Raw genomic sequence first — 72,089 nt, 5'->3', positions numbered from 1 at the left:
TTGCATTTCCCTGATGACTAAGGATGTTGAACATTTCTTTTCTTTTTTTTTTTTAAGGGTATCAGTTAGTAGGGTATCAGGTGCTACTTCAATCCATTATACTTTTCTACACTATCATTCTTTTTTTGTTTTGTTTTGTTTGTTTTGGTGTTTGGTTTTTTTGTTTTGTTTTAGCATGCATGGAGATAACCCAGAACCCCTGCACAAATGTAGTCCATGACAGTTCAGCGTCCAAGTGGGTTCCTTGTAATGGGAACAGGGACTGTCTCTGACAGAAGCTGATTGGCTTGCTCTTTGATCACCTCCCCCTGATGGGGGAGCAGCCTTACCAGGCCACAGAGGAAGACAATACAGCCACTCCTGATGAGACCTGATAGACTGGGATCAGAAGGAAGGAAAAGAAGACCTCTCCTACCAGTGGACTTGGGGAGGGGCATGTGTGGAGAAGGAAGAGGAAGGGGGGGATTGAGAGGGGTAGAGGGAGGGAACTATAGGGGGATACAAAGTAGATAAAGTGTAATTAACAAAATGCTGTTTTTAATTAAAGATACAAACTAAATATAATAGCAGGTGATACATAGGCAAACATTAAACAAAAAAAAATTCTTGACCACCAAGTGAGGTTTTTATCAAATAATATAGCTGCAGTTACACATTAAAGGATGAGCCATATGATGACACTGTTATAAAAATACAAACCCAGGGAACACAGCCCAGTTCTAACGATTTTGCAGTGAACTGTGGCCAACCCACTCCTCTAGTGCAAACAATTCTGAGACTAGAACGGCCCTAACGACAAAATCTTGGAAAGGGAAGCATCACAGTGTGGTGAAGCCAGTGGTACTATCTTTCCCCATAAGGTATTTATGGACTGTGGGCATCCAGGAAGCAAAATGTTAAGGAAGCCTTCAACAGTCTTAAAATAGTGGGAAGCACAAGATAAGGACTGTCCTCCGCTATCAGTGGACTGGGGAAGGGGCATGGGAGGAGATGAGGGAGGGAGAGTGGGGTTGGGAGAGGATGAGGGAGGGGGCTACAGCTGGGATACAAAGTGAATAAATTGTAATAAAAATTATATTAAAAAAGAGAAAAAATTCTACCAGAGTGGACACAGGACTAGCCACAGGATTATCATCATGGATTGCTGCAGCCATGAATCATCTGAAGGAATGTGCGGGCATGGGAGCGTTAGCAGGCCTTCTGGTGTTGGTCACCTTGGTTGCCTGTGGTATATATGCAAGATTAGAGTCTCACAACAGTGTAATGCAGCCATGACCATTCAGGCCTTTACAGCCATTGAAGCAGGACAGTCTCCCCAAGCATGGTTGGCTACCATAAAAAGCCAAAATGTTACGCTCAGGATGCGAGGCTAAGCACTGCACTCAGGGTCAGCCGCTTTGGACCCAGAGAAGAGCATGTCTGATTGCATGCGGGTTGATGCCCCAGGTCCCGCCTCTGAGAAAAAGGTATCAGACGGGTCTGATGCTCTTTGGGTGGATGACACCTAAATGAACATCAGTACAAAGTCCCAATTTATTTCTAATATCAGAGATCAGACCTCTACTCTTGCCTGATGCGTCTAAAACAAAAAGGGGGAACTGTAGAGAGCTGCGGAATGCCCGTGCCTGAAAGATGGAGCTGGTTTCCGCCTTCCACCTTCCCGATGGTGAGTGCTCTCTGTCATGAACAACTCCACATTTGGCTAAGGCCGAGGATCTGGCTTGCTTTCATGTATGTGGACCTATCTGCATTGCCCACGTGGCGTGCTGAGGTTGGCTACCCAGAGGCTATTTAAAGTGGGCTGGCTTTACCCAGGGTCAGATGATTGTTCAAGGTTCCTGAATAAACTGCATTGAAAAAAAAAAAGAGAAAAAAGTAACTAACTAAATATTAAAATTATTTTTTAAAGAGAACTATAGCATGAGTCTTCCTAAATTTAAGTGACACTAATCTAATATTTAAAGCCTTATTTGTGATGATCTTGGAATAAGGAATGAGTTGAAAATATACAAACTGCCCCGTGAAAAAAAACACACTGTGCTTTACATGAAACAGTCTACCCTTAACTTAACTCCCTGACAGAATCTAAACACATTCTCTGCACAGGTAGGTAACACTGGGAACCTGAAGCCAGCTTTGCAATATCCATGCTCAATGTCTTATACTCAACAAAACGTAATTACAAAGCATAACATACAATCAGAACAAAAACTGAGAGACGGAGAGAAAAAAATAACAGGAAATAATATAGGAAACATGATAATGCAATTATTAGACATCATATTTAAATATTATAAACAATCTATATCTATGATATCAAACAACAGAATAGAACATTTAGTCAGAAAACAAAAAATCACTAAAAGAAGTAATGATTTTTTCATATCTTAAAAACTGAATTATTAAAGTAGATGTAGAAGATCTCCAACAGAGCTTATACACAGGGAAGAGAATATTAGTTAACAAGAAGATATGAAAAGAGAGGGTTGTAAAGACAAAATAAGGAACGAGAAATATAAATATATAAAAAATTTAACAAGTCCCAGAGGAAAAGAGTAGACACAGTACAAGGAACATTTGAATAGATAATGGTTAAGAATTTACAAATTTGATGAAAATATCTATTCATATACACACAAGTGTGACAAATTTAAAGATAACTATATAAATCTGAGTCTCACCATACTTTGAGGAAAACATGGAAAAAAGTCTCAGCCTGTTATAAATAAAATATAGAATATGTCGAATATTGTTACCTCAATTATAGATAAAACACATTCCAGGAAACTGTTCTTCTGTGTGTGATATGAATCTTCTCTGTCCTTCCAAACCTTGAAGGAAAAAAGTGGGGAAGCCAGCATAAGGCTTCAGATCACCAGAAACAGAACCCTGCTGCATGGCATGAGATCACTAAAAGGGACCTGTGGGGTCAGAGCGGTGGAAGCAGGGAAGAAATTAGGTTTATGATTTGTGGAAACAGTTCCGGCGGAACATGACTCCTTACACTAGGGTGTTTTAAAAGACTAATAACTAGGGTGGGTGAATAGGGAACCCTGTAAGACAAAAAGGAACTAAAACTCAAAGGGTGTGTAAGGGTTCCGTATCACTCCTCCTTAAGAAACACGTCACCTGCTACTTCTATGCTTATCATTTCTCCTAATAAAGAAACAACAGAGAGGAGGAAAAAGCAAACAAGCATTACGCTTATCTTTAGCGCTAAGATTTCTAAGGAATATGTTGTCTGTGTCTCCAACAAGCTCCAAGTGACATTTCGATGGCTGAATATACCTCTTTTTGCATTTGTTTTCCTTGTTTTATGTCAGTCACTTTTAAAGTGTGGCACTGTATTCAACTTCACCTAGACATTTTTTCATTTTATTTTTTATATTAATTACAGTTTATTTACTTTGTATCCCAGCCGTAGCCCCCTCCCTCCTTCCCTCCCAGTCCCACCCTCCCTCCCTCATCTCCTCCCTGCCCCTTTCCAAGTCCACTGATTGGGGACGACCTCCTCCCCTTCCATCACATCCTAGTCTATCAGGTATCTTCAGGACTGGCTGTCATGTCCTCCTCTGTAGCCTAGACATTTTTTTTTCTCCTGATGACACTGCCTTTTCTTTATCTCCCTTTTTTATCCTCCTTTTCTTTTTGCTCCTTTTCCTCCTTTTGTCACTTTCTGAGCCTACACATCTCAGTGTATAATCTCTTCTACCCCCTCTGACTTCAGTTGTCATTTAATGATTGGCAATTCTTTTTTTAATTTTATTTATTTATTTATTTATTTATTTATTTGGCAATTCTTAATTTGCTGCAAGCAACTGGAAAAATTTTTTGCCATCAGAATTCTGGTTCACAAATGCAACTTTATATTATGCATCTTTGAAAATTAGTTAAAATGAGATTGAAAATGTCCATACCTGGTAGAAAAGTACACATATACCTAGTGGGAAAAGAAGACAATGTCAATGACCTAAATTTTGGAGACATACAACTTGGTTTGATTCTGAGTTCTCTGAATTAATATACCATCTTTTAGCCTAGATATTTTAGACTAGTTTCAATATTAAAAAAATGAAGATATTAGTATAATTTTTCTGCTTGCTAAGGAAAACACATTATTTTATATGGGAATATGACCCATGATAACTTTTAGTTTTCTAGAATACGAATAAGTATAAATTCCTTATTATACATGAACAAATGTATATTTTACATTCATTTTATCAATCAGCGTCAGATAAAGACAACCAAAGAGAAGCTATTATACTCAATGTTTTTTTTCTGTAACACATACATAATGAATAAAATAGTTTCCTACACTGAAAATGACAGTTTTGCTTTCTTCCTATATTGACTTGATACTTCTCATGCAATTTAAAGAGTGTGACATATTACTTGCATTTCTCTATGTATTCCTAGTGCATCCTTATCTGAGTTTCCAATTCTCTAGATTCTGTTTATTTTACATCTATCATGTTTCTGCCTCCTGTGTTGCCAAATACAATGCATTAACATATAATAGAACAATCTTTTAAAATCCCAATCTTACCATTTGAAATTCTCCTATTTAAACCAATTCCTTAAGTTCTTCTGTGTGGGCTTTATTCGAACATATACTTTCACCACACAGCATCTCTGACTGGCTGCAGAAGTCCACAAGTTTACTTCTCCCATCTCTTGCCTCTCATTCAGTATCCTTGTCAGACTCAAGCATGGACCTGAGCTTGTCTCTAAGGTTTCCCCATCTAAATTTCACTTCTTGCTTCATGAACTAGATACATTCTTAGTCATCTAGCAATACTTTCCTCTGCTGACACCCTCCGTAGCCAAGTTTTTACTAACACCATTAAGCTGAGTTATTTTCTTTTGTATTTTTCAGTTTCTGATGGTTTAATACTTGCACTAATATATTTCTACTACATATGTTAAATTTCAAGTCGCTTTTTTTCCATTTTATTTATGAGTGAAGTATAAAAAACATAAAACCAATTAGACAATGGGATGTACCAGCAGAAATGACAAGCAGAAAAAATGAGACATACTTGTTTGGGTGTGCTCACCTATTTTGAGTAAAAGACAAAGAAATATCACTTTATAAGAACAGTGTACAATGTGTGCATTATGACAAAAATGGCAGAGCATAACACTGGATTTAATAGGAACAAAACTTCTCAAATAGCTACTGTCCCTGAGACCTTTACGGTAAGCAATTTTCTAGACATGTGGATTTTCGAAACCAAGACTCTATGTTTGCCTGTTGCCTCCTGTTTGCCAGAGATTGGAAAAGACAGAAATACACTAGCAAAGGTTTGGGGAATGTCTGATGGGGTGTAGCTGTAATAATATAAAGTAAGTATGAGAGGCTATTAACTTAAAAAAATATATGGCAACTCTTTTGTAGGATATGGTTCCTGCAGATGACTATAGGAGGACTCTGTGCTGTTATGTGCAAAAAGAAAAGGACTAAGGGAGAAAAATGAAGATAGGAAAGGATGGGAGGGAGGAGAGGAGAGGAGAGGAGAGGAGAGGAGAGGAGAGGAGAGGAGAGGAGAGGAGAGGAGAGGAGAGGAGAGGAGAGGAGAGGAGAGGGAGAAAAGGAAGGAAGGAAAGATAATGATGCTGGAGCGGAAAAGCTAATTCCTTGAAGACTAGCAGAACCTTGATGAGGTGAACACACCTTGACAAAGCCCAGGTCTCACCTGTGGACTATCCTTAAGAGTGCTCAGAGTAGCCGGGTCACTGGCAAAAGACCAGTGGACTCAGTGTGAAAGCCAGAATACATCCAGACATTTCTCACTGTATTTTTATTCCTAGGCACTTAGGAGTTCTTCCCCATCCTGAACCTTGTCCAACCACCTATCTCGAAGACACACACCTAAATTCTCCCAGGGACTGAACAGAGGAATTTCCTAAGAGGAATTATTTAAAATGAAATCCTAGGGGCTGGTGTAAACAACAGGTTCCCTTGAGCTCACACTTTATGACGAGAGCTTTTGAATTAGGCTTATAAACAGGTACTATAAATCTCTCTTGATTGCAAACTTTATTAAAAAGATAAAAGTTTAAGTAGATACATAGACTCTAAGCAAACTATAGTTCACCATGAATGCCAATTTTTCGTATAATGAGACATTGCTCTAACACTGCCATTGTTTAATCCAATAATCAAAGAAAGATAAATCATTTCTATTAGCTAATGAATTAGTACATTGATTCTATCTTATGCTGATGAATATGCAAGACTTAACAGAAAACATTAAAAATGTATTTTTATTTTCAGTGTTTCAATTGAAATAGAATTATGCCATTTTCCCCTTCCTTTCCTCTCTCCAGACCCTCCCAGTTACCATCCCTCTATCCCCTCTCACGCTATTTCATTCTCAAGTTGAGAGCTTCTTTTTCATCATTTATATTTATTGCATGCATGTGTGTATATGCACAAATACATATAAATACAGCCTGATAAGTCCATTTTTGTGTACATACAGTTTCAAGACTAAAGGTCTGCATTGGATGACCAGTAGGTTACTGTTAAAGTTTAAATTAATTCCAATGTTTAGTTCAAACTATTTGATACATTAGGTGTGGTGGCATATGCTTATAACCATGGCAGTTGGGAAAGTGAGTTAGGAAACTTCAAAGTCTGAAGCCAACCTGGCTACACAGCAAGGCTCTATCTTAATAGAAAATAAACCAACCACTAGAGCTTTATAGGTGTGGCTCTTGTGTCACATGTGTGTCGGCAGGGGGCAGAGAGGAGAGTGCTCTGATCTCTGAACATCTGAATGATTAGTAGCCTAACATTCTCTGAAAAAAGCAAGCCTGAGATGACCACCAGTTTGGCAGCAGAGGGCCCAGCTAGCCTGAGATGGACAATCACTGGTCTAACACCAGGCCCAGATTCAGGGATTTCAACTGGCCCATCCCAACATCTACCCTATTGATGAACTGCCTGAGTGCATGAAGGGGCTTGTCCTACAGACCCAAAACAACAGGATCGCCATAACACAGGGCAACACCAGGATATCTGAGAAGCATCCCAGTGAGGTTCCAGTATGGATAGAGTAGCAGAAGCCAGAGGCCTCGTACCAGACCAAAGCGTCATTGCAATGAGCATTTGCAAGCAAAGGAACGTGGACAGAAGGGTGTGCTGTGGGATACACTGTGACACGCTACAACTTCCACATGGGACTTTTTTTCTCTCTTGAGGGATAGTTTCAAGGGTGGAGGGCAGGTATGACAGGGGAAGGAGATAAGTGGGGATTGAAGTGCATGGTGTGAAATTCACAAAGAACCAATAAAAAGTTTAAAAAATTTAAAAGAAATTAAAACATATGGTAGATTATATGTAACAAACTTTAAGTCAGTTTGTAAGGTTTATTTCTTAAGTGGATAGTCTTGCCATCCCTCCTCCTTCTAACACTAAGAATAACTTCTTTTTTCATCTATCAGTTGCTACACATTCAGATTTCTTGCTTTCTTCCAGTGTTTACTTCAGGTTCCATCTTAAATGTGTCAGTTTTAACATACATTCACATTGAATCATGAAGATTTCACAGCAGACCACACAGGAGGATCTACACAGGAGGAGAGCTTGGTAAATTTAACCAAACTCTGCCCCATGGCAGCGTCACTGCAGCACGCGAAGTGAAACGCTCCTCGGTAATGCTGGCTCTCAGCCTTGGAAACATCCCAAACAGACAAGACAAGTGCTTCTTGAGAAAATTTCCAACACGTAAGTAGCATTGACTTTAATAACCTGCCAAATTTGGTGTTCCTTGTCTTGGATCACTGAAGATTGGACAGCACTTCCCAGCTACGGGCGCTTTGGAACATCTTTGAATTTTGACACTACTAAGGTTCTTCAAGTATATGTGACCTGCTTTTGAAAGTAGACCCATCAGTCTAGGAGACTTTTGGACTCCAATGGTCATTTCCCTGCTTGTCCAGCATTCTGGACAAAGATTATTTATCTCGGCTTGCCACCTTGTCTCAGAGACTTTTCTGCATGGCTTTGAACCTGCTGATTCTTAGTGAACAATACATTCTCTCTAGTATAATAGTTTTGTTTTTCTTTGTAATTGAAGTGGCTTCCCATATAAGATATTCTTATTTGATACACTTCCAACATACTGCAATCAGGGCTATAGTGGTGAAAGAGTCCTGAATTTTTACAAGCACTGGTGTTTCTGAGGCACAGAGATTTTTTTCCTCTGATGTAAATGAAGCATCATATCATTTAACAAGAAGAACTCCCAGACTAAATGAGCCAGCTTCATTTTGTTGTCCAGGGACTGTTGGTATCACTTGTCTGAATGCAAGGCACATCATTCTCAATTCCATGACTGCATCTGGGACAACACATCATTTTCTGTGGATGTGACTTTCAAGATAAGCGCGTCTCTCTGTTAATCTGACACTGAGGACTAGTGAGAAGACGCTTGGCTGATGGCTGTGAGACAGAAGTCATGGTTCCGGGTATGAGTACAGGGATCCTGCTGAAAGAAGGGCGGAATGAGCAGATCTTCAGCTGCCTTTCTCGTTTACACACAAACATAAAATATTCAGTGGGAGCACTGCTCTGACTGATGTTAAATGTTGTAGTTGTCAGGATACCAGCAGTTTAGTCCAAAGGCCAACACCATGCAGCAACACGGAGTCAGCAAAAGCTGCAAGACTCAGTTGGAGCGCTTCTCTCTGTGAGGTCACGTGTAAGTCATGTGTTGAAGCATGAAGATCAGCTCAGCGATGTCCAAAGAACTATGTCTCACTGTGTGTGGGCCTCTGTATAAGTCCTCTCCTCATAGCCCACCCACGGATATTCCCAGCGGCCAAAGTCAGGCCCCTCACATGTGAGAGCTCACAGCAAAACAACATCACTGGCCAAACTTTGTTCAGAAACTTCTTCTTCACCGTGGCTTCTGTGTTTATGTTATGGCTTCCAGTTTAGTGTTTTTATGTGATTTCAGAGTGTGCAAACAAGTGGAATTCTGATTCTAATGCTTTCTCTTTGGCTCTTTTCCTTTTGTTTTCTCCTACTTTTATGTGATAGGTTTTTGTTGTTGTTTCATCTTATTAAATATCATCTTGTTATATATTTTGAATGAATGAATGAGTGAATGAGTGCAAACTTAGCCACAAGGGTAAAGGATAAGAAAAGAACTATCATTTATATCTGTTTTCTCCAATGGAGTGACACTGGGTATGCCAACCACTCCGAGGCAGGCCTCATGTTCAGGACTAGGTTTTTTGTGTGCTTTTATTTGGTTAGTTTTGTGGCTTCTTGTTGTTGTTTGTGTGTGTGTTTGTTTTTCTCTGTTTTGAGGCACTGTGGAATTTTGCTTTCTAGGTTTTGTTGTTATATTGGGAATTTGTCTTTGTTTTGAGAAAAAAAAAATTTTAAGGTTGGGTAGACAGGAAGGAGGAGAGAATCTAGAAGAACTTGTGGAAGGGAAAAGTATAATCAAAATATATCTAAACTTAATAAGTGAAATGAAACACATCGATAAGTCAATTTCCTCTGAATAGAGTCATTAGAGAAGTGTACTACTGTGCATTTGTAAACAGTAGACTTTTACATCAATAAAGAAGATACATTAATGGAGAAACAAAAAACCCAGAATCTCCAAAACAATCCTGTACAACAACAGATCATCTGGAGGTATCTCCATCCCTGATCTCAAGCTGTACTACAGGGCAACAGCAATAAAAACTGCATGGTATTGGCATAGAAACAGAAAGGAGGATCAATGGAACCGCATAGAAGACCCAGAAATAAACCCACACACCTATGAATACTCGATATTTGACAAAGAAGCCAAATCCATTCAATAGAAAAAAGACAGCATCTTCAACAAATGGTGCTGGACCAACTGGATGTCTACATGCAGAAAAATGAAAATAGATCCATATTTATCACCCTGCACAAAACTAAAGTCAAAGTGGATCAAGGACCTCAACATAAAACCAGATACCCTAAATCAATTGGAAAAAAAGTGGGGAACAGCCTAGAACTCATTGGCACAGGAGACAACTTCCCGAACAGAACACCAACAGCACAGGCTCTAAGAGCAACAATCAATAAATGGGACCTCATGAAACTGAAAAGCTTCTGTAAAGCAAAGGACACCGTCATCAAAACAAAACGACTGCCTACAGATTGGGAAAGAATCTTCACTAACCCTTTATCTGACAGAGGACTAATATCCAGTATATACAAAGAACTAAAGAAGCCAAAAAGCAGCAAAACAAGTAGTCCAATTAAAAAATGGGGAACAGAGCTAAACAGAGAATTCTCAATCCTCGTTTAGAAAGACAGATGGGATGTGCATTGAACATATGACAGGAGTCTACTGAGCGCATCTGAAAGACTCTAACTAGCAGTGTTTTCAAAGCAAAGACTCATGACCAAACCTTTGGCAGAGTACAGGGAATCATAAGAAAGAAGGGGAGTTAGTCTGATGGAGAAAGGATAGGAGCTCCACAAGGACCAAATATATCTGGGCACAGGGTCTTTTCTGAGACTGACATTCAACCAAGGACCATGTATAGATATAACCTAGAACCTCCACTCAGATGTAGCCTGTGGTAGCTCAGTAACCAATTGGTTTCCCAAAGCAAGGGGAACAAGGACAATTTCTAACAGGAACTCAATGACTGGCTCTTTGGCCTCCCTACCCCCAAAGGGAGGAGCAGTCCTGTTAAGCCACAGAGGAGGGCTTTGCAGCCAGTCCTGAAGATACCTGATAAAACAGGATCAGATGAATGGGGAGGAGGTCCCCCCCACTATCAGTGGACTTGGAAAAAGGCACGGTGGAGATGAGGGAGGGAGGGAGGGACTGGGAGGGAATGAGGGATTGGGACACGGCTGGGATACAGAGTTAATAAAATGTAACTGATAAAAAAATAAAAAATAAATTAAAAAAGAAGATATATTAAAAATAAAGATGAAAAAGAAATTCCTTCTGATGACCATCCTCTTTGCCTTTCCGGATGGGGATTGAGAGTTTTAGCAAGAGTCCTCCCTCTTGATAAGTTTCTTTAGGTGTACAGATTTTAGTAGGTTTATCCGATATTATATGTCTATATGAGAGAGTATATACCATATGTGTCTTTTTGCTTCTGGGATAGCTCACTCAGGATGATCTTTTCCAGTTCCCACAATTTACCTGCAAATTTCATGATTTCCTTGTTTTTTATTGCTGAGTAATATTCCATTGTGTAGATGTATCACAATTTCTGTATCCATTTCTCATTTGAGGGGCATCTGGGTTGTTTCCAGCTTCTGGCTATTACAAATAAAGCTGCTACAAACATAGATGAGCAAATGTCCTTATTGTGTACTTGAGTCTCTTTTGGATATATGCCTAGGAGTGGTGTGGCTGGATCTTGAGGAAGCACTATTCCTAGTTGTCTTAGAAAGTGCCAGATTGATTTCCAGATTGGCTAAAATGCTCAATTTTCATCCAGAAAGGCAAAGAGGATGGACATCAGAAGAAGGAGAAAACAGGGAACAAGTCAGGAGCCTGCCACAGAGAGCCTCTGAAAGACTCTGCCCTGCAGATTATCAAAGCAGATGCTGAGACTTATGGCCAACTGTTGTACAGAGTGCATGGAATTTTATGAAAGCAGAGGGAAACAGTAAGATCTGGTGTTGACAGGAACTCCACAAGGAGAGCAACAGAATCAGAAAATTTGAACACAGGGGTCTTTCCTGAGACTCCAACCAAGTACCATGCATGGAGATAACGTAGAACCCCAACACAGGTGTAGCACATGGCAGTTTAGTGTCCAAGTGGGTTCCATAGTAATCAGAACAGGGACTGCCTCTGACATAATCTGATTGGCCTGCTCTTTGATCACCTCCCCGAGGGAGGAGCAGCCTTACCAAGCCACAGAGGAAGACAATGCAGCCACTCCTAATGAGATCTGATAGACTAGGATCAGAAGGAAGGAGAGGGGGACCTCCCCTATAGTGGACTTGGGGAGGGGTATGCATGAAGAAGGGAAAGGGAAGGTGGGATTAGGAGGGGAGGGGGGATTATGGGGGGATACAAAGTGAATAAAATGTAATTAATAAGAGTTAAAAACTTAAATTAAAAAAGAAGCTAGGAAGATTTGTGTTTACAAATGGGAAATTTTAATATAGCATGTGATATTTCCTCCCCCTGGGTTTTATTTTAAAAGAGACCATAATAATATTTTTCTTTGACATAGATTTGGTTCTATTAGGAGATCAATAAGAGTCAAACCTAAAGAAAACAGATGAGACTGAAGCTTAAAGATTTCTCAAAATTTTTCTTTTGTTCGACATCACTTCTAAAATTTTAATTAATTTTTAATTTTAACACCTTAAACAAAACGGCTTTGAAACAAACCAATGGACATATCCAACAAACATAATCCTAAAACCAAGTAGGAATAAACCAACTGACCATCAACTGATTAAGAAAGGTCTGAGCCACAGAAGGAACTCACCCACATTCACCGTCAGAGGCAACTCTGCACTGCTGTGCACAAGGGGCTGGCTCACCCAGTAGTAACTGAAATGTTTGGGGGAGGGGTCCCATGCTCAGGTGGCATTGGGTTATGTTGTAAACACACACACACACACACACACACACACACACACACACCTGTCACCTCAAAGGGCATAAGAGATTGCTCTGGAGCCCAGTAGGAATGCCTATAGCTTGAAACATAGGATTTAGGTTATCTTACATTCTGTATTCCAATATGGTAATAATTTCATGAACTGTTAATAAGTTAATTTCATGAACTGTTTTTTAGTAATAGAATAGAGAAAACCCTAATTCAGCATACTTCTCAAATACATCAGTGGGTACAGAAGTAGGCGGTTTACAGCAGAGCAGGGAAATGTGTTATAAGGTTCAAGTGCTATCTGCTAACATTTTTAGCTTCGGGTTGCTGGTAGCTAGTGGCCCAATAAGTGAGTATGTTCCAAAGGTTTCGCCGATAGACATATAGTGTTAGGTCAGACACAACATGGGCAATGTGGCTATTAAGGGAGCTGCAGATAGTGCAAGGCAAATCTTTTTTTTTTTTTTTTTTTTTTTTTTCAATGCAGTTTATTCAGGAACATTGAACAATCCTCGGACCCCGGGGAAAGCCAGCCCACAGCTTAAATAGCCTCTGGGTAGCCAACCCAGGCATGCCACGGGGGCAATGCAGATAGGTCCACATACATGGAAGCAAGCCAGATCCTCGGCCTTAGCCAAATGTGGAGTTGTTCATGACAGAGAGCACTCACCATCGGGAAGGTGGAAGGCGGAAACCAGCTCCATCTTTAAGGCATAGCATTCTGCAGCTCTCTACAGTTCCCCCTTTTTGTTTTAGACGCATCAGGCAAGAGTAGAGGTCTGATCTCTGATATTAGAAATAAATTGGGACTTTGTACAGATGTTCATTTAGGTGTCATCCACCCAAAGAGCATCGGACCCGTCCGATACCTTTTTCTCAGAGGCGGGACCTGGGGCATCAACCCGCATGCAATCAGACATGCTCTTCTCTGGGTCCAAAGCGGCTGACCCTGAGTGCAGTGCTTAGCCTCGCATCCTGAGCGTATCATTTTAGCTTTTTATGGTATCCAACCATGCTTGGGGAGAATGTCTTGCTTCAATGGCTGTAAAGGCCTGAATGATCATGGCTGCATCACACTGTTGTGAGAACCATGCTCTGGACCTGTGGTAGTTCATCCTCTCCACAGTCGTTAAAGTTCTAATCAGTGAGTCAGCCTTTCCAGAAAGTTCAGTGTGGTGTACAGATTCTTTTCAGGGAGGTTTTGCTCACACCAGTGAAACAGCTAATGATATTAACAGGATTAAGACATGGCCTCCGCCAACAGGAAAGACAGATAGGAGGTGTCCATTGCCAAGAATAAAATTCAGTCTTACCCTCATGTAAAGAGCCCTGTCTGAGCTGCAGCTGGTGGTCAGCATCCTGGCAGCCTTGAGGAACCACTGTCTCCTCAGCTACCTGGCTACAAGAGCTTCTCCGCAGGAGACAAGTGAGTAAGAAGCTGGGGGGTGAGGGAGGCAGCTAAATACAATAGAAATGGAAGGAACTGATTGAATAAGTGGAGACACAGGGATTACACAAACTAAAGCCACAGGTATGAATTAGGCTGAGACATGTTACTACGATGCACGGTTCATACTGCTAGCTTCTTTACCAGAAAATCAGGAGAAAAAAATAGAAGAAAAGAGATTCCTTTCAGGTATGCCTTGAGGAAGAATCTTCTATTCCAAAGCCCTGGGGTCTGGAGAAGAAATACACCTTTCAAGTTACTTGTTTCTAGATGACTTAGATCCCCCAGTTAGGCCTTGTCCCCTAAAACTTCCATCACCTCCAGGAATCACCACCAACGTGGCACAAGCCTCTTAGCAGGCAGCCATTTTAATACAGTTTAGATGTAAACTGTAATGTGCTTGCCTATATGCTCTGTTTCACCTGGGCTGCATCTGATGTGTTCATGCTCTAACAAACCCATCATGGTTTTCTCGTGTGATATCTTTAGGAGATGTAGAGTTTTATGTTTTATAACTAACACATTTAATTAGAAATGTTTTACTCTGACACATATTTTATTGATGGCAATGAGGTTTGTTTCATTTTTTATTATTAATATTATTATTAGTTACATTGTGTTAATTCTGTGTCCCAGCTGTATCCCACTCCCTTATTCTCTCCCAATCCCACCCTCCCTCCCTCAACTCCTCCCTGCCCCTTTCCAAGTCCACAGATTGGGGAGGACCTTCTCTCCTTTCATCTGACCCTGTTTTATCAGGTATCGTCAGGACTGGTTGCAAAGTCCTCCTCTGTGGCCTAGCAGGGCTGCTCCTCCCTTGGTGGGTGGGGAGGTCAAAGAGCCTGCCATTGAGTTCCTATCAGAAATAGTCCCTGTTCCCCTTACTATGGGAAACCAATTGGTTACTGAGCTACCACGAGGTTCGTCTGAGCAAAGGTTCTAGATTATATCTGCCACACCCACGCCAGTGTCGCCATAGTAGCATAAGCTACAGGGCAGGGGATATGATTTCCCCGGAAATAATGCCCCCTGGAAGGTCCCTGGCAAACTCATCCCACTTGGAAAAGAGACGTGTTCTGAGATTTCTACACTTCTTCAGTTGTGGCCCTGGGGCTGGAATAATGAATTCTTTGATCTTTCTTTGTGACACCTAAAACAGCACAACTAACTTTATAAAGAAATTTATTAGTAGTAGATTGTTAAAGGCTTTAATAAAAATAAGTTTAAGGAAAGTAATGAATTAGATTTAGTATTAATAGGCATTAAGAATAGTAAAATAATAATAGGCTCCTTCTTAAGAAATAATAGCATGAGAGGTGCAGCTGGCAGGAGTTTCCCCCTCCCTTCAGTATCATGTTCCTAAGGAAGATCATAAATCTTGGGCAGGACATATGGGAGGATGGTTAACAAAGGTGTAGTTAGATTTTGATATAGAGAGGGACTTTGGCAGGCATCTGACTTAGCTCCTGACTTTCCTCTTCATTGGTTAGCAATAATGAAACTATATTTGAGGTTTCTTTTCCTTTGTTTGCTCTGATCAAAAAGTTTTTAGGCCAAGATTATTCATGGGTACTGCTTTATGTTTGACTGCATTTTGAGTTAAAATGTAAACTTTGTATTCTTGGTAAAAGTCTGAATGTTCTGGGAAGTATGCCAATTTTAAGGTGCCTTTTGTGAAATCATTATAAAAATACTAGCTTGATTTCAGTAAAGTTGCAGCAGAGTCAAAACCATCAAGGTGTCTCTGTCTGTCTCTCTGCTGAAACCGTGTCTTCCTGTCTAAAGCCTTGTTCTCCCAAGGACGACGGGAGCCCGACTGGGCCGGTCCGTGGCAATATCTATACATGGTCCTTGGTTGGAGAAACAGTTTCAGAAAAAAACCCTGTGCCCAGATATATTTGGTCCTTGTGGAGCTCCTATCCTTTCCAAGTCATAACTCCCTTCTGCTGAAGGTTTGGTTATGGGTCTTAGTATCTACTTTGAAACACTGGAATGTTTGGAATACTACTCAGCAATCAAAAAGGAGGAAATCATGAAATTTGCAGGCAAATGGTGGGATCTAGAAAAGATCATTCTGAGTGAAATATCCCAGAAGGAGAAAGACAAACATGGGATATACTCACTTATATAGACCTATAAGATATGATAAACATAATGAAATCTATACACCTAAAGAAGATAATCAATTGAGCAGACATGGGGTAAGATGATCAATCCTCGTTTAGAAAGACAGATGGGATGTGCATTGAACATAGACAGGAGTCTACTGAGCGCATCTGAAAGACTCTAACTAGCAGTGTTTTCAAAGCAAAGACTCATGACCAAACCTTTGGCAGAGTACAGGGAATCATAAGAAAGAAGGGGAGTTAGTCTGATGGAGAAAGGATAGGAGCTCCACAAGGACCAAATATATCTGGGCACAGGGTCTTTTCTGAGACTGACATTCAACCAAGGACCATATATGGATATAACCAAGAACCACTGCTCAGATGTAGCCTGTGGTAGCTCAGTAACCAATTGGTTTCCCAAAGTGAGGGGAACAAGGACTATTTCTAACAGGAACTCAATGACTGGCTCTTTGGCCTCCCTACCCCCAAGGGAGGAGCAGTCCTGTTAGGCCACAGAGGAGGGCTTTGCAGCCAATCCTGAAGATACCTGATAAAACAGGATCAGATGAATGGGGAGGAGGTCCCCCCTATCAGTGGACTTGGAAAGGGGCACAGTGGAGATGAGGGAAGGAGGGAGGGACTGGGAGGGAATGAGGGATTGGGACACGGCTGGGATACAGAGTTAATAAAATGTAACTGATAAAAAAAATAAAAAATAAAAATAAAAAAAGAAACACTGCTAGGTAGAGTCTTTCAAATGGCTTCTGCGGTAGACTCCTGTCATACGTTCAATGCACATCCCATTTGTCTTTCTAAGTGAGGATTGATCATCTTACCCTGTGTCTGCTTTCTTGTTTATCTTCTCTAGGTGTATAGACTTCATTATGTTTATCATATCTTGTAGGTCTATATAAGCGAATATGTTCCATGTTTGTCTTTCTCCTTCTGGGATACTTCACTCAGAATGATTTTTTCTAGATCCCACTATTTGCCTGCAAATTTCATGATTTCCTACTTTTTGATTGCTGAGTAGTATTCCATTGTGTAAAAATACCACAATTTCTGTATCCATTCCTCCTTTGATGGACATCTGGGTTGTTTCCAGGTTCTGGCTATTACAAATAAAGCTGCTACAAACATGGTTGAGCAAATGTCCTTGTTGTGTACTGGAGCAAATTTAGGGTATATACCTAGCAGTGGTATAGCTGGGTCTTGAGGAAGCATTATTCTTAATTGTCTGAGAAAGCGCCAGATTGACTTCCAGAGTGGTTGTACAAGTTTACATTCCCACCAGCAATGGAGTAGGGTTCCCCTTTCTCCACAACCTCTCCAGCATGTGTTGTCACTTGAGTTTTTGATCTTGGCCATTCTGATGGGTGTAAGGTGAAATCTCAAGGTTGTTTTGATTTGCATTTTCCTGATGGCTAATGAGGTTGAGCATTTCTTTCAGTGTTTCTCTGCCACTGGATGTTCCTCTACAATGAGCTTTGTTAAAGTGTATCAAGTACCATAGTCACTATATTCACTGTTGATATAATCCTCTTTTTCCTACTCCACCTACACCTCACATCTTTCATTCTCTAGTTGTGCTTCTTTTATGTCAAATATACATACATAATACATGTATTGTATGTGTCTATGTGTGTGTGTGTTCAATAATCTATAAAATCTGGAATGTATAAATGAGAGAAAATGTGATATTAAATAGAGTTTATTTAATTTTATATTATGACCCTTAATTCCATTAGATATGTGTATATATCAGATTATTTCCATTATTTTTCATTTATTGATGGACAGTTAGGCTGTTTTCATGATTTGGCTATAATTAATAGTATTGAGATGAACATGACATGTAGGTTTCTCCTTAGTATGCAGCCTTAGATTCTTTTGCATATTCCTTTTAATATGTAACTGTTGTCTGACACTGCTACTTAGAGGTTTCTGTATAAGCTGCCTACTAATTAACATAGAAACACAAAAGAGGTGATAACAAAGGGGACCTTTCCTACTCTTACACCAGCCTCTAAGATTAGAACATCACTACCCAAAAAGAATGAGCAGAGCTGACTTCCATCTGGTGGTCAGACTGGCACCCAGCCTTCATCTGAATAAGACATTCTATTTCCTAAAAATGTTACAAATATTGGACTATGAGTTTAGACAACTAATTTTTTGTAGCAGTGGGTAATGAAGGTACTCAGCAGTCACCACAGAAAACTCTACCCTGCTTTTACCAGGATTGCCCTTGTTACCTGCACAGGTGGTGACTAATGTGGCCTTTGGGACTCAGCCCACCCAAGGATGGGTGAAGCAAAGCAGCTTGGTCCTTTTATACTGGATGCACCTCACCCAGAGAAGCTCAGGGTTTTACCACCTTCTCTGACTCTCACTAAGGTGGACTCACTGCTCCTAGGAACTTCACTGTAGACATCTCTCTGAGCTGCTGTATAATTATATAATTATACAGCCATATAATTATAAAGGAACAAGCCCCAAGGTAAAGAGAATGCATTTTCTTCTATAAAGTTAACCACAGAAAGCTACTATGTGAGAAGCTGTTGCTGTGGGACTCAAAGATTATATTTATCCCTGTGTATATTACTGAAATTAAATTCTCTGCACTTGACAAAGTAACTACATGTTTAAGTGAGTTTGCCTTACTTTCACTGTACCTAGATTCCCTATGGTCATATGCCTATTGCTAGAGAGAAACCCTAAGCCAGCTACAGATGGTCTGAAACAAAAATTAATGGAAAACTTAATTAAGTTTTAGGTTCTTACAAATGGGATTGGTAAAATGGACTCTCACAGGTGCCCAGCTAAGACATGTAATATTGACCAAAATAAGTTAAAACAAGGTCAAAAATATTAAAATACATTATCTACACCAAGTAAGGACTGATCGTCTCCATTGCTTCTCCCTCTCAAAGCCCCAATTTCTTCCTACATTATCAAATCTACAAAGAACAAGAATGTATAAACACACCTTGTGATAGATCACTATGGCAAGAATGTATAAGAGCACCTTGTACTGGATTACCATGACAAGAACAGAAAGGCATCTTGTGATACAAGTTACTGTGATTTCAATACTTTGGTCCTACCCATTAGGGTGCACACTGAATGTTCAACATTATTGAGGTTACTGATTCTGTCAAACCCTTCTAAAATTTTTGCTCTTACAGATTTGTATAAGACATTCAGTATGGTCTTTATTTCCATAATCTCTCATTTGCAGTTCTCCACCTTTGAAAGGACACAATCTACCTTTCCAGAGTAACAGCACCTAACTTTATAATCACACACAATCTTTGCAAACAAGATCTTCACCACATCCTCTTTAGCAAATAGATGACACTGTTGAATTCACTCTAGTCAAATACAATTTAAAAAAATAAACTCATTACAGACATAGAAGTCTAACATTTCTTAACACTTTGGGTTTCTGGCAGCAATACACTCTTCATTTCTTTTGTTTCACTTTGATATTAAATTCAGTAGACACTCGTGTTAGCATATTTAACAACTCCTTGGCTGCAGATGGTTGGTTGCTGTGCTTTCCTGAAAACAGACATTCTCTTGGGCCTTGAGTCTGCAATTCTCTAAGAATATAAAGGGAAACATGAGTGACAGACATAACATATTGTTCCTTCCTGTTGTTGCATCACACAGATTTTCTAACCTGGAAGACGAGTTCAAAAGAAAATAAAGGAGTAAAACGCAATTAAGCGGTGAAAATCTATCAAACAAAGGCTACAAGAACAATGACCATAACAATAGGAGTGTGCCCAGGGCCACAAGAAGGTAAGAAAAACACTGTGGCTATATTACAGGAAGTAGAGGAGACAGTTAGTAAAAATGTACGCCCATAAAAAAAGTAAGTGATTTCATAGAGGCTTATGTGCCATTGTAAGATTTACTTTTACTGAGAGAAATCTGGCAAATTCTTGAGGTATATCTGAACAGAAGAACAGTATTCTACTTTCAGTTTAAAAGGAGCACCCTTCAAGGTGTGTGGATAATAGAGAAAAAGTAGTAGGGTGGAACAGAAAGGAAAAGCAGAAAGATGTATTAGACTGATTGAAGTAAGTGAGGAAAGCTGGGTGTGGTGGCACGTGCCTGTAATCCCAAGACTTGGGAGGCAGACAGATCTTGGTGAGTTAAGGCCAGCCTGGTCTATGAAGTGAGTCCAGGACGACCATGTCTATACAGAGAAATGACAGAGCCCCAACTGGATATCTTTTATTTTTATTTGTACAAGAACTTTTTATGATTATCATTTATTACAATTTATTCAATTTGTATCCCGGCTGTGGCCCCCTCCCTCATCTCCTCCCATTCCCACCCTTCCTCCTTCTTCTCCCCCTATGCCCCTTCCCCAGTCCACTAATAGGTGAGGTCCTCCTCCCCTTCTATTTGACCCTAGTCTCTCAGGTCCTATCAGGACTGGTTGCATTGTCTTCCTCTGTGGCCTGGCAAGGCTGCAGCCCCCAGTGGGAAGTGATCAGAGAGCCTGCCACTGAGTTCATGTCAGAGACAGCCCTGCTCCCCTTACTAGGGAACCCACTTGTATACTGACTCTATGGGCTGCCTCTGAGCTGGGGTTTTAGGTCCTTTCCATGCATTGTCCTTGGTTGGGGAAATTTTCCTTTATTAATTTTTTAAAATTTTTTATTAATTACACTTTATTCACTTTGTATCCCCCCTCCCTTCTCCCATCCCAATCCCTCCCTTCCTCCACCCTCTGCATGCATGCCCCTCCCTAAGTCCACTGATAGGGGAGGTCTTCTTTTCCTTCCTTCTGATCCTAGTCAATTAGGTCTCCTCAGGAGTGGCTGCATTGTCTTCTTCTGTGGCCTGGTAATGCTGCTTCCCCCTCATGGGGAGGTAATTAAAGAGCAGGCCAATCAGTTCATGTCAGAGACAGTCCCTGTTCCTATTTCAATGGAACCCACTTAGATACTGAACTGCCATGGGCTACATATGTGCAGGGGTCTTAGGTTATTCCATGCATAGTCCTTGGTTGGAAAAGCAGTCTCAGGAAAGACCCCTGTGCTCAGATTTTTTTGGTTTTGTTGCTCTCCTTGTGGAGTTCCTGTCCTCTCCTGATCTTACCGTTTCCCACTTCTTTCCTAAGATTCCCTGCACTCTGCCCAAAGGTTGCCCATAAGTCTCAGAATCTACATTGATAAATTCTCAAATACATAATAAGGACATTTGCTCAACCATGTTTGTATCAGCCTTATTTGTAATCGCCAGAAGCTGGAAACAGCCCAGATGCCCCTCAGTGGGGGAATGGATGCACAAATTGTGGTATATCTACACAATGGAATATTACTCATCAATAAAAAACAAGAAAATCATGAAATTTGCAGGTAAATGGTGGGATCTGGAAAAGATCATCCTGAGTGAGCCATCGCAGTAGCAGAAAGATGCACATGGTATATACTCACTCATATAGACATATAATATAGGACAAACCAACTAAAATCTGTACACCTAAAGAAACTAATTAAGAGGAAGGACTCTGACTAAAATGCTCAATTCCTATCCAGAAAGGCAAAGAGGATGGACATCAGAAGAAGGAGAAAAGAGGGAACAAATCAGGAGCCTGACACAGAGGACCTCTGAAAAGCTCTGCCCTGCAGATTTTGTTCTTTAATTAGAATATAATTAAATATAATATATAATACAATGCTCATATCTTTTGAAATATCAGAGTCATATTTCATGGAATCCTAGTATTAGGCATTTTAATTAATTATCTTTTTTCAATTGTGAGTTATTCTACATTTATCAGAACAAAATATGAGCCTGGAAGTGTGTCACATAACTAGCAATTTTAGCTTTTGGACACTGGACAAGTGCTCTCTAAATTTTGCCTTTTAGGAAGAGCACACAGTTGGAAAACACAAACATGTAACATATAAGTAAGCCTATAATGATTGGGATCACTGTAACACAAATCTTTATAGATATAAATTTGCTTTTATAGATATAAATTTGATGTGGAATTCAGAAACCTTGGCTAAGTGTAGTAAGTGTAATCATCACCCCTGCCTCCAACATTTCTGTGTAAGTTAGCAGCACTGGCAAAACTAAGACAGTTTTAGATTACTTTACAGGCGCAGAAATGCACTTAGTGCTCAAGTGTCTCATATAACTCATAATGGCATACAGGCAGACAGGCAAAAACATGCTCACCAGGTCTGAAATGACAGGATGACTCAAATGCTAGGGTTGTTCCCCCCTTGAATTATACTAAACACAAATATCATAATCTCAAGTTTTCAGTGGCGATTTCAAATTTAAGGTTTAGATTCAAACATCTAAACAGGAGAGAACTTGTCTGTTAAGTTAAACCTAAGTAACTAGAGGTGAAGAGATTTAAGAAAAAGCAAAAGAAAATGAAATTTGCATATCTTGATAGTGAAAAATGTGGCCATGTCATCTTAGCATTTGTGTTTGAGCTCATCCTACAGACATGTTTAATCTGATAGTCTTGCCATGCATATCAAAAGGTTTGCCCATGGGTATGGTGTATGTGTGGATCACAAATTTGAAAGTGTTTTTTAAGCTACAATTCTAGTTAATTTTTCCTCCCTTTGATTCTTTCTTTTCTCATCTGATGCCTAAATTAAGAAAAACTAATGATTTTTTCAATATTGGTATGAATTGAAATGCAAATATTAAATAAATAAAAGTTAAATAAAATTGGTTCGGGAGGAGGGAATCCAAAGAAACACATTTTCGTAAAGCAAAGCGAAGTTGAGCCAACTTCACTTGCAATAGAGAACATTTGTGTCTCTTCCCCATGGTTTCAGGTCCTCTATAAATTCAGAGAAACTCTCTAACAAACAGCAAATGATGGAAATTATGAGAAAGTTAATTTTTAAAAAAATTAAAAACTGAAAAACAGATTTTTTAAATTGTGGTAGCAATACAATCTGCTTAGGAGATACAACAAATTTTGAGTCTGGTCACATAAACTGATGATCATTTGTTTCAGAAAACAATTTGTTTCAGTATGTTGTAAGAATGATTTGATAAAGCACAGTTCTACACACTGTCTTTTGAATTTATATAGTCTTTTTTATGCAATAGCCAACTTTACTTAGAGGATCAGACAATTTATACTATTTCTCATGAGTTCAAGCTTTACATAGTCACAAGGACAAGCCGCACATGGCAAAGATATATTTTTCTACAGAGGCATGTAAAAGATAGTTTAATATTTAACTGAGTAACAACCGCAAGCAATAATGAGTAATCCGATGTAAACTCATTTCTATACTCTACACCTGGGAGGAGCACGAAAACATGTTCCAAGAACAATTCTATGTTTTGAAGAAACTGAGGTCACAAGACTCGTCTTGTTTTCTTGGAGAGAATCAGAATTCTCCTCATATAACTCCATTTATGGACCATGTTCCTACAGAAGCAACACCAAGCTCTTTAGAAAATATCAGAGAAAGAGAAAATATGGCCCCAATTACTTTTTACTTTTCTTTTAGTTTCAAAACCAAAACAAACCAAACAGATTCAAATAAATGAACATGAATTTTTGAAAAAGTAAGTAAATCTAGGTATTCTGAGAGGATTAGGAATAAATACTGAAGTAGGTGGACATATTAAAAAGCAAGCATATATGAGAATTTTTAATTTCTTTAATTTAATGTTTGAACTTGAATGCGGTTTAAAACATACACAGAGAACTAGGCAGCTGAATGTGGGCAAAATTGTCTTCACTTTTGGAGGAGTCAACCAATCGACTCTTCTGTACAGAACTATTAGCCCTTCAAACACATGCACGGTCAGACTGTTAACATTGAAATATAATGCTGAGAACACCAGGAAGGACATTTCAAACTCACAAAAAGAAATGAGGACTTGGCTCAGTTAGTAAAGTGCCCGTTTCCCTGTGTGAGGACAGAAGTTAAAGCCACAGCGTCCATGTGAAAAAGATAAAATGGCAAGTGTCTGTTACTCCAAGGTGGGGAGGTGAAAACAAGGAGATGCTTGTTTGTCAGCTCAGCTAGTTAACCAGACAGTCCCAAGTCTGTGTGTGAGAGAGACCATCTCAATGTATAAAATAGGGAATAATTGGGAAAGTGGCCAAAGATGGACAACACATATGTGATATGTATGCCTCCATACACAAATGCACACACACAAAAGTACAAAGTGTGTATAGCAAACACAACCCCAAAATATAAAAAATACACTTATAGTTTCTACTTTGAAATGCCGGTGAAGAAAAAAAAAACAGCAGCAATAATAACTACCATTTTCTGTTGGTGGCAATTAATGCATTGCAGGCTAATATTAGCATAAATCAAACAGACCTGTGGTGTGTACCATAAGCGTTGATTTTTAAGCAATGAAGCAGCCTTTGCACTCGTGCATTGCTCATGGCATTATTCGTTTCTCAGAAGTCAAATTTACTCATTGCAACAATGACCTTATTTACTCATGAAAGTCTGACTGCTTGTCTATCTCTTTAATAAAAGTTTACCTAGTGTGTTTCTATAATAAAATTATTTCTTCCATATGTATATGTGACCAGTTGAAGAAATCATAGTTTATCTGTGTGCATGAATAACATACAGTTGGGACATAAAGAAAGTAAGAGTGTTTTATAAATTATTCAGAAATTTACTTCTTACAGAACATAAAAGTGCTGAAATTTTGTAAACATTGAATGATAATTTCTAAATTTGTGATTTTATGTCCACAAAGAATATTTAGAATAAAAATGGATTTATTCCAATATCATTCACATCTGAGTGTTGATGTAATTAGTGAGTGACAATGTGAAAAATGAGGGGCTTGTGTGCTTGTATGATTCCTGGGTATTTTATCATTTGACCTTGTGCACTTATTAGCAAATATATGTATTAAAGTAAAATAGAAAATTTTTTGAGATTTCGTTCAAATAACTAAGGAATATAAGATGCTAAGTCATCATAGTAAATACTTAATGAAAGTTGGTAAGAAAGTTTATTCATAAGCATAATGTCAGTAATTTAAAATATTCATCTCTAATTTACAGAAGAGACTAACTCATCACACATTTGGATGCCTTCTCTGATATGTTCATTTTTTCTTTTTCACGAGATGCCTAGCAAGCCCACTAGCAGTGGTGTAGCTAACATTTTTAAATGGCATAATAAAAAACAAATTAGGAAAAGCTACGCAAGTCTGATTTGGCTGCCTTTTTAAACTGACAAGCTGTTTAAAGATTTAAAATATAGATTTAAAATCACTTAGTTCATAAAGGAGGTACCATTAATCAGATTTTTTTCTAAAGATCATTTTATAGAAATTCTTTTTTTTCCCCAATATGAAAATGTATTTAATGCAATTAATAATTTAGGAAGCTAGAGCACGTGCTCCTGGAGAATTAAATGCTTGTCAGAGTGATCGATGCACGCTTCACCACCAATCCATTCCCGATGAAGAGCAGAGGGATTTTGCCTACTTGCCTTGACCTTGGGTTGCTGCATATAGGAGGCAGATTGCAGAGGCAGGCCTGCTTAAGGAGGTACAGAGCGTCGCCTCCCAATTTACAGCCCTTTCGAGAAATTCTTAAAATGGATATTTTCTAAAATGTTTCAGCTTTTACTAAGTTTTTGAGAAAATTGTAAAATGTCGTTTCTCCCTTCCACATCAAAGTTTAGGTTTGGGAAGTTTCTTTTCTGTATAAAAATATAAAACATGACACCCACATAAACAACAACATACAGGATCCATAATGACAGGCTATTAATTGTTTTAGTATAATGTACAATAGGGAAAATGTTGTTAAACCTGTATACTTCAGTTTATCACAGCAGGGCATGAATTTTTTAAATAAGCCTTAAATTTGGAAAGTAAGAAAAAAGAAAGAATGAAAAAAAGAAGAAATGCCCAGAAATAAATAGCTTATAATAATAATGATTAATCACCAAATATACTCCTGAATCTTAACTGAGACAAAAAAAAAATTACTTGTGATTTCTGTGGGGGAAGAAGAGAAGATAAAAAGAAAAACACTTCCGAGAATTGTCGTTTGACTCAGAAATGAAAACTGAACATCTCATTTCAGTACTGTGGTATGTCATGAGTCATGGAGGGACATGTTAACTGAAGTTCAAAGAAGAAAAGCTAAATATTTTAAATCATGTCTAACGTAAAACATGAAAACAAGGCTGATTGATAATTGTTTCAACAACTGTAGATAATTGGAATGATACTCCAAGGCCAAACCATCTTGGGATATCACACCCCCTAAAGACCCAAACGCTGCTCACCTCTGTGCAGGTGACTGTGAGGTAAACCTTCATGTAGTGTCTGGACAGGCCAAGTGATCCGGCCAAAGTAAGACTGAGAGTGTTATCAGATGGCATCTGAGGCCCAGACCAGAAGTTGTCCTGCTGTGCTGGAACACATCCAACTTCTCCACCATGTTTGAATATGCCGTGATTTATGGTTTTTCTTTACATTGTTGCAAGGATTTCATGAAATGTGGCAACACCATTTACAGAACAATGCTGCTCCATGTTACTGGGCCATGGTCACTTAGATTTGTCTCTACAGTAAATTACCTCATTCCCTTTGATGTGAAACCTGTAGGGGTTTTGTGATTGCTGTTCCTCTGTTTTTGCACCAAAGGAGCTTTACTTTGGGAGAAAATCTTTAGCCATGTCATTAGAATGCATTTTTTTGAGATCACTCTGGTTTTTGATACTTTGGTCTCACTGAGATGAAATCTCAAGAATAGCAAAAAAAAAAAAAAGTCCTGCCATTTCTAGTCTCAAAGTGTAGCAAGAAAGAGCACATGAAGAATAACTCAAGACATCACTGAGTAAAAAAATAAAACCTTCATCCAGAGACAAGCTCCTTGCTTTCTCAAAGTTCCCTGGAATTAATGCCAAGAATGCATAGGAGAAAATGAGGAAAACATACTAGCATTCAAAAATAAATAAATAAAACATGGAAGGAAACACAGAAGTACAATTGCCACCTGGTTTAATATGATGAAGGAGAAGCTGAGAAATGAAGACAATTTTAGAGTTCCCAAATTAATTTTAGGTGAACAAATGGTATGAAGAATTTTCTCTTTGCTATTTGAATGAGTTTAAGAAAGACAGAAGTGGGTTTCTTAGTAAGGGGATCAGGGCCAGTCTCTGACATGAACTCAGTGGCCAGGTCTTTGTTCTCTTCCCCCTGAGGGGGTGTAGCCTTGCCAGGCCACAGAGGAAATTGGTGTAGGCAGCCCTGATGAGACCTGATAGGCTACGGTCAGATAGAAGGGGAGGAGGACCTCACCTACCAGGGGACTAGGGAAAGGGGATATTGGGAAAAGAGGGATGGTGGGTAGAACTAGGAGGAAATGAAGGAGAGGGCTATAGTGGAGATATCAAGTAAATAAATTAAAATAGACAGACAGACAGACAGACAGACAGACAGACAGACAGACAGACAGATAGATAGATAGATAGATAGATAGATAGATAGATAGATAGATAGATAATTAAAAAAAGACAGAGACAGAGCCTAGTAAGGGAAGTTATCTTCCTCAGTCTTTTTATTTTATTTTATTTTTTTACAATTTATTCACTTTGTATCCCAATTATAGCCCCTCCCTCCCTCTCTCCTCCCCTATCTCTGTCCTTAGCCCACTGAAAGAAGGTGTCCTCCTCCAGTCTTGGAATAGCACAGTGGTTTCTTCTGGTTTCTCCTATTGAATGACATCCACATTGTGCTGGGGAGAACAAATGTTTATGGACATTTGTACAAGCCAAACACTGACATGTACTGGCGTCACCTCCTTTTATACTAATGACTGGTTCAGATAGATTCTCCTACCACAAACACAGTCATCTGCTACTTGCCTGTGTCCTGGCTAAGCATGTCCTTCTCATAGTAAACACTAAAGCATAGTGACCATATCAAAAGTTTAAAATCGTACTCTATCCTTGCAGCATCTGATCAACATAGTGCATATGAAATTAACTCATACAAACAAGGGAAACCTCACACACGTTTATTAAAGTTCATGAACATATAGAGGTCTCAGAGAGGGGAAGATGACTCAAATTTGTGGAGATGAGCAAAGGCGTGGGAGACTGCACTTCTGCTGGAAGAGTTGGCTCAGGCTCTGGAATGATGAGGAGAGGCGACACACTGTAAATAATGTTTGCCATCTGACAGAGTGACCCAAAAAGCCGCCAAGCACATGCATGTATGAATACCAGCCCCATCTCTACTACCTTTGTAAAGGTCTTTCTAGGCAGGAAAGAAAATATCATTTCAAAAGCAACTACTTATACATACTATTTACATGTGTTTGTCTGTCTGTCTGTTACTCTTCTGTATGTGTGGATAAAAGGATGGATGGCTTTTCAAAGTTTTTCCAATGGCTAAAATATATGTGTTGTCTGTTTCTCTTAATAATTAAGTAATCAAAAATTTTCCAAATAATAAATTTGAGGTAATAAATTTTATCATTCTTGCTGGTAATTTAACATGTGGTTCAAACTTACTCATAACTAACATTAAAATTTTTGCTTACTAGGACATATCTACAGTCCCATATGTTGGGACAAGATAAGTGTTATTGGTATGACACTATGTGAGAACACTTAAATCGTCTTTGGCACTGAAATCAATACATAGAAACTTAAATTTATGGCTCAAAAACTGACTTTTGAATTTCATGATCAAGTAGAATCTCTATTCATTTAGATGCTTTTTCATTTTTCTTTGAAGTGTTTTACAGTAGAAGGAAGTCCAAAAGGAACCTCATTCACATTCTTAACTTATGACAAACTCAAAAATTGTGTAGCAAAAGACGGTGTTTTCAATAAGTAGTGCCTGAAATGATCGTTAGCTCTATATCCAAGGAGAGGATCCTCATTTATCATTTCATAGCGAGGAAAATATTTAAGCAAAGCAGACCACAGACTACATTTAAGAAGAATTATACTGTTAGAAAGCCATAACAAAACATCTGAATGAAAGTGATTAGAGAAGAGATGCATAATAAATAATTCACTAATTAGTTATGAAAAAGTCAACAATGAAATAATTATTAAGTGGATTTCATTAAAATATAAAAATAAATATGGTAATAAAAACAGATAAGAAGAAAAATGTCAAGCCACAGAAATTAAGAAGAAGGATTTCATGAAGTTGTCTAGCCAGACTTAAAACACATAAAGAAACCTGAAAAATGGAAAGTAGAAAAACAACCAAAAATTAGCATAAGCATAATATTTGAAAATAAAGTTTGGAGTAGAAAATATTTTAAGATTTAATAGTAACATGAAACTGTATTCAGCACAGTCCGACAAAGACGCAAATTCAAAGTGCAATGTAAGATCATATCATGTCCATTTAAATAACTAGCAGTATCAGTGAGGACCATGGTGGCATATGGGCCAATTTACATACACTGCCTGTGAGGATAGCAAACGGTTCAGTTATATCTGAAACACCACGTAGGTATTTGAAGGTAAACACCCATTTACTGGGTCATCCTGCCACTAAGCTTTGAGGGGCTAACAGAGGAGGGATGAAAACAGACGACTACTAATCCTATGTACACAAATATGTGCAGTAACAGTATAGCTAAGAACCACAGACTGCAACAATTTCACAAGTGTTGTGCTGAACATAGAACAGTTTTACAGAAGCACAGACACATCACATTAATGAGTGAGATTCAGCTTAGTAAAGCTGAGGGAACTCCTGTCCCCAACCGCACCTTAAAAAATTCTCCCTAAATAAAATTCTCAGAGATATCAGTCTCTGAGAAACTTTTGAGTTGGCCTGGCTCCCCACAGGTCAGTAAAGATCTCTTGAGATCCTTTCAAAGAAAACTACTCTAGCTTTTCTTACATAGAGGTCTAAATGAAACAACATCGTAAGTGTAACAACAAAAATAGTTTGCTGGAACAAGGATGAGCAGAATGTTTCATTATTTCTGCATCGCAGACCTCATAAAGTCAGGGCTATAACTTTCCTTTCTCCTCCCTGTTCAGATGAGTTGCATATGAGACAGAGATAGAAAGAAGATAATAAAGAGAGGACACGAGAAATTTTGATTAAGTTACTGAACTGTGAGAGTTGGATGTTCTCATATCTGAACTTACACCAAATTCTCGTAAAATTCCATAATTTCACATATAAAAACCCCAAGGTTGTGTCTGCTGCTGGGAATCATTGTCAGGCTCTGCCAAAGATATATCTTAACTAAATATGGATTGAATCTGAAGGGGAAATGCCAAGCACCAATTCCCAGCCCCTGTAAGTTAAGTGAGGCTGCACAGTCTAGGGCGCCCCTGGGAGGGTATATATGTCTGAGTGTCTGAATGTGCAAACTCTCCTGAAACCCTACAGCACTGTTGTGTGCCTGTCTATCTGCTCTAACAAATCTCTTTCTTAAATAACGGTCTGCCTCAGTGTCCCTCTCAGCTCAAGCCTGAGAAGATGCTGGTGGAAGGAGGTTGATCGTTGGAGTTCTCCCTACCTGCTTTCTCTCTCCCTGCTTCCTTCATGCCAAGCACTGGCTTTATATTCTGCTGGTGAAGGGTTTTAGTTCTCCAGAAGCTCTGGCATCTACACGGGGATTCTTCAGTGAGGCGCAAGACACTCTGGAGATATGAACAAGACCCAAGAGTGTGGGGTAGAAACAGAAGAAGTCCACAGATGGTTGAGAAACCCAAGGCTGAGGGAGACTGAATGACATCTTCCCAAAAGAAAACCGTCAGAACAGGGGTTTGGAGGACGAATTTGGAAACAATCTAGAAAATTATTTCCTAAGGTAGATAGAATGAGAAATGAGATTTTATCTGAGTGATTAGAAGAAAAAATGAACTATGAGTTCATAAGTAACTTAAATGTTCTCCATTTGTGAATATGGCTGGATTAGAAGGAAACTATAAGAAATTACAACATATGGAAGCTGGAAATACTCCACGGAACATTAAGTGAATTATTTTTTTTTTATTTTTTTTATCAGTTACATTTTATTAACTCTGTATCCCAGCCGTGTCCCGATCCCTCATTCCCTCCCAGCCCCTCCCTCCCTCCCTCCCTCATCTCCACCATGCCCCTTTCCAAGTCCACTGATGGGGGGGACCTCCTCCCCATTCATCTGAACCTGTTTTATCAGGTATCTTCAGGACTGGCTGCAAAGCCCTCCTCTGTGGCCTAACAGGACTGCTCCTCCCTTTGGGGGTGGGGAGGCCAAAGAGCCAGTCATTGAGTTCCTTTTAGAAATAGTCCTTGTTCCCCTCACTTTGGGAAACCAATTGGTTACTGAGCTACCACAGGCTACATCTGAGTGGAGGTTCTAGGTTATGTCCATACATGGTCCTTGGTTGAATGTCCCTGTGCCCAGATGTCCATCAACGGTGGAATGGGTACAAAAATTGTGGTATTTTTATACAATGGAATACTACTCAGCAATCAAAAAGGAGGAAATCATGAAATTTGCAGGCAAATGGTGGGATCTAGAAAAGATCATTCTGAGTGAAATATCCCAGAAGGAGAAAGACAAACATGGGATATACTCACTTATATAGACCTATAAGATATGATAAACATAATGAAATCTATACACCTAAAAAGGATAATCAATTGAGCGGACATGGGGTAAGATGATCAATCCTCATTTAGAAAGACAGATGGGATGGGCATTGAACGTATGACAGGAGTCTACTGAGCGCATCTGAAAGACTCTAACTAGCAGTGTTTTCAAAGCAAAGACTCATGACCAAACCTTTGGCAGAGTACAGGGAATCATAAGAAAGAAGGGGAGTTAGTCTGATGGGGAAAGGATAGGAGCTCCACAAGGACCAAATATATCTGGGCACAGGGTCTTCTCTGAGACTGACATTAAGTGAATTATTTGGAGAATAAAATTCCTGTGAAGTATGTGGCTGAGGACATCTGATTTGAATGTGAGAACATTTTTGCCTCTACAATTACTATATGAGATGAATTCAGATATTTGTCTGTAGGGCAAATGACCACCTTTCTAGGGAAAGTGTGTAGACTGCAGGGAGTGAGGACTGTACTTGGCCAGAGGAGGATTCCTCTACATAGGCTGCCAGTCTCTACAAGCAATACTGCTGAAGACTAGCTAAGTTTTCACAACACTCTGAACAGAATAGAAAAAAAAAAAAAAAAAAAAAGGACTGTGCTACCAAGTCGTTTTACTTCAGAGTTTCAAGTAGTTGGGGATTGACAGCAAAAGAAAAATTAAAGAAAGGAGAAACTGTAGAAAGATAGCTTCCCAAAAATATCAGTTCATGAGCAGACATTCAGCTGACTGACAACATCCCTTTTACTCGTGGTTAAAGGAAGAATTTCTGGGAAATGGGCTTTGACTGAGAAATGAAACTGAATGTCTTTATTTAAAGGCAGAAAGGAGATGGTCTAAGCAATAAGAGGAAATGATTAACTGAAGTTCATGGGAAACAGGGGCAGGAAAAGGCTGAGGGCAGAGTTCAGCCCCTGACCTCAAAGAGCCCTAACTGAGCCTGAGCAGACAGATGCTAGGTCAGCAGCCTAGCAGCCTTGAGGAAGGTACATACATGATTTCCTAGAACTACTCTCTGGAGCAACAATCTGAAGAAAGGAACTGGACTGCAAAGAGACAGGTAGGTGAGAATATTGGGTAGACATGGAAACTAGTGTAAAAGAAAAATAATGAAAATTAGGGACACACATAGATTGTGCCATGCTAAAGGCTCAGACAGAAATTTAATATTGCTATCCTACTAAAACCTAGGGCTCACAGCAAAACCAGACTTTAGTCCATGGCACCTCCTAGAATTAACAAACCATGAATTGATTCTTTAAACCGTGCTGTATGCATAAAGCTGGGTGCTAAAATCTGCTTCTCCTCAGCCTTCTTTAGTTGGCTCTTTTCATTTCTGTACAAGTTGTATCATTTGTTGGGATGAGTCAGGGGCTTGTTGACATGGAAGCCTTGAAAACATTCCCTTCTGTAACAGTGCTCATCCTGTGGATGCTAGTCCAAACTTTGAGATTGCTCTCCATGGCCTCGCAGATCAGGAAGACAGCTGATTCACTGCAGCTATAAGACACTCTTAGAGGCCTCCTATTTTTCCCTGATCCCTTGGTAATCTGTTGACCCGGGGAGAATGCCAAAATATTAATTATCCTCATTGATTTAGACCTCTAAGTATGGTTGTTAAATACCTAGAGGGTCAGTTACAGCAGTATTGAAGAATGAATAATTTTGGCTGTCTACTATTAAGATAAAGTTTGACAAGTTTTTTTAATTTAAATCTGTTTCCTTATTTATTCACTTTCCACCCTTTTGTAGCCCCCTCCCTGATCTCCTTCTAGTCCCACCTTCTCTCTTTCTTTCTCCCTAGACCTCTCCCCTAGTCCTCAGAAAGGGGAGCCCTCCTCCCCTACAACTGACCCTAAACTATCAAGTCACATCAGGACTGTCTGCATCCTCTTTCTCTCGGCCTGGCAAGATCCCACCCTTTCTAACTACCCTGCCAACCCTTAGGGGCTATAGGACTATTTAATTTGTTAACCTGATCTTGAATCAACTTTGGTATGTGGAATCTATCGAGAAAATTGTCTATTTCATTTAGATTTTCCAATTTTGTGGAATATGGGCTATTGAAGAAAGACCTGATGATTCTTTGGATTTCTTCAGAGTCTGTTGTTATGTCTTCATTTTCATTCCTGATTTTGTTTATTTGAATAGTATCTCTCTGCTTAGTTTGGCTAATGCCTTGTCTATCTTGTTGATTTTCTCAAAGAACCAGCTCTTGGTTTTATTTCTTTGAATTGTTCTCTTTGTTTCTAATTTATTGATTTCAGCCTTGAGTGTGAATATTTCCAGACATCTTCTTCTCTTGAGTGTGTCTGCTTCTTTTTTTCCTAGTGCTTTCAGGTGTGCTGTAAAGTAGCTAGTATGAGATGTCTCCAATTGCTTAGTGAAGGCACTTAGTGCTATGAACTTTCCTCTTAGCATTGCTTTCATTGTGTCCCATAAGTTTGGGTATGTTGTGCCTTCATTTTCACTGAATATTAGGAAGTCTTTAATTTCTTTATTTTTTCCCTGACCATATTGTCCTTGAACAGCGAGTTGTTCAGTTTCTATGTGTGTGTAGGCTTTTGGTTATTTCTGTCGTTGTTGAGGTCCACCTTTTTAGTCCATGGTGGTCTGATAGGATACAAGATTATTTCAATCTTCACATATCTGTTGAGACTAGCTTTGCGACCAACTAGATGGTCAATTTTGGAGAAGGTTCCATGAGGTGATGAGAAGAAGGTATATTGTTTAGTGTTTGGGTATAAAGTTCTGTAAATGTCTGTTAGGTCTATTTGATTTATGACATCTGTTAGTGTCATTCCTTCTCAGTTTGGTTTCTGTTTCGTTGACCTGTCCTTTGGTGAGAGAGGGATATTGAAGCCTCCCAGTATTACTGTGTGGGAAGCAATGTGTGGTTTAAGCTTTATTAGTGTTTCTTTTACAAATGTGGGTGTCCTTGTATCCTGGGGGTTAGCGTCCTTCCTCAATCTTTTGATTTTGATTGAAAGTCTATTTTAGTAGATATTAGAATGGCTACTCCAGCTTGCTTCCTGGGTTCGTTTTCTTGGAAAACCTTTTCCCAGGCCTTTACTCCCACATTTTCTTTGACTGGTGCATATCTTTCTTCCATTGTATCTCCTACACCTGAGATTCTTTCCTGTATCTTGTATTCTGTTGGTGATGCTTACCTTTGTAGTTCCTGTTTTCTTCTATAAGTTCTCTCTCTTCAGGAATTTCTCCATTTGTGCTTTCTTTATTGTATCTATTTCCATCTTCAGATCTTGAACTGTATTATTAATCTTCTTCACCTGTTTATGTTTTCCTGCATTTCTTTAAATGATTTGGTCAATTCCTTCACCTGTTTGTTTGCATCTTCCTGTATTTCTTTTAGTGAGTTATTCATTTCCTCTCTAAAGGCCACAGTTTGTTTGAATGTATCTTCCTGTTATATCTCTAAGGGTTTTATTCATTTCCTTCATTATCATCTTCACAAGGATAGATTTAAGGTCATTTACATGTATTTCAGTTATGTTAGGGTATACAGGTCTGCTTGCCATGGGATAACTGGGTTCTGGAGATGCCATATTGCTCTGGCTTTTGTTGATTGTGTTTTTACACTGGCCTCTAGCTATCTGGATGTCTCTGGAGTTGGCTGATAGTTCCTGGTTCTTGCTGGAATTGTTGGTGGTGCAGGAATAGCCCTGGGCCAGAAGCTGTATGTTCCTGAAGGAGCCCTCCTCAGAGTGGTGAGTATGGTCTCAGACTATCGTGAAGTTCTCAGGGACTTGTCCATGGCTCATCTCAGATGTGTGATCATGAGGACCAACTGGACTCCTCAGGAGCCTGGAGGCCCTCTTCTCCCAGAGGAAGTCCCAGAATCAGCTGCCCTGCTATTGCTTTCTTGCTCCAAGGTCAATGAGCTTGAGCTGTGCAGACACTATGCTCAGACACTGTATTTGCTGGGCCCAGCCATTTTTGGAGAACCTGTGAGCTCAGAGAACTGGGCAGTCTTCTTAGGGAGACAGGTTGCACTTTGGAGCAGCAGCTGGGGCTGTTTCTGTGAATCTTTAGTGTCAGGGGGTCTAAGGTTGGAGTCAAGTGCCCCTGGTACCTGGAAGATATCTATGGGGCAGTGAGAGTTGTTGGGTGACCAGAAGCTGGGACTGTGGGCTGGCAGGACCCTGGGAACTTTTCCTGGGACAAGCTGGGTAACCTGAGGTTGGATTCCCTCACTTGATTCCCTCACCTGAGAAGCACGGGCGCTGGCATTTGGGGGACCACAGCATGGCCTGTTTGTCACTCTGTAATCACTTCCGCCCTGCTGTTCAGATACCATGTGTGATCAGCACCAACATCTTAGATTCCCTACAAATATTTTTAAACAAACCTTTATTCATTTAAGACAAGAGTTTTCTAATTAGAAACCATTTATGGTTATTTTGACAAAACATAAAATTCTTGCTCTTTAAGTAAGTTTTCATAAATCTATAATACTTTCATATTTATTTAGGCCTGTGTGTGTGTGTGTGTGTGTGTGTGTGTGTGTGTGTTACTGATGTGGGTACTGCAGGGTACATGTGAAGTCAGAGAATACCTTGGGGAAGCCAGTTCTCCTAGCCTGTGAGCTCTGAGGATCAAACTTAGGTCCTTGGGTGCCTTTCACCCACTGAGCCATCTCACTGACTCAATATACCATTTTCAAGTGTTTTTACTTTATAAACCATTTTGTGATACATGTTTCCTTTCACTTTTATCCAATCTCATTTTATTTTTATTAGAACAATCTTTTACCTTAGTATCTAGAAGTCAAATCCCCTCTCATCTAAAATTATGTTTTTACTCTTAATACCAAAATATATTTTATTTTCACAACCTTTTATATCCTTCATTTTCCTTGATGTTACTTATTGTGTTATATATTTGTGAGCTGACAAAATTTAAAAAGCTCTTGCTTCTTAACAAAATATCTACATTTCAAATGAATAAACAGGAAGCTGTATTTGAAACTCAGGCAAAGCATGTTAGCAGTCTGAGAGATTTCTCTTCCTTTTTATCTTTTTTTTTCCTTAATGGTCTTAAGTGGCCCAGATAGGAAATTTAGGGAGAAAACTGTTTTGTTTTTAAGAGGGATGAACACAAGCAGATTGAAAATAGTTTCTACATATTAATGACACATTAATGTTAGTTAAATTTTTAATTAAATTTTTATTTTTTATATTAATTACATTTTATTTGCTCTGTATCCCAGCTGTAGCCACCTCCCTCATTCCCTCCCAATCCCACCCTTCCTCCCTCATCTCCTCCCTGCCCCTCTCTAAGTCCACTTTTAGGGGAGGTCCTCCTCCCCTTTCATCTGACCCTAGCTTATCAGGTCTCAGCAGGACTGGCTGCAATGTCCTCCTCTGTGGCCTAGCAAGGCTGCTCCTCCCTCGAGGCAGGGGGTTGGCCAAGAACCAGCCACTGAGTTCAAGTCAGAGACAGTCCCTGTTACACTTACTAGGGTACCCACTTGGATACTGAGCTACCATTGCCTACGTCTGAGCAGGGGTTCTAGGTTATATCCATACATGGTCCTTGGTTGGAGAATCAGTCTCAGAAAAGACCCCTTTGTCCAGATATATTTGGTCCTTGTGGAACTCCTGTCCTCTCCAGGTCTTACTAACTCCCCCTTCTTTCATATGATTCCCTGCACTCTGTCCAAGGTTTGGTTATGAGTCTCGGAATCTGCTTTGACACACTGCTAGGTAGTCTTTCAGAGGCCTCTATGGTAAGATCCTGTCCTGTTTCTTGTTTTCCCATTTGTCTTTCTAAGTGAGGATTGATCACCATACCCTGGATCCTCCTTCTTGTTTAGTTTCTTTAGGTGCACATATTTTAGTATGTTTATCCTATCTTATAGGTCTAGGACCCATTTATAAGTGAGTATATACCATGTGTGTCTTTCTGCTCCTGGGATACCTCACTCAGGATGATCTTTTCTATGTCCCAGCATTTGCCTCCAAATTTCATGATTTCCTTGTTTTTAATTGCTGAGTAGTATTCCATTGTGTAAATGTACCACAGTTTCTGTATCCATTCCTCCACTGAGGGACATCTGGGTTGTTTCCAGGTTCTGGCTATTTTGAAAAAAGCGGCCAGAAACATGGTTGAGCAAATGTCTTTGTTGTGTACTTGGATCTTTTATATATTTGCTAAGGAGTGGTATAGCTGGATGTTAGTTAGATTTTTCTTTGAGATATAATAAATTGTTTTGGCAACACTAAGTGAATATCCTTTTTAAGAAGTGTATGAAGGAACACTCTCAATATTATGAATGTTTTTGTTTGTGGGATACTATCTTCTGTAATTCCCATTAGGAAAAGAAAAAATAACATGAAGGTATTTAGCCAATGTATATGTAGGTGTATTTATCAGTTTGTATATATCAGAGCTTAATGAAAATCTTACATTTATCATTTGTAAGGATCCATTTATCATGTATAAGGATTAGTTTTTGAAAATAAATCTATTCTAATTAACCTAATCAAAGAATTTAGGTATATATCAAAATATTTAACTCACATAAAACATTTTATGATTGGGGGGTTATTATCCTTAACTCTTTTAAAAGATAAATTTTAATTTATTAATTTTATGAACATGTATAGGAATATTAAGATTTATGTAGTCAATACTTAAACATATCTTAATGAAAATTGTTTTATGAAGTAAAGAATGTTGTTCTAAATGAACCAAGCCATAAGTAAAGTATTTTTATGTTAATTATGGTTTTAAAATGTTTGCTTTTGGGCATCATATATTATCTAAAGTTGTACATAAGCCATTTTAGTAATTTATGAAATAGACTTTAAAATACTATTTTGTTGGGTTTATAGACATTAAGAGAACCTAAGCAGTATGCATGTATTTGATTGAGCAGCAGATGTATAGATGTCGTCTGCGATTTTCCTGATCCCATGTTCTTCTTTGTGTTCATTTTTTAAAGAAGTGGGTATGTCATAGGTCATTGATTGATGTACCTTTTTATTAACACTTAGTGTGTCAATATTCTATTCTTCTTCTTTAATGCTGAACTGGTTGTTCTGTACTTTCTCTTCTTTGATATGAACTTTGTTTGTTTCTCATCCAGAAAATAATTTGATGGGGTTATAGTGAGGTTGTGTTAAGGGTGTAGTGAATCTATTTTGCTCAAGCTGTAAGGAGCTACTGCGATGGCTGATCTGAAGTGACACCGTAACTGGGGAGAAGATGCCTAGAACTTGTGCAATCATCTTTATGCCTGTGAAAGCCTTCTCAGATAGGGCTGACATGTCCGTGAATAGTGAGGAAGCACCTGCCCTGAGCAGCGGTGAGGTCATCAACAGTGTAAACTGTTGCGCTGAAGAAGGGAGAGGAAGCCACACACAGGCTTTCTTTCCCCAGGGACTGCTTCTATTGCTGGGCCACCTGCTGGCATTCGAGTCCAGCTCTTCAGGTATGCAACACGTGCTCAATTTCAGTAGCTCTTCAAGGCATACGCATTGAACTGAGAGTGTGTAGACATCCTTCCTGGTTGGGAACTTAGTTCTCAGCTTCTGCAGCGTATAGCTGAGCACTGTCCAACTGCCCTATTCATACCATATGAGCCAACCTAATTAATCTATCTTTATAATTTAGATATTTACACATTCTGTTGATTCTTTCATCCCGGGATCCGTAGGGCAATTAGAATTGAGCAGCATTAATTAAGGAGTATGGCTTCATTATTTGTGTACTCTTTAATCTGTTCCATCAGAATTTTCTTTTTCTTGGTATGTATGTAAATAGTAATGTGCTTTAATTTGAAACACCATTCAATTATCCTTTGTTGACATACAAAGAGCTTCTTTAATTTTAATCCTATACTGAGAAATTTTCTTATGTTCATGTTAACTCAGGGCAGCTTGCATTGTTCACTCTCCAAGGTTTTCTACATAGTAAGCCATATCTGTGAATAAAAGGAATTTAATTTTTCCCTAGCACTTTCTATATAAAGTTTATTTACTTTTCTTACCTTGTTTATTACCTAGGACTTTAATGTGAGTACCAACTCGAATGATTTCCCCTCTTTTCCTATATGCTGAGATTTTTAAATTAGGATTTGAGTTTTGGATTTGGTCAAAATGCCTTCTTGTCTGATGGATAAAATCATGTGATTTTTCTTCTTTGGTATGTTGATATGACCTACGTCCAGTGTTTTTCACTTGTTAAGGCAGCTTGCCATACCTAGATAAAGCCCAGTTGGCCATGGTCAAACTTCTATTGTATATATTTTGACTTTTTATTTGTCTTCGTGAATTACATCATGCACCCACTGTCCCACTTACCTACCCCTCCCCTCAAAGCAACCTCCACCCCTGCCACCACCCCCAACAATCTAAAAAACCTCACTGTGGTGTATGTAGTGGTCACAGTGTGTCCCATAGTATATCCTTTTCTCCATAAACTTTGCTCTCAAATGCTCATTGCAATGACGCTTTGGTCTGGTATGAGGCCTCTGGCTTCTGCTACTCAATCAATACTGGGACCTCACTGGGATTCTTCTCAAATATCCTGGTGCTGCCCTGTGTCGTGGAGATCCTGTAGTTTTGGATCTGTAGGACCAGCTCTTTCCCATGCTCCAGCAGAGCATAGATGGTAGATGTTGTAGGGGGTCAATTCAAAGCCCTGGATTTGAGCCTGAGAAATATCTGAGCTGGTCAGATGGTTCTGTTCTCACACCGTCAGCACTGACTCACCAGCAACTCGGCCAACCAGGACCAGCTACACCCTGCTGTCCAGGCAAGGTGCAAGGCCACATTCCAGAGTGTTGCAGCCAATGAGGAACATGACCCATTTTCCTACTCGCATGACATCAGGGCTAGATATCCTGTCTGCCAGAGGTAATAAGGGATGATGGAGGGGAGGAGAGTGTCTCTCCTTCATCCATGCCACCTCCCAGAGACAAGAGACAAGGTCAGTTCTCCTGTGCTCACACCCTTGGGGGCCAGCTTACATCCCACCACACACACACACACACACACACACACACACATCCAAGGCCAGCTGGTATGCTGCCCAGGCAAAATGAAGAGCCAGCTCTCCTGAGTGCTGCAGCAGATGAGGGGCAGGACCAGCTCTCCTGCTCTCATGACTGCAGGGCCTGTCCTCCTGCCTGCCATACATGGTAAGGAACAAGGGATGAGGAGGGCATCTCTCCTTTACCCATGCTGCCACACAGCAGACAAGTTGCAGGGCCAGTTCTTCATACTCACACACTCAGGCCAGCTCACCCATGCACCTGTCGTTAGGGTCAGCTCTACCAGGCAGCTCAGGTGAGGTACAGGGTCTAGTCTCCCAAGTGCCTAAGCAGGTGAAGGGCAGGGACAGCTCTTCTGCTCCCATGACCCCGTCAGGTTCTGCTCCTCCACCCACCTGTGGTGATAGCAAAGGGAGGAGAGGGGATCTCTTCCTCATCCACACCACCACATGGGAGATAAGTGGTAGTAGAGCCCGCTCTCCCGTGCACTTCTTTTTGGCTGGCTCAACACAAACTCTATGGGTGGGGTCAGCTTTCCTGCTCTTATGCCCTCAGGGCCAGCTCTCCCAAGATGCCCAGGTGAGGCATAGGGACAGTTCTGCAGAGCCCTCAGACACCAACATGTTCCCTAGTAGCAGACCAGGGACATGAGCCTGACCCTTGGTGGCAACAGACAACTGCTGCTACAGAGCCAGACCCAGACAGGGCCCCTAGTGACAACACAGGCCAGGGCCTCAGCTTGGTCCCACGTGCCATCGCTGGCTACTCACATCAGGCTGTTCCTCACTACCATTGAGTATCCAGTTCTGACTCTCTCCATTGTGTCCACATGTTTCTGTTTCTCTTTCTCCTCCATTTCTCCACCACTTACTCTTCTTAGAGGCCCCAGGGTCTCTGAGTGTCTGAGGTAATCTCAGGAGTAGTCTCAGTAGCACTGTGTCCTGCTCATTCGTTCTGGCACCTAGGAGGGGTTGTCCTGGGCATGGTTTGACCCTGCCCCTTGCCCAGGCCTCGCATGGTGCTGGACTAGTGTTCATCTCAGTTCAGCTCCCTGTCCAGGCCCCAGGCTGGTACTTGTTGAGGGCTTCCTCCTCACCCAGTCCACCCAAGTGGACCCATTGGAGGATTGCCAGTCTCAGGCTCACTCTTGACCTGGGCCGCAGTCCCAGGAGGGGTTCTTCTCCTCTCCAGCTTGCTCCCTGTCCTGGAGCCTGTCCAGGCCTGTGCAGTGCTGGACTGTCTCAGCATGGCTTTTTTCAAGAAGTTTGGGATACTAATCACTCAGAGGGTCTCAGGTCAGACACTGAGCTTAGACAGAACATCTTTCCTTTCTGCCACAAACCTACACACATGTGACAACTGACACACGTGCTATGTCTCTGGGGAGGGGGTGTATTATGTATTGTTGCATTTCATACGATAACATTTGTTTCTGAGAGATAACAGATATTTGTTTGCAGATTTTATTTTTTGTAATGTCACAGTAGGATTTGGAAGTAAGGTAATGATGGCCTCAAAGAATCAATTAAGAAATATGATGCTTTATTTATTTTTAGGAAAACATGATATGATATCATCTTCTTACATACTTCACTGGTGTAAACTAGGCCAAGTGTTTCTGGTTGTCTAAGTTTACTCATCAGTAATGAATATAAATTATTATATGAGTGAATTCAGATTACAGTTTCATATTGTTATTCATTTTTGTTTGTTCTGGATGTTAAACCGGGACCATGGTGCATGCTAAGCACCTGCTCCAAAACTGAGCTTATTGCCAACTAGACCTAATCCTTCTTCAGTGAGCTTTGTCCTTTGCTTCTATGCTGATACAATCTACTGAAGTTTTTTACCTCCTTGTAAGATTGGCCTTACCTCTGGTTTACAACACCTCATTCCTCATTTCTACCTGAGATTTACAGGGCTGTGTTCAGCATCTGTATGTCTGCCAATAATGGAACCATCACAATTCAATTGATCTCTCCAAAGTTCAGACAGTCTCATAGTTCTTCTCTTAACCAGGGCTCTCGCCAAAACTGCCCAGAGCTCTCTATTTGTGGTAAAGTAGGCTTGATCCCCATGCTCTGCAAACTTCTTTCTAATACTTATTTGCCATACTGCGTCTACATTTCAGGTGCTACAACTCTTCAGCTCCCTGCACCAATTTCTCTTCTATGAAAGGCTTGCTGAGACTAACGATCGACACATAAACAAATTTTGGACCTTACAATTCTGGATACTGAAAAAGCTAAGATCAATATACATGCAAGCCTTCTTCCTTCTTCCTCACACACAGGCAAAAGGGCAAAGGGGCAGAGGCAGTTGAACTCATCATTCACCAATGATGTTAATCTCATCTTTTGATAAAAGAATTTGTTGGAGAACAGAGAGAAGTAAGAAGGAAGAATATAAAGGAAAGCAAGGCAGACTATGGGAAATCCAGGCAATTATAACTGAAAGCACACAATATCTAAGCATGGGAGCAGTAATCATGAAACTGGGCTTTTGTAAACAGGAATCTAAACCAAAGACATGTCTGAAATCCTAATCTACATTTTGATATGACAAAGAAGTGAAATATTTTTGTTAAGTTACCTTAATCAAAACTTTTTTAACTTAACAAAATATTTTTGTTAAGTTACCTTAATCAAAAGTAATCTACAATCAGATATGTAGCCTCAATTGGTAGCCCCTGGAATGTATAGGCACGCAAATAAAATGCCTGCATGATTCAACGCTGAGTTAACAAGCTCCCAGTCACATTTTTTTCTATTTTTTAAATTACTATCATTTATTATAATTTGTATTCCCGCTGTATACTCCTCCTTCATCTCCTCCTAATACCACCCTCCCTCCCTCTTCACCTCCTATGCCCCTCCCCTAGTCCACAGAGAGGGGAGGTCCTCCTCCCCTTCTATCTGACCCTAGCCTATCAGGTCTCATCAGGACTGGCTACATTGTCTTCCTCTGTGACCTGATAAGGCTGCTCCACCCAGGGGACGGTGACCAGAGAGCCTGTCACTGAGTTCATGGAGGAGACAGTACCTAATCCCTTTACTAGGGTACCCACTTGGAGACTGAGCTGCCTATGGGATACATCTGTGCGGGGGTTTTAGGTCCTCTCCATGCATTGTCCTTGATTGGGATATCATTCTCTCCAGGGCATCTAGTGCTCAATCTTTTGGTTTCTTTTGTTTTTGTTTGTTTGTTTGTTTGTTTGTTTTTTGCTTCTGTTGGTCTCCTGTGGGAGCTCCTGAACCCTCCAGGTCTTTCATCTTTTCATCGCCCACTTCTTTCAAAAATTCCATGTGTTCCCACCATTCGCCTGCAAGTTTCACGATTTCCTTGTTTTTAATTGCCGAGTAGTATTCCATTGTGTAAATGTACCACAATTTCTGCATCCATTCCTCCATTGAGGGACATCTGGGTTGTTTCCAGGTTTTGGCTCTTACAAATAAAGCTGCTATGAACATAGCTGAGCAAATGTCCTTATTGTGTACTTGAGCATCTTTGGATATATGCCTAGGAGTGGTATAGCTAGATCTTGAAGAAGCACTGTTCATGATTGTCTGAGAAAGTGCCGGATTGATTTCCAAAGAGGATGTACAAGTTTGCGTTCCCGCCAGCAATGGAGGAGGGTTCCCCTTTCTCCACATCCTCTCTAGCATGCATTGTAACTTGAGTTTTTGATCAGAGCAATTCTGATGGGTGAAATCTCAGGGTCGTTTTGATTTGCATTTCCCAGATGACTAAGGATGTTGAGCATTTCTTTAAGTGTTTCTCTGCTATTTGATGTTCCTCTACTGAGAATTCTCTGTTTAGCTCTGTACTCAATTTTTTAATTGTTTTACCCAATTTGTTGCTTTTTAACATCTTGAGTTCTTTATATATTCTGGATATTAGCCCTCTGCCAGATACAGGGTTGATGAAGATCCTTTCCTTGTCTGTAAGCTGTCATTTTGTTCCTATAAATGTGTCCATTGCTTTACAGAAGCTTTTCAGTTTCATTAGGTACCATTTATTCATTGTTAATATCAGAGGCTGTGCTGTTGGTGTTGGGTCCAGGAAGTTGTCTCCTGTGCCAATGAGTTCCAGGCTCTTCCCCACTTTTTTTTCTAACCGGTTTAGTGTGTCTGGTTTTATGTTGAGGTCTTTAATCCACTTGGACTTTAGTTTTGTGCAGGATGATAAATACAGATCTATATGCATTTTTCCACATGTAGACATCCAGTTAGACCAGCACCATTTGTTGAAGATGCTATCTCTTTTCTATTGTATGCTTTTGGCTTCTTTGTCAAAAATAAAGTATCCATAGGTGTGTGGGTTCATATCGGGGTCTTCTATTCAATTCCATTGATTCACCATTCTGTTTCTATGCCAGTACCATGCAGTTTTTATTACTATTGCTCTGTAGTACAGCTTGACATCTCTGATGGAGATAGCTCTAGAAGACCTGTTGTTCTACAGGATCGTATTGGCAATTCTGGGTTTTTTGTTTTTCCATATGACGTTGAGAATTGTTCTTGCTAGTTTTTAAATAATTGTGTTGGTATTTTGATGGAAATTGCATTGAATCTGTAGATTGCTTTTGGCAGGATGGCCATTTTCATTATGTTAATCCTACCGATCCATGAGCACAGGAGATCTTTCCATCTTCTGATATCTTCTTCACCTTCTTTCTTCAGAGACTTGAAGTTTTTTTCACACAGTTCTTTCACCTGCTTGGTTAGAGTCACACCAAGGTACTTTATGTTATTAATGGCTATTGTGAAGGGTGTAGTTTTCCTAATTTCTTTCTTGGCCCTATTTTCTTTCATTTACAGGAAAGCTACTGATTTTTTTTTTTTAGTTAGTTTTGTTTCCAGCCACTTTGCTGAAGGTATTTATCAGCTGAAGGAGTTCTCTGGCTGAATTTTTGGAGTCACTCATGTATACTAGCATATCATCTGCAAAGATGATACTGTGACTTCTTTATTTCTGATTTGTTTCCCCTTGATCTCCTTTACTTCTCTTATTGCTCTAGCTAGGACTTCAAGTACTATGTTGAAGAGATTTGGAGAGAATGGGCAGCCTTACCTTATTCCTGATTTCAGTGGGATTGATTTAAGTTGCTCTCCATTTAGCTTGATGTTGGCTTGATGTATATTGTTTTTACTATGTTTACTATGTTTGGGTATGTGTCTTGTATCCCTGATCTCTGCAAGTCTTTAAACATGAATGGGTGTTGCCTTTTGTCAAATGCTTTTTTGGCATCTAAGGAGATGATCATGTGTGTGTGTGTTTTTTTTCCTTCAGTTTGTTTATATGGTGGATTACATTGATAGATTTCCATATATTGAACCACCTCTGCATGCCTGGGATGAAGCCTGCTTGGTCATGGTGGATGATCTCTTTTATGTGTTCTGGGATTTGGTTTGCAAGTATTTTATTGAGTATTTTGGCACCACTGTTCATAATTAAGATAGGTCTGAAGTTCTCTTTTTCTGTTGAATCTTTGTGTGGTTTAGGTATCAAGGTGACTGCAGCTTCATAGAATGAGTTTGGCAATGTTACTTCTGTTTCTATTTTGTGGAATAATTTAAAGGGAATTGGAGTTAGCTCTTCTTTGAAGGTCTGATAGAATTCTGCACTGAAACCATCTGTCCCCAAGACTTTTGATGACAGCTTCTATTTCTTTGGGTGATATAGGACTATTCAATCTTTCTACCTGATCTTGATTTAATTTTGTTGAATGGAACCTATCAAGAAAAATTGTCCATTTCATTTAGATTTTCAAATTATGTGGCATATAGTCTTTTGTAGTAAGACCTAATGATTGGATTTCCTCCATATCTGTTGTTATATCCCCCTTTTCATTTCTGATTTTGCTGATTTGGATAGTTTCTATCTGCCTTTTAGTTAGGGTGGTGAAGGCTTTCTTTATTTTGTTGATTTTCCTAAAGAACAAGCTCTTGGTTTCATTGATTCCTTGATTGGTTTTTTTTGTTTGTTTGTTTGTTTCTAATTCATTGATTTCAGCTCTGAATTTGATTATTTCCAACTGTCTACTCCACTTTGGTGTGTCTGCTTTTTTTTTTTTTTTTTTTTTTTTCATTTAGGGCCTTTAGGTATGCTATGAAGTTTCTTGTATGAGATGTCTCAAACATCTTTCTGGAAGCACTTACTGCTATGAACTTTCCTGTTTGCACTGCTTTTATTGTGTCCCATAAGTCTGGGTAAGGTGTGCCTTTATTTTCATTGAATTTTAGGAAGTCACCAATACCTTTTTTTCATTTATTCCCAAACCCAGCTGTCATTGAGTAGAGAGGCATTTAGTTCCCATGTGTATGTAGGCTTTTTGTTATTTCTGTTGTGGTTGAGGTCTAGTTTTAGGCCATGCTGATCTGATAGGATACAAGGGTTTATTCCAATCTTCTTGTATCTGTTGAGGCTTGCTTTGTGCCCATATATGGTTCCATGGGGTACTGAGAAGAAGGTATACACTTTTGAGTTTGTGTGAAAAGTTCTGTAGACATCTATTAGGTCCATTTGATTTAGGACCTCTGTAAGTGTCATTATTTCCCTATTTAGCTTCTGTCTAGATGATCTGTCCCTTGTGAGAGTGGAGTGTTGACGTCTCACACTATTAAGGTGTTGGAATAAATGTGTGATTTGTGCTTTACAATGTTTCATTAACAAATGCAGGCACTCTTGTATTTGGGGCATAGATGTTCCAGATGGTGATGTCCTCGTGGTGGAATGTTCCATTGACAGGAATGAAGTGTCCCCCCTCATCTTTTTTGATTAATTTTGGTTGAAAGTCTATTTTATTAAATAGTAGGATAGCTACTCCAGCTTGTTTTCTGGGTCCATTTGCTTGAGAAACATTTTTCCAGCCCTTTACTCCTAGGTAGTGTCTGTCATTGTTGCAAAGGTGTGTTTCTTGGATGCAGCAGAATGTTGTTTCCTGTTTCTGCACCCATTCTGTTAGTCTGTGTCTTTTTTTTGGAGAGCTGAGTCCATTGATGTTGTTAGAAAATAGTAACCAATGAATGTTAGTTCCTTTTATTGTGGAGGTGGTGGTGTAATTGTGTTTCTATGCTTCTTTTCTTTTGATTTTTGGTTGTGAGGTTATCTCTGTCCTGTGTTTTCATGGCTGTAGTTGATTTCATTAGATTCAAGTTTTTCTTCTCATATCTTCTGTAGAACTGGGTTGCTATGTAGATATTGCTTAAGTTTAGTTTTGTCATGGAATATTTTGTTTTCTCCATGTATGTTGATTGAAAGTTTTGCAGGATATATAGTATTCTGGTTTGACATCTGTGTTCTCTTAAAGTCTGCATGACATTGGCCCAGATCCTTTCGGGGCCAGTTTTTTTTTTTTTTTTTTTTTTTTTTTTTGACAAGTCTGGTGTGATTCTGATCCATCTGCCTTTGTATGTTACTTGGCCTTTTTCCCTTGCTGCTTTTAATATTTTTACTTTCTTATGTAGATTGAACGTTTTGACTATTATGTGAAGTGAGTATTTTCTTTTCTGGTCTAATCTATTTGATGTTTTGTAGGCCTCTTGTATGTTTATGAACATCTCTTTCTTTAAGTTAGGAAAATTTTCTTCTATGATTTTGGTGTAAATATTTTCTTTTTTGATTGTTGTTTTTTCTTATTTTTTTTATTAATTACACTTTATTTACTTTCTATCTCCCCTCTAGTTCACTACCTCCTCCCCTCCCAAACCTTCCTTTCTTCCCCCTTCTCTACCCATGCCCTTCCCCAAGTCCACTGGTAAGGGAGGGTTTCTTTTCCTTTTTCTGATCCTAGTCTGTTAGGTCTTATAAGGAGTGGCTGCATTGTCTTTTTCTGTGGCCTCTTAAGGCTGCTCTCCCCTCAGGGTGAGGTGATCAAAGAGCAGGCCAATCAGTTAATATCAGAGACAGTCCCTGTTCCCATTACTGTGGAACCTACTTGGACCCTGAACTGCCATGGGCTACATCTGTGCAGGGGTTCTAGGCTATCTCCATGCATGCTGCTTGGTTGGAGTATCACTCTTAAAGAAGACCTCTGTGCTCAGATATTTTGGTTCTGTTGCTCTCCTTGTGGATGTCCTATCCTCTCCAGATCTTACTGTTTCCCACTTCTTTCATAAGATTCCCTGAACTCTGCCCAAAGTTTGGCCATAAGTCTCAACATATGCTTTGATAGTCTACAGGGAAGAGCCTTATAGAGGCCCTCGGTGGCAGGTTCCTACCTTGTTCCCTGTTTTCTCCTTCTTCTGATGCCCATCCTCTTTACCTTTCGGGATGGGTACTGAGGATTTTAGCCAGAGTCCTCCCTCTTAATTAGTTTGTGTAGGTGTACAGATTTTAGAAGGTTTATGCTATATTATATGTCTATATGAGTGAGTATGTACCGTGTGTGTCATTCTGCTTCTAGGATAGCTCACACAGGATGATCTTTTCCAGTTCCCACCATTTAACTGCAAATTTCATGATTTCCTTCTTTTTAATTGCTGAGTAATATTCCATTGTATAAATGTACCATACTTTTTGTATCCATTCCTCAGTTGTGGGGCATCTTTTGTTGTTTCCAGCTTCTGGCTATTACAAATAAAGCTGCTACAAATATGGTTGAACAAATATCCTTATTGTGTACTTGAGCCTCTTTTGCATATATGCCTATGAGTGGGATAGCTGGATCTTGAGGAAGCACTGTTGCTAATTGTCTGAGAAAGTGCAAGATTGATTTCCAGAGTGGTTGTACCAGGTAACATTCCCACCAGCAGTGGAGGAGAGTTCCCCTTTCTCCACATCCTCTCTAACATGTGCTGTCACTTGAGTTTGTGTGTGTGTGTGTGTGTGTGTGTGGTATATCTACAAAATGGACTATTACTGAAAGTTACAGGTAAATGGTGTGATCTGGAAATGATCATCCTGAGTGAGCTATCCCAGAAACAGAAAAATGCACACGTTATATACTCACTCATATAGACATATAACATAGGATAAACCTACCAAAATCTGTACACCTAAAGAACCTAAATCAAGAGGAAGAACTCTTGCTAAAATGCTCAATTCCTATCCAGAAAGGCAAAGAGGATGGACATCAGAAGAAGGAGAAAAGAGGGAACAAGTCAGGGGCCTGATACAGAGGACCTCTGAAAGGCTCTACCCTGCAGACTATCAATGCAGATGCTGAGACTTATGGGCAACTTTTAGGCAGAGTGCAGGGAATCTTAGGAAAGAAGTGGGAAATAGTAAGATCTGGAGAGGACAGGAACTCCACAAGGAGATCAACAGAACCAAAATATCTGAGCACAGGGGTAGTTCCTGAGCCTGATACTCCAACCAAGCAGCATGCATGGAGATAGCCTAGAACCCCTGCACAGATGTAGCCCATGGCAGTTCAGTATCCGAGTGGGTTCCATTGTAATAGGAACAGGGACTGTCTCTGACATGAACTGATTGGCCTGCTCTTTAATTACCTCCCCCTGAGGGGGAAGCAGCATTACCAGGCCACAGAAGAAGACAATGCAGCCACTCTTGATGAGACCTAATTCACAAGGATCAGAAGGAAAGAAAAGAAGACCTCCCCTATCAGTGGACTTGGGGAAAGGCATGCATGCAGAGGGTGGAGGAAGGGAGGGATTGGGATGGGAGGAGGGAAGGAACCCGGGGGGGGGGTGATACAAACTGAATAAAGAATTAATTAATTCATGAATTAATTAATGAAGAATTTAAACGAAAATATTTTCTGCTCGTTGGAGCTTGGAATCTTTTTTGTTTGTTCCTATTATTCTTAGATTTCGTCTTTTCATGGTGTCCTTGATTTCTTTGATGTTTTGTGTTTGGAAATTTTCTAATTATACTTTTTCATTGAGACATGTATCAATTTCTACAAGTATATCTTCAGCGCTTAAGATTCTCTCTTCCATTTCTTGGGTTCTGTTGGTGATGCTTACCTTTGTTGATTCCTGACCTTTTCTCTAAGTTCTCCAGCTCCAGGGTTTTCTCTGTTTGTGTTTTCTTTATTGATTCTAATTCTGTTTTCATGTCTTGCACCATATCCTTCATCTGCTTCAATGTGGATTCCTGTCTATCCATGATGACCTCTGTTTTATAATCATTATTATTATTATTATTATTCATTTCCTCTTTATGTGCCTCTATTTGTGTGGGTATCTTTGCCTGTATTTCTTTGAGAGTTTTGTTCATTTCCTCTTTTTGTGCTTCTAATAACTCGATAAACAAAGCTTTAAAATCATTTTCTATGTTTCCTATGAGTTAAAATAAACATTTATTTTGGGTGTTTCTGGTAAAATCATGATGTCCTGATTTTTGTTGGATGTGTTCTTAAGCCTGCCTCTAGCCTTCTGATGGCCTTTGCTAATTAGCCTTTGCTGTTTGTTGCTGGAGCCTGTACTGTAGACTGGGTCTATTTTTCTCTGGAGTCTGGAGTATTCTTCAGGAAGATGAGAGAGGTCCACTGGTTTGAAAGTGGGTGTTGGTGTTTCAGATGCAGCTAAGGGAGGAAGAGCACAGGCACAACTGTGCAAGGGCAGGCGTGTGTGTGGAGGTGTGCCTGCCTGGAAGGGTGAGGTGAAAGGGAGGAGCATGAGTGCAGGTTGTGGTGCAGGAGTATGCAGGTGTCCTGAGTGGCCCACAGGCCATCTCAGTTGTGGCTCAAGTGCTCAGATCAACCTGGGCTGCACCATCTTGGTTCCAGGAATTGTCTGGCTCAGAGAGCCCACAGTTTTCTGCTCTCCGATTTGGGTCCCCTGTTTGGCCTTTAGGGTAGGGAGGCACATGTAACTGGGGTCACGCAATCCCCATGCTGCCACAGCCACTGCTGCAGGAGCCAGGGAAGATACAGCACAAAGTGCAGGGGTTGGTATTTGCCACACTCAGACCATGGAGATGTCCATGGGGCCTGGATCCAATCTGTCACAGCTCACGCTTGTCCCCTCTAGCATGGGAAGCCTCAAAGTCAATGCTCTGGCTTCAGCTGCCCATTCACTCACCAGTTTTGGAGTTTTGGATCTTCTCCCTTCAGAAGCGGTGAGCACTGGTAGCCGTCATCTTGGAGAACCTTACAGCCACTCTTTACTATGTAACTGTGAACGAATCCTCCTTAGCTCAGTACACAGTGTTTGTTCCATATGTCTGAATTATTTTCTCATGGTGAGGAAAAGTAGGGAGCACTAATTAGAAATCTCTTTATCTGGCCTTTCTATCCTTAATATTTACAAAAGCCTCACCACTGGCAGTACCTAAGGGTGCAGAATACAGGTAAGGCAGCGTTACAAAGTATGGCATACACACCTTAATAATGCTGAATGCCAGTTGGTTTCAATCTAAATATTGAAGAGTAGAAAAGGACAAACCTCAGATATGATGCCTCTGATAGACATAACAGTAAATGCATATGAGGGCAAAATGCAAGGAAGACCTGATAGGGCTGAAAATGAAACAAGATGAAAGAGAGATTACAGAAGTCATTTGAAAACCACAGGGTACCAAATTTACAGGAAGAGGAAGACAAATGTGCAAGATACTCATTGGGCAATATGAGGGAGCCTCTGACTAGGAGAATTACAGGACAGTGAGAAGCATAAGTAATGTAGGGAACTGAAGCATGTGCTACCTCATTTGCATTATGGGTAAATGCCCTGAGGAGGTGGGGGGTTGCTGTATGTAGAGGTGTGGGAATAACACCGAGGAAATGAACTTGATAGCCTAGTAGACTGAATATACATACAAAAACATCGCTGGCTCCATTACATTGGAAGCTGTTTAATTAATAGAAAGATAGTATATCCAAGAACAACATGAAAAGCCACAAATAAATAAATGTTAACCAAGGAAGAAGTGCATGTAGGAGCATGGGAGACAAAAATCAATATTAAATGATTTAAGATGAAGTGACAAAAACTAGGAATGGAAAGATGAGGTATAAGTTTCAGAGAAGCTAATCTAGAAAAGGTAAAGAAATGATGGAACATATCTTGCCTTAGGAAAAAACTAACATATTTTCACATTTCAATCATTGCTTTGCTGCTTGTCATACTATGGAGTTTATGGAGGAAGAAGAGTTGAAAATGTAGTTTATTGCACTGCACCTCACAATGACAACTAGGTATACTGGCTGCATTTAGTACAAAGGTGAATAGGAATGTGACAAAGATACTAATTAAAATGCAAACTTCACAGTTAAAGGTAAGGATGAGAAGTTACTGCAGACTTATAGAGTTGGGACACTTATTCTATTGGCCAAGAAATTAATACAGAAGATAAAACAAAGACTAACTAAATGCCTATTCTTCTCAGAGCCATGTCAACAGCGATGAGCAACCCTGAGGAGCCCCAACTAAGATGCAGAAGGAAGCAAGAGCTCCCGGATATGCTGACAGAAGTGGGACTGTCTGTGGCCTACTGGCTGCCTAAGCTTCAGGAAGACCTGGGTGTGACCTGTGCCCAGGCCTTACAACACTTAGAAGGAAAAGACCTCCAGAAGCTGAAGTCCCAGACACAGCATGCGTGGGAGGAAAAGGCTCTGGAGAAGCTGCTTGACCTCTCACAGAGACACAGTGTTGAGGTCCAGGAGACTGCAGGGGAGATGGTAAGGAACAGGCAGAGGCAGGCAGGACAGGCGCTGCAGTAGCTGAGGGCCTTGCAGTCAGAAGGGAAGCACAGACAGGAAGAGACAGTGAGGGGAAAAGAAGGAGAGCTGAGGCAAGCAATGGAGATCCCCGAAGAGTGCTGGCCAATGCCTGAAGTGCCCCTAAGAGAAGTCACTGAAATACTGGAGAGACACCTCAGTCACATGGAACAGACCCTCGCTCACAGTCAGAACCTCTCAGATAGAGACCTGGTAAGATGGGCATCTGGAGGGCTGGCCCTGCAGGGAATTTACAAGACCAGCCACCAAGAGGATCTGCTGGCAAGGAGAGAAGAGCTACTCAGTGTCCCTAAGGCATTCTCACTTGCTGGCCCAGAACACAGCACATGGACAGAATCAAAGGAGTTCTCATCTTTTCAAGAACAAGCCATGTTCACACAGACAATGGAGAAGCTGGGTTTCAGTCGCACCTCCTCAATTAAAGGTGGAGGTTGGGGACTTAGTCTGGAAGCTGGTGTAGGTCAAAGCAAACATACTGAGTCTGAGGATACTCACCAATCACATTCAGAGCAATCTTACTTCTGCTCAGCCAAATTCAGCTACATCCCACTGGCCACCTGCCACTTTCCCATCAACCATCTTCAGCTCTCCGAGGCTGCTCTCCAGGAACTCAAAAGTATTGAAGAGCTCCTGGATCAGACTACACACCAGACAGACTCCTCTTACTGAGGCACAGGGCTGAAAACTTTTTCCACAGGTTTGGCTCTCATGCTAACCAAGGCCCACTGCACCTGGGAGGAGTCTATTGCTGGAAGGCCATTGCAGAGGGTTTTAGAAGTGAGCAATTGGCTGATGTAAAGCAGCAGACAGAGGAGTCCTTGAATAGTTACATAAAGGGCAGCTATAATGGCTTTGGAGTTAAAGGTGGTGCAAATTTAGATACATCAGCCTCACATTCAAAAACAGTATCTTACAGTGAAACTCATCAAAACTCTCAAACAAAGGTGCAGCTGTCTGTGGCCCAGACTGGTGGACCAGCAAAAGCACATGGAATTGCCCAGTAGACAACTGGTCTTGTCGCTAGCAACCAAACCTGGTCTGTCATTGACTGAGGACTTCAGTTGGTACCTATTTGGGACATCATCCTCAGCAGCCACGGAAGTGACTTTAAGGATGCCCTTCAAATAGCTAATTGTCTAAAAGATAACTACATTGCTCTGACTGGACTCACTGTGGAGATTCAGGAAGGAGAAGAATTTCTCACTGCTAAAAAAGAGGCCAGGATTTTCCTAGATAATGTGAAACGCTGGGAGGTTTCTGATCCTGAAGAACAGCTCAATAAGTTGATAGTTTTCATGCAAACATTAAGTCAAAAATAAAATGTTACAGCATTTGGATTAATACATGCCTCACAGATTGGAATCTGCAGAATTTTCTAGTAAACACTGTCAACTTTTGCAAATATTCACCCAACTACAAAACTCGGTTTATTAAATCTCAGTTGTGCAGCCTTCTAGAACCTCACGTATACAAAGTGACAAACTTTCCTCAGGCACACGCCATCATACAGTGGATCAATCAGTCAGAGCCAGAAGAAGAACAAGTCAAAATCACCTCGTTTTCTGAATTCATTAAGACCTTAGAGAATACCTGCACAAACCAGATGGAAGTGAATATCAGAAATGAGTCCCCAGAAACACGGGAAGAAGCAAAGAGAAGGGCTACATATGAGGTCACCACAGCTCTCAGCTCCTTCCTGCTGTACCTCAGAGAAACAAAGCAGCCAGACCTGCAGCTGCTGCTATTCTCCATCGCAGCTGGTACAGGCTATCAGGTGGAAAACAATATTTTTCAGCATCTTCTGGGATGTAATGAGTTAACCTTCCTCTTGGATCTAATGCAAAGTAACCAAGACAAATACCAAGAGCTTAAAAATATTTGCAGTTTCACTGTACCGGCCGTGCGTACTTAGACATGCATGGCTTAATCTTTGAGACAAGCATATGCTACTGGCAGGATCAACCAGGTAGGAGCGCGAGCGAAGCCGGGACACGGGAGAAGAAGGAGGGTGGGCGGTCGCGGCAGGGCGGCGGAATCACCCCTCTGTCACGAACAATTCCACATTTGGCTAAGGCTGAGGATCTGGCTTGCTTCCATGTATGTGGACCTATCTGCATTGCCCCCGTGGCACGCCTGGGTTGGCTACCCAGAGGCTATTTAAGCTGTGGGCTGGCTTTCCCCAGGGTCCGAGGATTGTTCAAGGTTCCTGAATAAACTGCATTGAAAAAAAAAATATTTGCAGTTACAGAGCCCAGGCATTCCTGGTGCTCACAGCTCTAACAGCCACAGTTGAAATCACAGATATTTCTACGGAAGAGAAAAGAAAACGTTTGACATTAATAAGACAACATATAGGAAACTTGTCTGAAGAAGTTGCACATGTTCTCACAAAACATGGCATGCATCATGATTGGGAAAATCTGGAGAGTGATTTGAGATTACTCGTTGATGGGGACTATAAAGCCACCATTCCTTCCTTGCAAATGGATGAGGTAAAAAAACAATTACAAAGTCTCTGCCATGAAAAGAAAGAGACTTATAAACAACAAAGTAATGAAAACAACACAAAGGAAATGACAGCAAAGGGACCTTTCCTAGACTTACTCCAACGTCTAGGCCTAGAGCATCACTATCCAAAAAGGATGAGCAGAGCTGACTTCCATCTGATCTACAAGACATCTGTGTACAATACACAGCCAAGATCTGAACAGGAGCTTCCATTCTACTTCCTACAAAAGCTACTGATGTTGGATTATGGGTTGAGACATCTTGTCTTCAAAGATGATGAAAACATAGAAAACCATATCTCTATAGGTTCTTCCAATCATGAAAGTGAAGATTTTGATCCATATGAAGATGTCATTAAAGACAATGACAGTCTTACCTATCCTTCAGCCACTCAGTCCCGGCCCCACATTCACCCAATGGATATCCAGATGGCCATTTTACACTGTGCAGATGATCTTACCAGGCAATATATTTTGTCCAAACTTTCCATTTGCCAATATGCACTCCCCCTTGTGGTGCCAAATCCCAACACTTCCCAGATTGAATTTTATCTCTGGTCTCTCAGACAAATTAGGAAAAGTTGGCAAAATGCAAGTAGGTCGCCAGAACACAAGACCTACAGCCACAAGAACCAGCAGATGTATTGTGTCTCTACCCCTATTGTGTCCTTCATTAGGGTTGGAAATGGCCTCTCTGCTTCCAAATCTCAGATCATGAACTCTCTCCTCAGTAAAAGTAAACATGATGTGTTTTTTTCACAGACACTGCAGAGGAAGCAGCAAGCACTGTCTCCTGATGCAGGGAGTGATAGAGATCTGCTGGTTCTGTCCTGGGGGCCAAGGTGAGGACACATTTGACAAGTGTCTGACCTTCACCAATCTTCATGGAGATGCCAAAGAACATAGGCAACAACTCAGCTTCCTGCAGGATGTCTCTTCTCTCATTGTGATCCTCATGTCAGCTTCTGATGACAATGAAGACAACAAAAACCTGGTCAGACACCTCTGGCAGTCATCAAGACCACTCATATGTTTGATTGATGACAAAGAAAAGGCTATAGCAAATTATTCTGGTAAAAGAATGAGAATTGGCATGAGGAATAGAAATGAGGCGGAATTAACTGACACACTCACAAACACCATCAAACATGTACTAGAATTTTCTGAAACTTCTCTCAGCTTAGAAGACTGTTCACAGATGGCTCAAAAACAAGGATTCCTGGTTGACGAAGAAAAGAGAGACTGCAAGGAATCAAAACGAAAGGCACAGACTATAATGGCTCTCCTTGAGGAATACAAGTTACCTCAGACAAAAGAAAATTTACTACCCCTTCAAGGACAACTTTGGCATCTTTGGTGTAAGAAAGACAAAGAACTCTATCATCTGAGAGAAAAGGGGAATCAAAGCATTGAACAACACAAGAGTGAGATTGAAACTGATAAAAGAATAATTCGAAGTTGGCAACTGGAAAAAGCCTTTCCTCTCAATGATTTAATGCACTCTGTTCTCAAACTTCTCCAGGAATATTCAGAATCTCATAACAGACTCTACTATCTGCAGTGGCTGACTCTGTTTTTTGACCACCTGACTATAGAACACCTGAAAAAGTTGCATAAAAAACAGAGATCTTTGTGGTCAAAGGTACAAAGAGAAAAGCAAGGAGCACAGGAGAGCAACTCCCTGACACTCTGGCAGCAGCAGATAGAAGCCATCTCCACAGAGATTCATGACTGTACTTTAGGAATTGAGCACCTACTTCGAGAAGTGGGCCAGATCTATGAAGCTCTGGAAGAAACTTCCTCCTCTAGAGATAGCCTTTTTCTCTGCCTCCCTGAGATTGCTGCAGACTTGATGATAGCTGGTGTTCCCATTGAGCTGATGGACGGGGATGCTTCTTATGTGCCTCTAAAGTGGGTGGCAGCTATTTTTGACAAGGTCTCAGAGAAAGTTGGAGACAAAAGGCTGTTTGTTCTCTCTGTCCTTGGCCTACAGAGCTCAGGGAAGTCCACCCTGCTGAATGCCCTGTTTGGCTTGCAGTTCACAGTCAGTGCAGGAAGATGCACCAAGGGGGCCTACATGCAGCTCCTGAAGGTGGAAGACACATTCACAGAAGAACTTGGCTTTGATTTTGTGCTTGTTGTAGACACGGAAGGACTTCGGGCTCCAGAACTCAACAACAAATCCCAGAATTGGGACAATGAGTTGGCCACCTTTGTGATTGGCCTTGGAAACTTGACTCTGATCAATATTTTTGGGGAGAATCCCTCTGAGATGCAAGACATTCTACAAATAGCTGTTCAAGCCTTTCTAAGGATGAAACAAGTGAAAATCTCCCCCAGTTGCCTCTTTGTCCATCAAAATGTGGGAGAAGTTACAGCCAAAGACCAAAATATGGAAGGAAGAAGGCGACTGGAGCAGAAACTGGATGAAATGACAGCATTAGCTGCTGAACAGGAAGAGCACTCAAATATATCTCGCTTTAGTGATGTAATTAAATTTGATGCCAATAGTCATGTCTACTACTTTGCTCACCTCTGGAAAGGCAATCCCCCAATGGCTCCTCCCAATCCTTGCTATAGCTACAATGTCCAAGAACTGAAGAGTAGAATTCTTTCTACTGCGGAGTGGGAATACAGGGGAAAGATCTTCAGGATCTCAGATGTAAAACTCCGAATTCAAGATTTGTGGAAAGCCCTGATCAATGAGAACTTTATTTTTAGCTTCAGGAACACCAGAGAGATCATGGCCATGAGCAAGCTGGAAACTATGTATAATCACTGGACCTGCGAGCTCTGGAGTCACATGCTGAACTTTCAGAACCAGCTGATCAATCAGATTCAGAATGGGAAAGTGCAGGCACTCCAAACAAGCATATTTGAGGCTCCAGTCACAGAAAAGTATATAGCAATTAAGCAAGAACTTGAAAAATATTTTAGTGAAGACCCAGACAGTGAAATACTGATTCAATGAAAATCAAATTTTGAAAATAAGCTAATAATGCTTAAAGAGGCACTTATTTCAGACACTAGAAGGAAAGCCAATGAACTTATTCAATTTAAAAAAATCAAGACAGGCTGGATAAGAAAAAGTCAAGTTATGAAAATGAATTATTAGAAAGGAGCAGAAAGTTGGCGTTAACTGTAAAGAATAAAGAATTAAATGAAGAAGAGTTACTTGAAAAATTCAATCAGCTTTGGAAAAAATGGGTCTGTGATGTGTCCTCAGATCTTCCTTCAGTCAGAGAACCTGACATTGACACAGATTCTGAAAACATCCTTTGGGAATATTTCCAAAAGGAAATAAACATGGTGGACATACTTATGAGAAATTCTAAAGATAAAGTTCAAATAAATTATGATCAGCATGTAAAAATGAAAAAGAAGTATAAATTCAGGACCCAGACATTAAAGATCTGTGATAGAGAATCTATTAACATGACTACTGAAAAAATGATTACAAGATTTAATGTGACTATAAACAATATTCATAAGAAACAGTGTGATTATAATACAAGTTATTTCCATGAAATCCTGAGGCTAATAGAGGAAGAAGTAAAATCTGCACCTACTGAAGACAGATACACATTTACAAGCAAATACAGCATTGATTTGTCTTTATGCTTATTCCAAAGAGCAGCTAAGAATTTTAAGGAGATGCACAAGGCATTCTGTTATGCCAGGTTCATGGGACCCTCAGAGACCACCATGAGACGACTCGATGCAATTGCAAGAGAGCTTTATTACGAGAGCGATCGAACTCGGGACCCAAGTCTCACTGGCGCAGCAGTAGAGAAGTGGGACCCTGAGCTCTGAGTGAACAGGATTTTTAAAGGGAAAGTCTGTGAGCCAGGGATTTCCATGGCAGCAAGCAGGGGGGCACAAGCCTTAGCGTTACAGAATTGGGTGAAGTTTAGCAGGGCAGGGTGACCTTTTCTGAGGCACACAATCACAATGGCTAAGGCATATAATCACAATGGCTATTTTTCTAAACCATATCTGAAACATTGGGGAGAATTTTCCCACCCGATTCTCAACCGATTCCCATTGATTATTGCCAGGGAATTTGTCTCTATTTTCTATGAAGCATTTATTCTGTTATATTTCCTGGAGGCTGTTCCTAGGAGAGTTAACTTTGTTTTCTGCCAGCTGTACATTCTGTGATATTTCCTGGTGCCTGAATTCAGTTCCCAGTCAAGATCTTTATTTCAAAATGGAGTTATATTTAGGCTATCTTACGCTCTTCAATTCAAGAGAGCAAAAGACCCTGTGAACTATCTGGAGAGAAAGAAAGATGATTTCCTCATCTGAGTTTTAAGATCTCCTGCCAAGATGCCACCTCCATCAAAACATTTGTTGATTTTCTTTGGCACAAGCTCACCCCTGCTATCTCTGCCACCATAAGGGGGAAAATGGTCATTAAAATTGCTGGAGCCATGCAAGCTAACTGCCCTGAATTCAATGGAAACAGGGCTAACTTGGAGAAACACATTCTTATTTCTCTGGCAGAAGAAGAAAATTTTGATAATTACTGGCAGTATCTTCATTACACAAAATCTTTTTTTAGCAGCTATATTGAAAACCATATTAAAAAATACTGTTCAGATAAAGGAGGTAAAAATATAAAGACTTTTTTAAAAATAAGTTTAAGTGACATCAAGAATGCCATCCTCTCTGCCATTCATGAGTCCACAATAGTAGCTAAAGATAAAGGCAGCACTGCATCTGGCTGGTTAGATTTGTTCTGTGATCATCTAGGGAGCAACCTCGTCTTTCCAAGGAGAGACCTGGTAAGCATTGAGCACCAGAAGATAAAGGATACTGACTTTCTCAAAGAAGCCATGAGTGCAGCTTTGGATCCTGCAATGAGGAAAGTAGAAGAGAACTGTTCAAGTAAGGCCATAGATGAAATGGTTCCTGACATTGAGAAAATTCTCTCTGAACATCTCTGTGGCTTTTTGCTTGTTTACTTTGATTTCTGTGGTTTTGGGTTTTTTTCATGATGGTGGTCTTTTGGAGGCTATTTCTCTTTGTATTTTTTAAATTAAATTTCCATTTTTTATATTAATTACAGTTTATTCACATTGTATCCAGCTGTAGCACCCTCTCACCTCCCCTCCCAATCACACCCTCACTCTATCATCTCCTCCCATGCCCCTTTCCAAGTCCACTGATAGAGGAGGTCTCCTCCCCTTCCATCTGATCCTAGCTTATCAGGTCTCAACAGGACTGGCTCAATGTCCTCCTCTGTGGCCTGACAAGACTGTTCCTCCCTCAGGGGTGGGAGAGGAGATCAAAGAGCCAGCCACTGATGAAGTTATTGTTGTGATGTGTTTCATATTGTTTTAGTTTTGATTGATTGTGTCTTGTTTGTTTAAAAGAGAGAAAAAAAAGAAAATTGTGTTGGTAGGCAAATGGGGAGGACCTACGAGAAACTGAGAGTGGGGGAATAAATGATCAAAATATATTGTACAAATTTTTTGATAAATAAAGTGAGCATAAAAATTAAAGCCTGGAGTTGTATATAAGTCTGAAAAGGAACCATTCCTGGAATTATATTATGGCGATCAGGTTAAAAAGAAGACTCTGGTGTTTAACAGTGATTGAGAATTTGGCATAATCTGCACTTACCTAGGAGACAAGCCTCCAGGTGCATCCCTGAAAGACATTTCCAGTTTATGTTGGTCTATGCCCCTGAGAGACAACAAGGACAGCTTAACGGAAGTGGGAAGACCTTCCCTGACTGGGAAGCACGACTTCCTAGGCTGCACTGAAAGGAGAGAGTTACCTGAGCACAGAGCACTCACTGCTCTCCACTTAGCCATCTGGCTCAAGCTCCTGCCTCTGAAGCTTCCCCAACTCCGAACCCAAACTCTGAGCTGGAACTGTCTTTCCTTCAGTTGACTTTGTCACATATTTTGTTGCAGCAGTGAATAATGTTACCAAATTCTATTAGGTAATTTTCCATTCTTGTGATAAAATGCCATAACCAAAAGCATCTTGCAAAAGTTAAAAAAAAAAGTTCCAGAACTCTGAAAGTCCATCAGAGTGAGGAATCACAGCAACAAGAAGCAGGAGGCTAAGGGATTCCATGGAAACTGTGCACAGGAGAGAGGGCAAACTGTAAACAGATGGAGCTATAAGCTCTTAAGGCCCACTCCAGTGTTACAATTTCTATAGCAAAACTCTATAGGTCTGAGAAGGACTGAGGTACATCCTACAAATTTCACACCCTCCCCCAAACTGTGTCACCACCTAAGAACCAAATATTTAAATGTATAAGTATACGGGTCATTTTACATTCAAATAACAATATTCCATTCCTGACGCCAATAGTCTCGTGACCATATCATAACAAAAACCACATTTAGTCCAACACAAAAACATCCTCATAATATTTATTAGTCTCAACATAGATGAAAACTACACAGCACAAAGTCAATTCTGAGACTTAAGGCAAACTCTAAACTGTGAAAAGAATTACATATTTCTAACAATGACACAGAATAATGTTCCCGTTTCAAAATGGGGGGAATGGGAAGTGTATAGAGGAAAGAATACAGCAAAGCAAAACAAAAAGAACAGCAGGGAAAATACCATCTATCGAACCCTGTAGCTCTATATCTGGGATATAGAAGTACTGTGTACTTAGACTCAAAGGACTCCAGCTCTCCAGCTTCACTGCCTACAACGTACAGGTCTCAATTATGCTTGTTAAGCTCTGTATGCAGCTTTCCTTGGCAGATGTCTCATTCCTCAGATATGTTCAACACCTTGGAAACGTGGTAGATCTATTTCTGTCTCTTTGGGGAACATTCGCATTGATCTCTATAGTGGCACCAACAGTTTGCACTCCCATCAACAATAAAGAGTTCTCCTCTCCCTGAATCCTCACTAGCATTTGTTGAGATTCATATTTTGACTTTGGACATTCTGTCTTACAATGAAATCTAATGTTAAAGTAACTTTTATTTGCCTGATTTGTTATCTTAGAAACTTACTGTCTTCATCTGCTAAGCTCAGCCTACTCAAGGAAGCTTCTAGCCTCTGTACAATATTATCTAGGCCTAGAATGTTTTCAGCCTCTGAGACTTACTGCTGAGTAAGCTTTCTAGTTCTTCCTGGACTTTGGCTGGCTGGTTCAACTTAGATGTTCTGGCTCAAAACTCCTCTCCAAACTGACTGACTCAAGTTAGCTTCTCTCAGATTCTGACTGAATGGCTCTGCTTGGCCTCATACTAACTTTGGCAATGTGTTCTAATCTTCTGGCTCCTTCTCATTCTCTGGATCCTTCTGTCTTCACCTGTGTCTAGCTTCTTCTCTCTTCAACCTGTCTAGGTACAACTGTCCCAGTAAAACTGCCTCTGAATTCCATGCACTGACCTTCCACAAACTCAACTCCACTGCACTGCCTCTCAACTCACTGATTCAACTGAACTGCCCGAACAGAACTGACTAGAACCCAGAGATCTGCCACAGTCCCCTGAGAGCTGGAATTAAAACTATGTACCAGCACACCTGGACCTAAGCTTTTCTCTACCTGAAACTTGCTCTATAACCAGGCTGGCCTTGATCTCAAGCAGGACATAGCACCCCTGAGACAACTCCTGAGATGACCCCAGACACTCAGAGACACTGGGTGTCACTAAGAGAAGCAAGAAAGTAGTGGAGAAATGGAAGAGAGATAGAAACAGAAGGATGTGGGTACAATGAAGACAGGCAGACCTGGAGACTCGAGGATACTAAGAAACAGCCTGATAGGAGCAGCCAGAGATGCCACCTGGGAGCATGGTGGGGTCCTGGCCTGTGCGGAAGCCTGGGGCCATATCTGCATCTGTAGCACTACAACAGCAGGGGTCTGTTACCACCAACAGGCAGACTTCCCTGTTCAGACCACACACATTGCAGGAGTTGTGGGTGAGTCTGCCCAAAGGTATGGGCCTAGGAAAGCTGGCCTTGCCGATCACCGCCCATGTGATGGCATGGAAAAGGGGAGGTAGCTTCAATCCGTCCCCCTCTTAGCACCTGCAGCAGGCAGGGTACCTGTCCCTTGGGTCATAATAGCAGGAGAACAGGAGAACAGGCCCTGCACATTTCTTGGCAGCACAGCAGAGCTGACCCTGGTGGCAGGGTATGTGTCAGCTGGCCCCACAAGTGTGAGCATGGAAGAGCTGGACCCGCAACTTGTCTGTCATGCAGCAGCATGGCCAAGGAAAGAGGTGCCTTGCCACCTGTACCAGGTTGAAGAGCTGGCCCTGAGGTCATGAGAGTAAGAGCAGGCCATACACCTCACTTGATGCAGCACTTGGGAGAGCAAGCCACGTACCTTACCTGGGCACCACAGGAGAGCTAGCCCTGGCTGTGGGGTTGCTGTGGAGCCAGCTCCAAGATTGTGAGAACTGGAGAGCCTGTAGACTGACCAACTCAAATAGCTTTCAGGCCCAGATCCAGGGTTTAGAATTGGCCCATCCCAACATGTAACCCATTAATGAACTGCTGGAGTACATGAAGGGTCCAGTCCTACAGATACAAAACTACAGGATCATCATGACACAGGGCAACAACAGGATATCTGAGAGGAGTTCAAGTGAGGTTTCAGTACTGTTACAGTAGCAGAAGCCAGAGGCCTCCTACCAGACCAATGAGTCATTGCAATGAACATTTGCAAGCAAATAAGTGTGAACAAAAGGCTACACTGTGGGACATGCTGTGACTACACTATATCTTCCATAATGAGATCTTTTTTTTCTCTGTTGGGAGAAGGTTGCAAGTTTTGAGGGTGGACCTGAGGGGAGGAGGAGATGAAAGGAATTGGGGGTGCATGATTTAAAAGTCACAAAGAATCAATAAAAATTTGAAGAAAACAATAAAAACTAGCTTTGGAAGATATGCTCGATGGGTCAATGGCAGCAACTACTGTTTTGACAGTAGCCAGCCAAGTTCTGGTTGGATACAAGCCCCACCCCACAATGTGGAACTCACTCTGGTGTTGTTGATAGGGCAAGAACCCTTAGTTCACTCAGCCATGGACTGTGACCAGGGATAGCAAACCAAATAAAACTGCTTCTTACCTAAGATATTTTGATTAGTGTTTGGTCATAGGTTATAGGAAAAATCTAGTATTATTCTGCTTAATAGTCAGAGTAATATAATGATACCTAACCTCTTGCCTTTGTGCTAATATGTTAATGCTTCTCTCAACCCTCAGCAGAGAAGGTTCTTATGGATAGAGATGAATTTAGACACTGATACCCAGTCCACATGCATTGGAATTGAACCTGATGTGCTCATGTCTAAATGGGATGTCTATATTTCATCTCCTGCCTACAAGGTTTAGGAACATTATGGAAGAGAAGACAGATATACTATAAGAGTCACAGAAGTAGTTGTCTTCAGTGACACAGTATTTCATGGATACATCAGGACTATTGTACACATAAATAGTCTCACAATGTCTAGAACTACATGTGCCCTGGAGAAATCAAGCCAGTCAAGCTCTCAGCTTGGATCAGGGAGGGGCTCATGAAGTTCTATATTCTTGTGATAAGCTGTTGTCAGTTGATGGCTGCTGGGGTAGAGTCACTTTTTATCAGGGATGTGGTCTATGAGAGGCTATCCATGCTCCCACATCAATAATCAACACTACTGTTTGTAATCATTCATAACAATAGCGACAAGAAAACAATATAGTTAGAGAATTTTCTCAACCAACAGAAAAGGAACTGGGGACTGAACCCAGGGCCTCAAGAATGCCAGTCCAAAGCTCTACCACTAAGCTTTATTGCCACTTCTTCCCTTCACCTCCTTTACTTTTTTATTTTTAATGTTTAGAATTCTACTCTTTTGTGTGCATATAAAAATGAGCCTGAAAAACGACAATCAACCTAAAAATTTACTTTGGAAGAGATCAACATGGAAACTACTCTCTCCCAAGCTTTGCATAGAAAAAGTGCACATTTGGAGACACAAATACACTTAACATACAAACTCTTGGTCATAGATACTTCTCTTTACAGTGGGAAGCAGTGAATGCCAAAACTCAGTATGGATCGAAATCGAATGGGAAAAGTGAATGCTGAGTGCAGGTCTGTCACTGTCTGCAAGTCTCAGTGGACATCCTGAAAGTGGTGAGGACAGAAAGGGGAAAAGCCAGAAGGTACGAAAGAGTTCTGGCTAGGTACGCTGTTGCAACTGAAGTCAAACTCACAAGAGCGGCTGCTGCACAAAACAGGGCTCCTGAGGCCCAACTCTCCCTTAGGGAGGGAGTCACATTCTTCAGTGGTGTAGATGCCCTTGTTCCAGGAAATAACCCACCACCCATTCTCATGCAAACAGCCCCAATTAAGTTCACTGGGTCATATTTTTTACGACAAGAAAGCAGGAGGGGAACATGTTGGAAAGAAGAAAGCATTTGCCATATGTACAAAGGGATAAGAGAGTTCTGGCTACAGACTTGAACTGCTTTGTCTTGTGAATTCAAGGAGTCTATAATCCTTAAAATCCATTTAAAATTATATATATTTGATGTAGTATGTTTCGTGATACATTAATATACAAAAAACAGTTTGGTATATCATTAAGAGATAGCTAATCGAATGACAATTTTTTCTAATTTCACAATGATTTAAAGCAAGTGTTTTAGTGGAGGAACAAGTTTTTAAAATGAGGATTTGTGTAAACTAAATTTCCATCTACTATAAGTGAGTATGTCAGATAAAAGACACCTTAGAAAATAAAGATTTAGGATAATAAGCAATTATATCTGTCCATCAATTTAAAATGCCTCTACAGGACAAACATTAATAACCTTTCTCCTGGATAATTATTGTGGTTTTGTTTTCAATAATAGGTTTATATGTGTGTGTGTGTATGTATGTGTGTGTGTGGTTTATATGCATATATACATATATATAATTTGTTAACTCTGAACTTTAGCAAGGCTATCATTTCTATGTAAAGCATAAATGTTTATGTGTACCAAAAGTCTTTGTATTACATTTATCTGGCAAAAGATAATCATTTCATGGTAAAATTACAGGATATTCAGATAGAAAAAGATGAACACAGAGAGACACAATTATTATCCATGTAAAGACATATTTGTGTTTTGTGTTATAAAAAGGAATGTGCAGGTGCATGTTATGAACAATTCTGTGAGGACATGCTATTAAAGGTATTTCTTTGTTCTGAGTTATCCCCAAGAACAGGTAATATGGACAAGAGGAAAGTAGGGATTATCAGCTTCAGAAATTAGCAAAAACTGTTCTTCCTGGAGATAAGAAACCTCTGTAGAGTATTAATTAACTCAGTCTTCTCAGATCGAACACTTTTGAATAGAGTATAAAGATTCTCTTGACATGAGCTCAGTGGCCAATTCATTATCACCTCCCTGGGTTGGGGGCAGGCAGCCTTACCAGGCCACAGAGGAAGATGATGCAGGCAGCCCTGATGAGACATGATAAGCTAAGGTCAGGTAAAAGGGGAGGAGGTCCTACCCTATCTAGAGACTAGGGAAAGGCCATAGGGGGAGAATAGAGAGGGTAGGTGGAACACAGAGGAGACAAGGGAGGGGGCTACAGCAAGGTTACAAAATGAATAAATTGTAATAAATAAATCAAAAAGTGGAAAAACTAGCTGCATCTTCCTGCATTTCTTTTTTAATTACTTTTTAATTAAATTTTTATTTTTTAATATTAGTTACAGTTTATTTACTTTGTATCCCAGCTGTATTCTGTTTCCCTCATTCCCTCCCAATCCCACCCTCCCTCCTTCATCTCCTCCCGACCCCTTTCCAAGTCCACTGATAGGGGAGGTCCTCCTCCCCTTCCATCTGACCCTAGCTTATCAGGTAATTTCAGGACTGGCTGTAAAGTCCTCTTCTGCAGCCTAGCAGAGCTGCTCCTTCCTCGGGGAGGGAGGGTTGTCAAAGAGCCAGCCATTGAGTTCATGTCAGAAATAGTCCCTGTTCCCCTTACTAGGGTACTCACTTGGATCCTGAGCTACCATAGGCTACGTCCAAGCAGGGGTTCTAGGTTATGTCCATACATGGTCCTTGGTTGGAGATACAGGCTCATAAAAGACTCCTGTGCCCAGACATATAGGGTTCTTGTGGAGCTCCTGTCCTCTCCAGGTCTTACTAACTCCCCCTTCTTTCATATGATTCCGTACACTCTGCTGAAGATTTGGTTATGAGTCTCAGTATCTGTTTGATACACTGCTAGGTAGAGTCTTTCAGAGGCCCTCTGTGGTAGGCTCCTGTCCTGTTACTTGTTTTCTCCTACATCCAATGTCCATCCTATTTGTCTTTCTAAGTGAGGATTGATCATCTTACCCTGGGTCCTCTCTTGTTTATCTTCTTTAGGTGTATAGATTTCAGTATGTTTATCCTATCTTACAGGTCTAGTACCCACTTATAAGTGAGTATATACCACGTGTGTCTTTCTCCTTCTGGGATACCTCACTCAGAATGATCTTTTCCAGATCCGACCATTTGCTTGCAAATTTCATGATTTCCTTGTTTTTAATTGCTGAGTAGTATTCCATTGTTTAAAAGTACCACAATTTCTGTATCCATTCCTCAACTGAGGGACATCTGGATTGTTTCCAGATTCCGGCTATTATGAATAAAGGTGCTACAAAAATGGTTGAGCAAATGTCCTTGTGTACTTGAACATCTTTTGGATATATGCCTAAGAGTGGTATAGCTGGATCTTGAGGAAGCACTATTCCTAATTGTCTGAGAAGTGCCAGATTGACTTCCAAAGTGGTTGTACAAGTGTACATTCCCACCAGCAATGGAGGAGGGTTTGCAATTCACAACAACATCTTCAGCATGTGTTGTCACTTGAGTTTTTGATCTTGGCCATTCTGAGGGGGTAAGGTGAAATCTCAGGGTCATTTTGATTTGCATCTGTCTGATGACTAATGACGTTGAGCATCTCTTTGTTTCTCTGCCGTTCAATATTCCTCTATTGAGAATTCTCTGTTTAGCTCCGTACCCCATTTTTTTAATTGGATTGTTTGATTTATTGCTTTTTAACTTCTTTAGTTCTTTATATATTCTGAATATCAGTCCTCTGTCAGATATTGGGTTGGTGAAGATCTTTTCTCAGTCTGTAGGCTGTCGTTTTGCTCTGATGACAGTGTCTTGTGCTTTACAGATGCTTTTCAGTTTCATGAGGTCCCATTTATTTGTTGTTGACCAACAGCCTGTGCAGTTGGTATTCTGTTCAGGAAGTTGTCTCCTGTGCCAATGAGTTCTAGGTTCTTCCCCATTTTTTTCTTCTAACAAATTTAGTATATCTGGTTTTATTTGAGGTCTTTGATCCACTTGGACTTGACTTTTGTGCAGGGTGATAAATACGGATCTATTTTCATTTTCCTGCATGTAGACATCCAGGTGGACCAACACCATTTGTTGAAGATGGTGTCTCTTTTCCATTGAATGGTTTTGGCTTCTTTGTCAAAAGTCAAGTATTCATGGGTGTGTGGGTTTATTTCTGGGTCTTCTATTCAGTTCCATTGATCCTCCTTTCTGTTTCTATGCCAATACCATGCAGTTTTTATTACTATTGCTCTGTAGTAAAGCTGAAGATCAGGAAAAGAGATACCTCCAGATGATCTGTTGTTGTACAGGATCATTTTGGAGATTCTGGGTATTTTGTTTCTCCATATGAAGCTGAGAATTTTTCTTTCAGGGTCTGTAAAGAATTGTGTTGGTATTTTGATGGGAGTTGCATTGAATCTGTAGATTGCTTTTGGCAGGATGGCCATTTTCACTATGTTAATCCTACCGATCCATGAGCACGGGAGATCTTTCCATCTTCTGATTTCTTCTTCAATTTCTTTCTTCAAAGACTTGAAGTTTTTTTCAAACAGGTCTTTCACCTGCTTGGTTAGAGTCACCCAAGGTACTTTATGTTATTAGTGGCTATTGTGAAGGATGTTGTTTCCCTGATTTCTTTCTCAGCCCTTTTGTCTTTGGTATACAAGAGGGCTTCTGATTTTTTTTTTTTTAGTTGATTTTGTATCCTGCCACTTTGCTGAAGGTGTTTATTAGCTGAAGGAGATCTCTGGTTGAATTTTTAGGGTCGCTCATGTATACTATCATATCATCTGCAAACAGTGAAACTTTGACTTCTTCCTTTCCAATTTGTATTCTTTGATCTCCTTTAGTTGTCTTATTGCTTTAGCTAGGAATTAAAGTACTATGTTGAATAAATATGGAGAGAGTGGGCAACCTTGCCTTGTCCCTGATTTCAGTGGGATTGATTTAAGTTTCTCTCCATTGAGTTTGATGTTGGCTATAAGCTTGCTGTATGTTGCTTTTACTATGTTTAGGTATGTGCCTTGTATCCCTGACCTCTCCAATACTTTAAACATGAATGGATGTTGGATTTTGTCAAATGCTTTTTTGGCATCTAAGGAGATGACCATGTGGTTTTTCTCCCTCAGTTTGTTTATATGGGGGATTACATTGATGGCTTTCTGTATGTTGAACCAACCTTGCATGCCTGGGATGAAGCCTACTTGGTCATGGTGGATGATATGTTTGATGTGTTCTTGTATTCTGTTTGCAAGTATTTTATTGAGTATTTTTGCATCAGTGTTCATAAGAGAGATAGGTCTGAAGTTCCCTTTTTTGTTGGGTCTTTGTGTAGTTTAAGTATCAAGGTGACTGTGACTTCATAGAATGAGTTTGGTAATGTTCCTTCTGTTTCTATTTTGTAGAATAGTTTGAACAGAATTGGAGTTAGCACTTCTTTGAAGGTCTGGTAGAATTCTGCACTGAATCCATCTGGCCCCTTTTATTTATAGTACTATTCAGTCTTTCTACCTGAACTTGACTTAATTTTGGTAAATGGAATCTATCAAGAAAATTGTCCATTTCTTTTAGATTTTCAAATGTTGTGGCATATAGGCTTTGTAGTACAACTTAATGATTGTTTAGATTTCCTCAGTGCCTGTAGTTATGTACCCCTTTTCCTTTCTGATTTGGATAGTTTCTCTCTGCCTTTTAGTTTGGCTAAGGGTTTGTCTATCTTATTGATTTTCTCAAAGAACCAGCTCTTGGTTTCATTGATTTTTTGAATAGTTTTATTTGTTTCTAATGGATTGATTTCAGCCCTGAGTTTGATTATTTCCAGCCATCTACTCCTCTTAGTTGTATCTGCTTCTTTTTTTTTTAGGGCTTTCAGTTGGGCCATTAAGTTGCTTGTATGAGATGTTACAAATTTCTTCTTAAAGGTACTTAGTGGTATGAATTTTCCGCTGAGCACTGCTTTCATTGTTTCCCTTAAGTTTGGGTATGTTGTGCCTTCATTTTCATTGAATTCTAGGAAATCTTTCATTTCTTTATTTCTTCCTTAACCCAGCTGTTATTGAGTAGCAAGTTGTTCAGTTTCTATGTGCATGTAGGCTTTTTGCTAATTCCATTGTTGTTGAGGTCCAGCTTTAGTCCATGGTGGTCAGATAGAATACAGGGGATTATTTCAATTTTCTTGTATCTGTTGAGGCTTGCTTTGTGACCAACTATATGGTCTATTTTGGCGAAGGTTCCATGAGGTGCTGAAAAGAATGTATACCCTTTGAGTTTGTTGAAAAGTTCTGTAGACATCTATTAGGTCCATTTCAGTTAGGGATCTGTAAGTGCCTTTATTTCCCTATTTGCCTTCTGTCTAGATGATCTGTCCCTTGGAGACTGTCCCTAGTCTCACACTATTAAGGTGTTGGGATCTATGTGTGATTTAAGCTTTAATAATACTTACTTTATGAATGTAGGCTCTCTTGTATTTGGGGCATAGATGTTCAGAATTGTGATGTCCTCTCGGTGGATTTTTCCTTTGATGAGAATGTAGTGCCCCTCCTCATCTTTTTTAATTAATTTTGGCTGAATGTCTATTTTATTAGATACTAAGATAGCTACCTCAGCTAGCTTTCTGGGTCCATTTGCTTGAAAGACATTTTACCAACCCTTTACTCTGAGGTAGCATTTATCTTTGTTGCAGAGGTGCATTTCTTGGATGTAGCAGAATGTTGGATCCTGTTTCCGCACCCATTCTGTTAGTCTGTGTCTTTTTATTGGAGAGTTGAGTCCATTGATGTTGATAGATAATAGTGACCAATGAACATTAGTTCCTTTTATTGTGGAGTTGATGGTCTTATTGT

General features: G+C 40.2%; 1 protein-coding gene and 2 pseudogenes across 1 annotated transcript; 2 read left to right on the top strand and 1 right to left on the bottom strand.

Annotated features, from left to right (window-relative positions):
• The first annotated feature begins 6,693 nt into the window (after positions 1-6,693).
• LOC132647580 (small nucleolar RNA SNORA17) lies at positions 6,694-6,805 on the top strand (annotated as a pseudogene).
• Positions 6,806-32,607: 25,802 nt separating this feature from the next.
• On the top strand, positions 32,608-61,432 carry LOC110541818 (interferon-induced very large GTPase 1-like). Its single transcript, XM_060367784.1, is given in 10 exon segments — positions 32,608-32,810; positions 35,361-35,478; positions 53,067-54,064; positions 54,067-54,732; positions 54,735-55,287; positions 55,646-56,675; positions 56,677-58,984; positions 58,987-59,605; positions 60,179-60,227; positions 60,230-61,432. Coding segments are annotated over 8 exon segments (6,915 nt in total). The 5' UTR covers positions 32,608-32,810; positions 35,361-35,478; positions 53,067-53,070; the 3' UTR covers positions 60,926-61,432.
• LOC132647577 (small nucleolar RNA SNORA17) lies at positions 42,034-42,157 on the bottom strand (annotated as a pseudogene).
• Positions 61,433-72,089: the final 10,657 nt, after the last annotated feature.

Source organism: Meriones unguiculatus, chromosome 14, assembly GCF_030254825.1.
Source record: "Meriones unguiculatus strain TT.TT164.6M chromosome 14, Bangor_MerUng_6.1, whole genome shotgun sequence".
NCBI lineage: Eukaryota > Metazoa > Chordata > Mammalia > Rodentia > Muridae > Meriones > Meriones unguiculatus.
The sequence above is the reverse complement of the archived record's forward strand: the minus strand, read 5'-3'. Positions and strand labels throughout refer to the sequence as shown.